Raw genomic sequence first — 72,089 nt, 5'->3', positions numbered from 1 at the left:
TCCCCTCTGCAGACAGAGGCGATCCCTACTAGCCCAAATGGAGTCTAGCAACAATCAAACAACGCTAACACACAGGTTCCTAATTGCAAATTAAAGACCGATGATGAGGGCCTACCTGGATTCCAACGCTAGTGCTTGTAGAAGAGTCATCGCTCCCATTCCTTTGCTCTGGCCAGCCACAATCCCCACGATCCTCGTGAACAAACACATGCACATGCAAAGAACGACACAAACACAAGCATAAAATCCAATAGATGCAACTATATATCAGTCAGAAAGGATATAACTCAATCATCATTACAAAGACAATAAGAGTGGAACCATAATGATAGTCATCTATTATTGATAAACAACAAAGAAGAATACAACCATAGTTCTGACGTCAAATCCTCCTTTGGCTGGGTGATCAGCAACACATGCCTTGCAAAGCTTGTTGGGAATGGGGAACAAGCCTCTCTATCCTTGGTTACTTGGACAAGAATCTCCTCACTTAAGATTTAGCCTCATGGGAATGAATAAGGCTCCTTGTAGCATGAACTTGGCAATTCTCAGACTTTGAGACTTAGAATTTGGAACTTGGAGACTCTAACTTGTCAAAGGAAAAAGGAAAAGCTTTTATAGATAGAGGAGAAGGAGTTAGGGTCATCCACAAGATTCATGGGATTGGCTTTATCACTAAGAAGCTTCCATGAGAGGTGGAGAACTACTTCCCTTCTATGGAGATTCGAAGCCCAACTGAACTAACTCAAGATGGAATCAGTTCATGAATAGGTTAGGAAGAACCTTCGTAAGTTTGTTTGTTAAAAACTTTACCCAACTGGGCTGGCGCAAGTGTGACTCTGAGACAGAGTGCCAGCTGGCGCGCCCTCTTTGGAGGATTTTCCCCATTGGCACGAGTGATACACACTGGAACCATGCCAATGGAAAAAGGGCTATTTTTATGGGTATTTTGCAGAAGGTGTCTTCAGGGCATATGAAGTACATACTCAAGGGGATACAATGCAAGTGTTTTCAGGTTATGTCACTTCTCACAGGTCCCAGAATAAGTCCTCCAATGTGCGGGAAAAGGGGTAACAGGGACGGTGACAAATTACTGTGTAATCTGTTACACAGTAATTTGTCACCGTCCCTGTTACCCCTTTTCCCGCACATTGGAAGACTTATTCCGGGACCTGTGAGAAGTGACATAACCTGAAAACATTTTCATTGTATCCCCTTGAGTATGTACTTCATATGCCCTGAAGACACCTTCTGCAGAATACCCATAAAAATAACCCTTTTTCCATTGGCGTGGTTCCACTGTGTATCACTCGCGCCAATGGGGAAATCCTCCAAAGAGGGCGCGCCAGCTGGCGCTCTGTCTCATATTCGCACTCGCACCAGCCCAGTTGGGTAAAGTTTTTAACAAACAAACTTACGAAGGTTCTTCCTAACCTATTCATGAACTGATTCCATCTTGAGTTAGTTCAGTTGGGCTTCGAATCTCCATAGAAGGGAAGTAGTTCTCCACCTCTCATGGAAGCTTCTTAGTGATAAAGCCAATCCCATGAATCTTGTGGATGACCCTAACTCCTTCTCCTCTATCTATAAAAGCTTTTCCTTTTGCCTTTGACAAGTTAGAGTCTCCAAGTTCCAAATTCTAAGTCTCAAAGTCTGAGAATTGCTAAGTTCATGCTACAAGGAGCCTTATTCATTCCCATGAGGCTAAATCTTAAGTGAGGAGATTCTTGTCCAAGTAACCAAGGAGAGAGAGGCTTGTTCCCCATTCCCAACAAGCTTTGCAAGGCATGTGTTGCTGATCACCCAGCCAAAGGAGGATTTGACGTCAGAACTATGGTTGTATTCTTCTTTGTTGTTTATCAATAATAGATGACTATCATTATGGTTCCACTCTTATTGTCTTTGTAATGATGATTGAGTTATATCCTTTCTAACTGATATATAGTTGCATCTATTGGATTTTATGCTTGTGTTTGTGTCATTCTTTGCATGTGCATGTGTTTGTTCACGAGGATCGTGGGGATTGTGGCTGGCCAGAGCAAAGGAATGGGAGCGACGACTCTTCTACAAGCACTAGCGTTGGAATCCAGGTAGGCCCTCATCATCGGTCTTTAATTTGCAATTAGGAACCTGTGTGTTAGCGTTGTTTGATTGTTGCTAGACTCCATTTGGGCTAGTAGGGATCGCCTCTGTCCGCAGAGGGGATTTACCTCCACAACAATTTGGCGACTCCACTGGGGAGTTGGCTTTTTGCCTTGTTGTTTGTTTTGTCTTGTTCTTTGATTTGTAAACTTTGGACGGAGTCTGAAGTATTGCCAGATAGCCTTCGAAACGCTATTGCTCCGAATTAGCAAAGTAGATCAACACCACTTCAGTCCATCTCCGGTTTGGTTTACGAGCTGAACGGCTTGGAACTTGCCTTGTTTCTTGGTTGTTTCTTGCTTTCTCCTACTTGATTAGCTTTCTGGTTGAATCCCTGTATTGCTTCTAGCCCCTTGTTGTACCTGGGTACTGTTGACTTAGCTTTGGCTCGTTTGTTTTTTATTTTTCCATAGTAAACTCGGTTGGCGCTCTTTTATAGTGTTACAGTCACACCATTTGGCGCCAGTTGCTCATTGACAACCCACGCCAATCCTTGAAAGGCGCTCTTTTTTGGCTTGACAGTCGCGCGAGGCCTGGGAACTTTTTAAGTTTGCATGGTTTTGAGCCTCTTGAGCTTGGTTTCCGTTCTAGGTACCTTTCTTAGACTACTTGAGTGTGTTGGAGTGTGATTTGACTGGCTTTGGTCGTTACCCTTTGGCTGTTTGCTTTTTTCCATCGATTTCACATTTCTAGCCCTAGGGCATCTAGTGGCTTTGTGTGTTGAGCCTTCCTCAGGTGTTTTGATCTTCTAGTTGTCCAGTCGATTCTTTGATTACTCCTTTGCACTTGTTTGGTGGTTGTAAATCATTTTATTGCGTTATTTGGGTGACTTGCTTCGCCTTCACTTGAATTCCGCTTCGTCTCACTTTGAGCCTAGATTACACGACTCATTGGTGTCTTTGGGATCTTTCTTGTTCTTTGGAGTTTTTCTTTGTGATTTAGGGAACTGAATGTGCTTGTATTGAGTAGAATTTGTTTGTTATCGTTTCTCAAAGTTTGTTTAATGCACTTTGCTATCGACATAAAAGTAAAAAATCTCTTTTACTTTGTATTAGTTAATGAGAATTAGAGCTTTTCATTTTGATTAGTGATTAATGATCTTAAAGAAAAGTTTGTTAATTTCCATTAGCTGCATTAGAAAAGTTCTTTGTTGTTTTGTGATCATTTCGTTTGCGTGAAAGCTCTCAAACCCTCTCGTAACTAGCATTGATCAAATGAAATGACATATTTTGGCATATAGTTTGCATTTAGGGAATTTTGAGAGATTACATACAATAAGGCCGGAAAATTGAAACCTAATACAAGATCAACTTTAAAATGAACTGAATGAATCTAACAATGCATTGGAACATAACTCACACATTTAGAGGTCTAGGCTAGAGACGTGCTCCGGCGTCGTTAAACCTAGTCACTTTTGTTTCAATCAAGGTTGGGTGATTCCTCCTTCCGTGACGCAATAGTGGTCTAGCACGGATTTGAGCTCCCACGTACCGTCGAGTATATGGGGAGACCCAACTAGGTTATCATCCTTTATCCATAGGAAGCCGTGTCTACCGCCTTACAAGCCGTAACGCACCGAACACAACATTCGGGAAGATTGACTGCCGTACGGAAAGTCCTTGGTTTTCATACGATTGCCAAGGTGTATATGCAGTTTTACGGATTGTCTGGTAAACCTTTTTTCCTAGCTCTCCAGAGTAGTCACTTTTTGATCCTTTTCGAACTCCCTAAAAGAAAAGGCTCACCTGAGCACTTGTCACTTCAGGCTCATTAAACATTCGAAGGCGACTAGAGTCATCTTTTGTCCTTTTCTCGACTCTTTAAAAATGAAAAGGTCAAGTTATGTCCTTGCGTCTTAAAATTTATTCGGCCACGATTCACATTTACCCGGTTAGATCTTGTTTGCATTAGTTTGAGTAGGGTCCTTTCTCTTTTGTGATGGCAACTTTTCTAAAGTTTACCAACCCGGGCATCCCCTCTGATGGGAATCCTGGTCATTTCCCTCGTTTTGGAAATGTTGGTGCTCCTTACATGGCAACGTTGTCCCTTCCTGGGTTAATTGTTGGGTTGCCTATTTGGTTGTTCTCAACCTCTCTGGTCCCTACCGTCTCAACTGCTGGTCAATCAGTTCCTCCACCTGAACAACATCATGTTGATTCTGAGGTGGACCTCTCCCCTTCTTCGCCTGTTTCTGTGTCCTCATCTTCTACATCGCCTGGTGAAAGTCTGGATTCAAGTAACCAGGTGGCTAAGAAGAAGAAGAAGAAGACGAAGAAGAATAAGTCTTCTAAGCGAGAGGTTAAAAGTACAACTCAAGTCGAGCCACCTTCTGCTCCTCCGCGGAAGGTCAAATTTCCTTGTAGATTGTGCAAGGATGACCACCTTCTTCGTGATTGTCCTGGCATTCTCAGGATCCTTGAAGTATGGTCTCGCGATCCGGCTCATCCCTCATCATCCTCCGAAGTTCATGGCGATGCTACCTTCTCGACTCACAAAATTCAGAAGAAAGGGAAGATTTGAATCCCCTATAGACTATGTGAAGGCAATCATCCCCTTCACCTTTGTCCGCTAATGGATAAATCTTCCGCTTTTTTGGAAAGTCTTACAGCTTCTACACCCCAACTTCCCATTGGTTATCAACGTCTCTCTATCGATCGTCTCCCTGCTGACAAAGAGATTGACTTAGATTCTTCTCTTGTCCAGGCTCCTCTTCCCGAACTTGGCTGTGCCAAGCCTGCTCCAGACCAACGATTGGTCGGAGAGAGTGTCGACTTGGGTTCACCACCTATTGATTACTCTGTTCCGGAGGAGCATCATGATTCTACTGCTCATGTTCTTCTTGTCTCCTTAGATTCTCCTGGGTCCGAAAATGACTCTCCTATCCCAGATGATCCCGAAAGTCCTCCTTTGGTTCCTTTAGAGCAGGGGGGCAATCATACGATTCCCCCACTAAGTAGTTTAGTCGTTTCCTTCGACTGGAGTCATTTGACTACATTCTGCCTTCCATCCCATCTGCCTTTCCAGATTACAGTACATGCCTATGATAAGGCAGTACCTCGCACTGTCTTGGATGAGGGTGCATCTGTCAGTCTCATGCCTTTCACTACTTGGCAAGCTTTGGGCTCCCCACAGCTTTTGCCAGTCGCACAGAATCTGTTGGCATTTTACGGAGGAACCAGTCAACCATTAGGGATCCTCCCGAAGTTTCCTATTACCTTGGGAGGAAAATCCGTCTATATAGACGTACTGGTTACCCAAGGTGCTCCAGATTTCAGTCTGCTCCTTGGCCGTGACTATGTTTATGCCATGGGGGCCCTTGTTTCTTCGCTTTTCAGTGTGGTTTGCTTTCCACACGACGGAAGAATCGTGACTATAGATCAATTATCGTTATTTAGTCCCCCGGTGCCTCCTACGCAGTTGTCATCCCCTCCTGGTTTTTATCAACCAATTGTATCAGCCCCACCACAGATCAACTACGTGGCCACTTATCCCGTGCCTGTATCCAGTGATGATGCCGTCGTCCGTAGTGTCCTAGGGGCATTGGGTTCTGACTTCCGAGATGTTGTCCTTCCCCTGGGAGTGGCACTCTTGGAAGCCCCGACTTCCTGTTTGTTATGATGAAGTTTGATCAGAGCATAGTTCCTTTCCTATGTTAAGCTCCTTAAAAAATGAAACTGGGTTTGATCAGAGCATAGTTCCTTTCCTATGTCAATCTCCTTAAAAAATGAAACTGGGTTTGGTTGGAGCATAGTTCCTTTCCTATGTCAAGCTCCTTAAAAAATGAAACTAGGTCTGGTCGGAGCATAGTTCGCTTTCCTATGTCAAGCTCCTTAAAAAATGAAACTGGGTTTGGTCCGAGGATAGTTTGCTCCTGTCTCAACCTCGTTTAAAAAATGAAACAAGGTGTCCGAGGACAGTTCTTATCTTGTATCGACCTCGTTAAAAAATGAAACAAGGAGTCTGGAGCACAGTTCCTTGTCTTGTGTCAATCTCGTTAAAAAATGAAACAAGGGTTATGAGGATAGTTCTTTTACTATGTCTACCTCATCAAAAAATGAAACAACTCCCTTTCCAAATCGAGTCTTTTGATTAAGATATCGTAAAATACAAGTCGAGTCTTTCATAGATCTTGAGAGTGAACCGTCATTCCATCCACTTTGTTGAATGCAATGAAGCTTGGGGGGCATGTACCTCGTTTTGCGTCATTATGCTGGGGGCATGCGAACTCATAACAAGCATAGTTTTTTGTTTAAAGCTTGTGTAAACATGAAAGCGAATCCAAGCAAAGTTCTCCATGGTTCAAGCTTGTGTAAAAATGAACCCATACCTAATTCACATCTTGTGATTGCTGCTTTATCCGCTAAATTTTGCTAGATGAGCCTTGGTTGTTTCATTCCATTGCCACCATCTCTTTGGCTGATCATATGCTTTCACTTGGTTGTTTTACCTTTCCTGAGGGACTGCAGTTATGAGTGGTTTTGTTAGCCAGCCTCTTGACCATTACATGTTTTGAGCAGTTCCACCATTGTCGGAACCAGTTGCTACCCTTTATACCACTCGTTCCTCTAGGACGAGTCACCTTTAAGCTCTTTTCTAACTCGTAAAATATGAAAAGATTGCCGAGCATTTTTCCCTTTTTGACTCGTTAAAGAGAAAAAAAATGGAGGTCTTCTTTCAGCTCTTTTCTGACCATTTAAAGATGAAAAGATTGCCGAGTTTTTCTTCTTGACTCGTTAAATGTAAATGAGAGGCGGTCATCTTTAAACCCTTTTCCGACCGTGTAAAAATGAAAAGATCGTTGGACCCTTGTCGTTTCAATTTCGTTAATGGTTACAAAGCAATGTGGTTTCGATCGCTTTTTTACTTTTTCAGGTCGAAATCACTACTCATGAAAAGTACTCTTCGATCATAATGGTCGGGTGGTTCTTTCGAGCATTGTTTTATACTTTTTCGGGCTTGAGAGACACAACTTTATGAAAAAGGACACCCCTGGAGTTTCCTTTTCCGCTGTCTTTTCAAACTCTCTAAACATGAAAAGACACTGAGTTTTTCCTTTGTCAGACTCGTTAAAACTTAATGACATCGGATTCCATCGAAATGATGCCTTTCAAGCATATGCTATCCTCGTCAAGCTTGTCATAAAAAAATAACCAGGGTACTCGCCAGCAATGGTGGGGAAAATGGAACCACAATTATTGTCGTGTTGGCAGTATGTTGCTCTTGAACATGGCACTTGTCTGCATTCATGTCTGGGTAGGGACATCTCATCTTGTTTTTACACTTGCCTTTGTGGGTTTGGGTTATCCTGTTTGACCTCTCATCTGCTCATTGCCTTGTCACCATGACCCCTGATCATTTGATGTCAAATACTGCCAAGTCCACTGTCGTGCCACCAATATGTTCAAGAGAAGTTGACCTCTGCAGAATACTCAACCTCCCTCTGATACCTCACACAAAACATCTTATCCTTCTCTGTCTCGTGTCGATGATGTGGGAAACATTATGGCCCACCTTCGATCAAAGTCACTTCCTGTCGACTTCAGCTCATTATCCAGGAGGTTGACCTAGAGACTCCCTTCAAGTGCCTTGGAGCCTGCATGCCTCAATGGCAGGTTCTTCGTGTTCGATGTGAGGTTTTCATCATTGGCCTCCGATCAAATGATTCTACGGGTGTTCGACACCGGCTCACTGATTCGCACACCGTAGATTGTACCTATAGTACCTTGAGGACCATTGTCATTATTGGTGGTACCTCTCACGTCTGTTAATAGTTTTCATCATTGAATGGTAATCAGACGATGTTCTTGCATGTTCGACTTCGACTCCCGTATTCGCATGCTTGAACTTGTACTTTGTTCGGGTCGAGATGGAGCGCAAGACCTTGGAATTTTCCTGTAGAGATCCAGGTTGCGATTTTGTGGATTATTATGGTCATTACATGACTCATTCACTGGATGGCTACGACCATGCCTGAGTCTACTTATAGATCCTTATTGGATGGCTGCGCCCATACCTTGGATCTGGATCTTTATGTACTCTACTATGGATGGTTGTGCCCGTACCACATACATCATGTACTTGAGATATCAGTTGTACTTCTCCATGCAGGTTCTCCGGCGGCAGTGTTTTCAGTTGGCCATGTTCTTGTAAAGCCTTTCACCCCTCTCTCTCTCTCGGGCCTCATGCTTTAGGGGGAATCTGTTACATAGTAATTTGTCACCATCCCTGTTACCCCTTTTCCCGCACATTGGAAGACTTATTCCGGGACCTGTGAGAAGTGACATAACCTGAAAACATTTGCATTGTATCGCCTTGAGTATGTACTTCATATGCCCTGAAGACACCTTCTACAAAATACCCATAATAATAGCCCTTTTTCCATTGGCGCGGTTCCACTATGTATCACTCGCGCCAATGGGGGAAATCCTCCAAAGAGGGCGTGCCAGCTGGCACTCTATCTCAGAGTCGCACTCGCGCTAGCCCAGTTGGGTAAAGTTTTTAACAAACAAACTTACGAAGGTTCTTCCTAACCTATTCATGAACTGATTCCATCTTGAGTTAGTTCAGTTGGGCTTCGAATCTCCATAGAAGGGAAGTAGTTCTCCACCTCTCATGGAAGCTTCTTAGTGATAAAGCCAATCCCATGAATCTTGTGGATGGCTGCGCCCATACCACATACATCATTTACTTGAGATAAAGCTTCTTAGTGATAAAGCCAATCTTCGAATCTCCATATGTCCTCTACTATGGATAGCTGCACCCATACCACATACATCATGTACTTGAGATATCAATTGTACTTCTCCATGCAGGTTCTCCGGTGGCAGTGTTTTCAGTTGGCCATGTTCTTGTAAAGCCTTTCACCCCTCTCTCTCTCTCGGGCCTCATGCTTTAGGGGGCATCTGTTACACAGAAATTTTTCACCGTCCTTGTTACCCTTTTTCCCGCACCTTGGAAGACTTATTCCGGGACCTGTGAGAAGTGACATAACCTGAAAACATTTGCATTGTATCCCCTTGAGTATGTACTTCATATGCCCTGAAGACACCTTCTGCAAAATACCCATAAAAATAGCGCTTTTTCCATTGGCGTGGTTCCACTGTGTATCACTCGCGCCAATGGGGGAAATCCTCCAAAGAGGGCACGCCAGCTGGCGCTCTGTCTCAGAGTCGCACTCGTGCCAGCCCAGTTGGGTAAAGTGAAGGTTGTGGAGGTAAATCCCCTCTGCGGACAGAGGCGAGCCCTACTAGCCCAAATGGGGTCTAGCAACAATCAAACGACGCTAACATGCAGGTTCCTAATTGCAAATTAAAGACAGATGATGAGGGCCTACCTGGATACCAACGCTAGTACTTGTAGAAGAGTCGTTGCTCCCGTTCCTTTGCTCCGGCCGGTCACAATCCCCACGATCCTCGTGAATGGACACCTGCACATGCAAAGAACGACACAAACACAAGCATAAAATCCAATAGATGCAACTATATATCAGTCAGAAAGGATATAACTCAATCATCATTACAAAGACAATAAGAGTGGAACCATAATGATAGTCGTCTATTATTGATAAACAACAAAGAAGAATACAACCATAGTTCTGATGTCAAATCCTCCTTTGGCTGGGTGATCAGCAGCACATGCCTTGCAAAGCTTGTTGGGAATGGGGAACAAGCCTCTCTCTCCTTGGTTACTTGGACAAGAATCTCCTCACTTAAGATTTAGCCTCATGGGAATGAATAAGGCTCCTTGTAGCATGAACTTGGCAATTCTCAGACTTTGAGACTTAGAATTTGGAACTTGGAGACTCTAACTTGTCAAAGGCAAAAGGACAAGCTTTTATAGATAGAGGAGAAGGAGTTAGGGTCATCCACAAGATTCATGGGATTGGATTTATCACTAAGAAGCTTCCATGAGAGGTGGAGAACTACTTCCCTTCTATGGAGATTCAAAGCCCAACTGAACTAACTCAAGATGGAATCAGTTCATGAATAGGTTAGGAAGAACCTTCGTAAGTTTGTTTGTTAAAAACTTTACCCAACTGGGTTGGCGCGAGTACGACTCTGAGACAGAGCGCCAGCTGGCGCACCCTCTTTGGAGGATTTCCCCCATTGGCGCGAGTGATACACAGTGGAACCGCGCCAATGGAAAAAGGGCTATTTTTATGGGTATTTTGCAGAAGGTGTCTTCAGGGCATATGAAGTACATACTTAAGGGGATACAATGCAAATGTTTTCAGGTTATGTCACTTCTCACAGGTCCCAGAATAAGTCTTCCAATTGTTGGTATACGACCAAAGTCCCACATTGACTAGAAGTGGGGAGGATCATGGGTATATAAGGATGGACAAATATCTCCATTGGTATGAGGCCTTTTGGGGTAAAGCCCAAAAACAAATCCATGAGGGCTTAGTCCCAAAGTGGACAATATCATACCATTGTGGAGATGTGTGGTGTCCAGAGTCCTAATAAGTGGTATCAGAGCCATGCTCCGAAGTTAGCCAGGTGGATGAATCCTCGGAATGCCGAATGACGGTGGTGGGCCCCAGTAATATCATGATGGGATCCGTGGATGAGCTCGGTTAGACAGGCGGTGTGCTCCGGATTCTTCATGGACGTGTCCTGGTCCCAACACGGTGAAGAGGAGTTGACCTGGGATAGAGCAAGCTCTCGAGGCAGGTGGTGCTTCCATGTAAGGCGTGTGCTTCCACCACATTGGAGCGGAGAATCTTGGTTGGTAGAGAGTGGATGGATGGATAATCGTTTGAGGGGAGGCTCGATGGTCCTTTGTTCGAGGGGAGGATTGTTGGTATATGACCAAAGTCCCACATTGACTAGAAGTGGGGAGGATCATGGGTATATAAGGATGGACAAATATCTCCATTGGTATGAGGCCTTTTGGGGTAAAGCCCAAAAACAAATCCATGAGGGCTTAGGCCCAAAGTGGACAATATCATACCATTGTGGAGATATGTGGTGTCTAGAGTCCTAACACCAATGTGCGGGAAAAGGGGTAACAGGGACGGTGACAAATTACTGTGTAACACCATGAAATGAAGAAATTGACCTCATGCCTAGAGCACCCGAGGCCACGTCCCTATCTCCGCCACCTTCAGTGTCTAAACCAATCTCGAGAAAACAAGGAGATGATATCCTCCTTGATGATGATCTAGTCATGGATGTGTACAGTCTATCATTCGACGAGTTGAAAAAGACGAGTGTACAGGCACGAAGGAAGTGATTTTCAGATGATCACACACCACCTGAATTCATCAAGGAAAGGGTGATAATGCCAGACACCAGGAAGCGTCCACCTGCCCTTTCCAAATTCAACTTGGCCTACATCGAAGAAAGAAGATACAATGTTAAGTACTTGTTTGCCAAGAATGAACAACTGAAAAAGAACTTACAAGGAACTAGGAAAGAGGCAGAACAATATTGAGAGAAAATCACAGTTTCCGCAATGGCAAAGATGAGGAAAGTGATGTTGTAGTTTAAACACTTGAGACGACCATGCCGAAACTCTATGATGAATTTATCACCATGCGTAAAGAAGTTGTCCATGTGCATGGCTAGCAACAACGGACCAAGGAGTTTGTTCAAAATCTTAGGAACATACATGCTACCATCACCCATGTGAAATAGTGGATAATGAGATACAAAGGAGCCCCACTTCACTTGTCAATGATTATTAAGTCACAGGAAGAGTTAGAGAAAGTAAAGGTTAAGATGTTGATCCAGAACTATGAGCAGCTTCCCCGTTTGTCAGCAGTATACATGCTTCATATGCACAGTTGTACAAGAGCATGGATGTCATGGTGAGAATGCACAAGATCCCATCAATTGGTTCCCTCAGCAAAGTTAAACATAAGAACTAGGTATGACTAGAGATCGATGAGTACATGGAATAGCTAAGGCGAGAGGACACCATGGAGGACTTGGAGTTCAATGCATAAAATATGTAGAAGTACATTGGTAGTCCTGTCAAGGACAACATCATGTTATTCATGCTTCAGAATGACTCGAATATAGGTTCTGAGACCATACACATAGATGCCATGGAGGCAAGAGTTCACCTTCAGGAAGACAACATCAAGAAGTTTGGGAACACCATCATGAAACACCAAGCTTGGCATGTGACCGAGAAGCACCAGGTGGAGGTTTCCGAGTTGGTATTTCCACAAACTTCAGAGTCATAGTGTTTTGTCTTGTTAGATTGTCTCTAGCCTATTTTTTATTACATGGGTACATGTGGAAATTGAATTTTATTTGTAAATATGTTGCGACTGAAATTCCAAGTGTCATTAGTGGAATGTGAATAGTCACTATGTAATGTAATGAGGTATTTGTAAAGAAGTTGAAGAGTCATGAGGGTAGTCAAGGAGTCACAAAGGGGAATGTCAAGGGTCACCCCATCCTTTGTTATAAATAGAATCTCGTAACTCATAGAATGAGCTTTTGGGAGCCAAGCTTTTAGTTAGGCTTAGGTTTAGAGAAGGCTTGGGAGTATTGTGATGAGCCTTGGCTTATCCACAACACAAAGAAAGTATACTTCTTTAGAGGAGAAGGCGGTGTTGACTGTAATGTTCCATTATTTGGGGTAGTGGCTATAATGGTGTATGTATGGATGGAACTTTCACTTAGTAATAATATAATTGAGCCAACACGTTTTCATGCATATTTTGTTATTGTAGTTCGACTATTCTAGTTACTTTAGCAATGTATGTTTTTTAACTTACACATTTTCTCATGACCTATTTTGTATGCAATTGTATGAATCTTGTTGAAGGCATGTTGTTGGCACTACATTACCACCCACTGCTGTGACTCATACTCCAAATGGTTTGAGGTCTAGTTGGGACTTCTTACCCAGGGGATCCCCTTGAATGTTGGCGGGTCTAGCACCATCAACATGTTGTAAGTAGGATATTGGAGACTCTGTCTGAAACTTTGTTTTGAAGTACTGCAGTGGTCTACATAGGTATATCCAAATGGACATGGGCTTCTTGGACATCTCTATTGGGCTTCCAATCTGTCCCATTTTTCACCATCCTAAACAACCATTTTCATTCATTTATCACACTTATTTTACTGTCTATCAACCATCTTATTATGTTTCTTCGTGAATGTGCCACATTAAGCTTACTAATATTAAAGTAGTTAATTATCATTGTTTTCCTTTGTTTTTTATGAATTAGAAAGCATTATTTCTGATTTTGTTGATGATGGTTTTCCTAGTGTTGCTCCAATGGTTCCCATGCAGTAATAGTAATCAACCTCCATGTTTGGTATACCTTCTACATAGATCAAAGATAAATCGTGGAACATGTGTTTCATTCCTAGGGATGTTGACATGGATTTATTTTATCCAAGTCATACCTAGGTCAACTCCATTAGGATCCATCTTGACATGATCTACAGGTCAAACAACTCACATCAGACATAATCATATGACTTGTTAGTGCTGGAATCTGCCTCAGGCTAAAGAAGGCGAGGTTCAAGGCAACATCAAACCAAGCTCAACCTCGTAGCTAGCCCTACGAGGACAGGAGAGGGCTCTCTCCGGGTCTATCTCGGCAAAAGATTTTCAAAGGGGCTGAGATGACTTAAAATGGGAACTGATTTTAGGCTAGTAAATTGATAGAAAGGGTTTTTTTGATAAAAGATTTGGTTTTCTACGCTGTGTGGGGAAAAGACAGCAAGAGCAGAGATTAAATGAAAAATGCAGATTATCTCCTGAGGCAAGATAAGCATGAAGTTTAACAATCAAATTGGAATTGTATGGAGTGAAAGACAGTTGAGAGGCCGAAAAGGGCATATATAATGAATCCTTCTCAGACAGAAGAAGATACACAAATACTGAACGCTCCTCCAGGGCAGAGCAGTAAACTGGATTCTAGCCTTCTACTTAAAAGAATTCATCTAGAAATGATTATGCAATGAAACAGTAAACATAACAAGGAATGTATGAGACAGAGAAGAAACATATGTCAAATGTCATACCACAGGAATCTCAAGCGCTAGAGCTGTATCTTTTCATTAAAATCTCTGTCAAAACTGTACAATAGAAGCTCTATTTTTCTCCTACACCAGCTTTCAGAACTCTCCCCCCACTCCTTACAAATGATTTTTCATACAATAAATAAGCCCAGGAGAAAACAGATCGATGAAAGTATGGAACTGTTTCAACTGAAATGATGAAAATAGTAAAAGAGCCACTCATCGGTTCTAACGAATAGCGTTACATTTTTCATTCGAGACTTTCTGTGGCCAATACAAAGGCGGAAGCTGTAGTGTGAACCTTCCAAATCATAACTGAAGACAAAGATAAGCAATCTGTCCCTATTTTTCTACTCATATTGGTAATCTGAGTTTGATTTGGGTTTGACTTTCCTTTGCCTTTGAATAAGAACTAATCTTTAATAAAAATAGCGCAATATCTTATACATATCCATTTATTTGTGGGAAAAGCTCATGCCATTCATAATTGCCAATACTCATCCGCATGATCACCTTTGGTTGCCTAACCAGCGGTCTTATCTTTATGCAGTAACTAAAGCACGAATCCAAAGAAGTAGAATCGAAGACATCGCGTACAGGCAAGGCTGTTGCCACCATGTCACAAATGCGCCAGTTTGACCTTTCAATACATCGTTTCAGCATGGGAAACATGAGGAAAATCACTGCAACCGCATTTAGGCAGCAAATATGTGACAACAGTTAAAATATACAAGGAAGGGAAATTCCACTTGCTAATGACTAATAACATGCAGGGATATACATGTTATCCGTGCGAGAACTCCAATGACTGACCTCAACGTAGACCACGTTTTGAAGAATCGACTTTTCTGCTCTTTTTCTCTAGATGCTTTGGACAAAGCAGTTTCAAAAGCACTGAAGGAATCTTGTGTAACAAAAGGCAGCGATAGAAGTACTTCTCTTGGTGCAGAATGTCGGTTGGAAAAGTGAACAAAAATCTCATGACAAAGGCTGACAAGATCTGCATGGATCATTGCATTTGACTCCAAAGTTAAACCTTGAATAACTGCTTCAAATAAATATTTTGCCACAAAGTTTTGGAGTTCAAAATTGCTTGTCGAAACTGCAAATATGACAACAGATCCACAGAAGCTAACAACTTTTGCAACCGCTTCACTATCAGGCCATGTGAATGCATTGACACTTATCTGGAGGGCACAACTAGCAATTTCAAAGGTATGATAACTATGTGAATAAGTTGGCGAACGTGTCTGAACTCCATTGCTTGGAGATTTCAAGTAAAGAAGTAGAAACAACATCGCTATCCATGCATTCATAAAAGTGATCTCCGATGTTTGTTGCAAGGCCTAGAACATTGTAACCACTGTCTCGAATACCCTTCAGCCAGTTGCGAATTTCATTTTCGGTCAAATCAATGCTTCCTGGCCTATTCAAATAACCTGTCACAGAAAATCCTACTACAATCGAGACACATTGACTGAGCGTGCTTTGCATTTGCTCCAATTTGCATTTGTTATTTTGAATAAAAATTCACTTTTTAACAAAAATAACTTTAACCGAAGATTTTGAACGCAAAAGCAATTGGTGTCTTCCCAATTCCAATAGCATTTCCCACTTTAAAAATACCAGGACCCTGTTCAAAAATCACTGAGCAATGATTAAAAACCTACTTGCAAGTTGATGGAGCCGTTGTGGTATGAAACCGGACGCAAAAAACAAAATTTTTCGGCTCTGTCGCTATATGGGTAGCGCGTCTACCCAACGCGTAGCGCGCAGCATACGCGTAGCGCACGTGTTCTCTGCAAAGGGCTGGGGAAGGTCAAGTGCGTAGCGCACCTTATATGGGTAGCGCGCTCCCTCTGCGCGTAGCGCGCACCTCCAGCTCCAAATCCACTGCTCTGAAACACTCCAAACTTAACTCTAACATTTCAACTCGGCTTTGCATTTCAGTTTTCACGACAATGGGTCCACAAAAGAAGCAGAGGTGGATGCCCAATCGTAAAAAATTTATTACACCATTGACATTTGAAGTTGATTATACAAAGAACTAGACCTTTTATCAAGGATCTTCTGTCGAACCAGCAGCATGTGTGATACCTCTAATTTTATGCCACTTTTTGCCTTTAGACACTGCCTTTGTCTTTTAACTGATTTTCCAAGTTGAACTGATAACTCTTGTCTATATGTTGCAGGGTTGCTGAAGTTGGTGCCATTGAGGAACTGTAGAGATTTGGAACACTTTTGACAAATTACATATTTTGAAAAACACATTTGATGATTTCTTCTTCAAAACAGGTTTTTGAAGACGAATCAATCTCGCATTGATAACCATCTTGAGATAGAAACTCACTGAACCTTCTTCTAGCCTGTAGGAATCATTTGACAAGTTTGAAGACCAACTATAAAACCTTGACTCTGAAATGACTCTTTTCTGGACCACAGTAACATCAATGAATGACGAGAAATGAACCTTGGAGAATTTGATTCTGACAAGGGACTGACAGGACTGAGTCTAACATTGGCTCCAATGGGGATGGCAGTTGCCGCTCCGTGGAGGTGCCAAGAACAACAGATCTTTGGAAGAGCAGACAGTGCCTCCATCCATTGGGAAATGGAGTCATTATTTCGACAGACAACACGAGACTTTCGACTCATTTATGGACTGAAACTAGACTGAAATGATTGAAAAACTAACTCAGCAAAGTTCAAACTAAAACTGTAATGAAACTAGAGCGAAATGCTGCCTTTTGGCTGCTTATTTATTTAAAAAATCTACCCTACTCTGTTTCCAAGCCAATGAATCAAGTAATGTTGTAATGCCAGATCAACCATTCAAGTAAATCTGAGAAGAATGCTGCTTGAGAGTGCTTCGACCATATCATAGATACAATTTTTGGCAGCCCTACATGCACATAATGAATCTAATCATGTAAAAGACAGTTTGATTTGTCAGTCAAACTGAAAAACATTTCCATGTATGTTGCAATAGGATCAGAAAAGCCAGACTTTGTTTGCTGCCCCAACTCCGCAATACATACAGACTACTTCACAGAATGGATCAGCGAGCACTGGAATGTCTGGATCGAGTTGGAGTCGCCATGTGAATTTTTCAGCCTTCATATGTGTCTGACTGTTGTCCACCATCTGCATCAGATTTGCAACTTGATTTCATGTACTGGGGCTAGACAATCTTCAAGTCGAATGTCCCATCAATAGGAAACCATCTTCCCCAGTATGGTCGCCACTATGTTAGCGCTGGAATCTACCTTAGGCTGAGGGAAGGCGAGACTCAAGGCCACATCAAACCAAGCTCAGCCTCGTAGCTAGCCCTACAAGGACAGGAGAGGGCTCTCTCCGGGTATATCTCGGCAAAAGGTCTTCAAAGGAGCTGAGATGGCTTATAATGGATATTGATTTTAGGTTAGTAAATGGATAGGGAGGTTTGATTTAAAAAATTTTGGGGTTTTGTTGGAGAAAATGGAAAAAACAAATTTGGGCTCGGGGATGAGACCAGATCTTTGCAAAATTCAAGTTGGGGCAAGGTAGGGAGTAGCTTTGATGCTTTTTGATCATATGTATGGATGGATCAGAATGAAAAGGAGCTGAAAAGGGTAAGGGGAAATAGGGATCCTCTCCAGACTGGTGAAAACATATAAAATTAAACAAATTTAAAGGCAGAGCACTGGAACCAATGGATTCTACCTCACTTACTCATTCATTTAGTTTTAGAAGAAAAAGAAGGGAATGGCATACATTAAAACATTAAAGAACTTACAAATAACTGAGAGAACACACCATCAAAACTAAAAACCACAAGAATCCCAACAGGTGCTGCAAAACCTCTGATCTTTCCTTAGCCAAATTGCAGAAGATATGTACAATAGTGTGCCAAAACTTTCCCAAAAGTCCAACCCTTGCTACTGACTGAAAATCTACATAATATAGACCATGCCAACCTATCTCCTAGCCTCTAGGGATCGAGCTCCTCCTTCTAGGAGTAGTTTGAACTAATTCCAAACATAGAGCTGAAAACTAGGCATCCAAACAACCTACCTCTAAAAGAAGGGAAACTGATTCATTCCATTAAATTTTTGCTATTTTGTGAATGAATCATATAGAATAGGTAAATAAGTGCCAAATTTACATCATATACATCAAATTACATCAAAATAAGTCACATATTACATCAAAAGGTGAAACTGGTGAAAACTGGCCGAATTCCTGAGCTGGAGGATGAAAATTTGACCAAAAACCTCTATGTGTAGCGCGCCTTTCAGCCTATTTTTGGGGCACTTTCTAGCATCGAAATCAAGCTCATGATAGCTTGTTGGAAAGCCCTGGATGTCTGCTATCCCGTCCAAGTGGAATTTCCCAATTTGGAGCTCATTTTCCCCTCCAAAACTTCATTCTCCCGCAAGTACTTCCTGCTGGCTCAAAACGTGGCAGAAAGGTGATTTTCATGGTGTTTTTGGCCCTTTTGATCATCCAGAACTTGATGAAATGTCTTTGCCATACTAGAGCATGCATAACTTACCATGAAAAATCCAAAAATATAAATTTTTCCTCCAACAAGTGTCCCAATCATAAGTGCACGCGTCGACGCGCTACGCGTTGGGCTGAAAAACCTGTTTTGCAAGCCAAAAATTTCAAAATGACAAAAATTTCTCCGAATTTGCTCAAATTCGGAGTGAAGACCCTCCATCATGTATCATGCCTAGCCATCGAAGCCTCAGCCAAAATCCAGAGTCTATCCTACCTTTTTCGACGTTTTAGAGTCCTTCTGGTGCATGTAGTTTCAGTTGTAAAGTCATTGTCTATCCGCCTTCATGGTGTTTCAAAGTCTGTTTGGCTTTCAATGAGATGAAGAATGAGAGTTTGGCGCAATTTCCAAATGTGTCACATGTGTATCAAAGTATCATAGGAAAGCCACAATGAGAATAGTTTTGTCAAATAAGTTTGCACGAAAAAACAGTCATTGCTTTGATTATGAAGGGATTTGACAGGTGTATAGAAAAGAGGTGGAAATGACAATGGCCATAACAATGACAAAAGGGATGTAATGGCAAAAAGAGATTGTGAGGCTAAGGTTAATAATGAGCATGGACACCACTAAAAATAGATGACATAGGCATATATTAACCCACACAGTCCCTAATATTTGTTTCAAACCCTAAGAAGTGAATTTGGAAATAAACATAGGGTTTTACATTTCACACTTGTTTCTCCACTTTCAAAACACCATAATCATGTCTAAAATTCATTGAGCAAACATAAAGAACCTATTTGCAAGCAGTTGGAGGCAATTTGGCATGAATTTGGATGAAGGAGAAAATTTTTTTGGCTCTGAGTTTGTATTCGTAGTGCGCTCCCAATGCGTAGCACGCATGTAATTTTACATAGGCAGATGAAGCCCAATGCGTAGCGCGCCCCCAATGCGTAGCACGCCTTCTCTGTGCGTAGCACCGTTTTGTAGGAGACTTTAGGAATCCTTCCTGGTGTCAAAATTGGGCGCATGATAGCTCGTTGGAAAGCTATTTGAGTCTAAGTTTCAAACCAATTGGAATTTTTCAATTTGGAGTTCATTTTCGTTGTCAAAAATCAAATCTCCCAAGACTAGTCAAAATGTGCCAAATGAGGCTGCCCAAAGGCAGAGTGCTGTTACAGTCAACTTTTGAAGGTGTTACTCAACTCCGAATTGAGCTCATGATATCTCATTGGAAATATCTTTGTCTCTAGTTATCATTTGACTCAACAAGCAAGTCATTTTACCAACCAAGCTAGGAAAAAGCTTGATTTTCCTAAAGTCACTTCAGGGGTGCATCAATTCTCCCGAGGCAACGGTATTTTTGACATTTCTCCAAAACCATGACACCTGTATAAAAAGTGTAAGAGGTTTTTCTTCCTTGGCCGGTTTTCGACAAAAACCTCTCTCAGTTTTCCCAAATTCATCTTTTATTGCTCAGAAACATCATTTGAGTAAAACCTACCTCGATGTGTGGAACAAGAGATTTGTCGAAATGAAGCGAAATGAAGGCGATAGGGAGCTTCTAAATTCTTGAGAAAATTTTGGGAAGTAGGGAGGGATGTTAGGAAGTAGAGGAAAGTGGAATATCAGAAATTGAGTGAGGGGAAGGGGTCCAAAAGGGCAAAACACAGGCCCAACCTAGAAAATTGCCAGGTTGTAGCAAGAAACTAGGGTTTGTGCGAAAATGAGGAATTTGGGGGATTTCAGTGATGGGAAGTGTTTAATAAGGTACATGAAGGATAGGGGAAGGTGTATGAACATTTGGATACAAGTTTTGCTAATTATTTGACCATTCAAGAGAAATTTCCTTCAAAACCCTAGGAGAGGGAAATGAACCTTGCCTAGGCGCAACTGAAGCATGAACAAGGTGTAAAATGACCCAATGGAACCTGAGATGATGATAACAACCCTCTGGATGATGATAGAATCAGTTGAATAGTGACATATACTGAAATTTGGGCAACTTTGAAAGGAGTGAAAGCAAACCCTAGACCTAATGCCTAGTGACCAAATTTTGCTTGAAGACTCACTGACATGACAAAATTTGACTTTGATACCTTAAAATCACTTTGTAAGAGCATGTTTGATCATTGGAGGAAGGTTGCAAAGACTGAAACTAAGACTTGGTCCTGTCAGTCCCTTGTCAGAATCAAATTCTCCAAGGTTCATTTCTCGTCATTCATTAATGTCACTGTGGTCCAGAAAAGAGTCGTTTCAGAGTCAAGGTTTTATAGTTGGTCTTCAAACTTGTCAAATGATTCCTACAGGCTAGAAGAAGGTTCAGTGAGTTTCTATCTCAAGATGGTTATCAATGCGAGATTGATTCGTCTTCAAAACCCTGTTTTGAAGAAGAAATCATCAAATGTGTTTTTTAGAATATGTAATATGTCAAAAGTGTTCCAAAGCTCTACAATTCCTCAATGGCACCATATTCAGCAACCTTGCAACAGATAGACAAGAGTTATCATTTCAACTTGGAAAATCAGTTAAAAGACAAAGGCAGTGTCTAAAGGAAAAAAGTGGCATAAAATTAGAGGTATCACACATGCTGCTGGTTCGACAGAAGATCCTTGATAAAAGGTCTAGTTCTTTGTATGATCAACTTCAAATGTCAATGGTGTAATAAATTGTTTACGATTGGGCATCCACCTCTGCTTCTTTTGTGGACCCATTGCCGTGAAAACTGAAACGCAAAGCCGAGTTGAAATGTTAGAGTTAAGTTTGGAGTGTTTCAGAGCAGTGGATTTGGAGCTAGAGGTGCGCGCTACGCGCAGAGGGAGCGCGCTACCCATATAAGGTGCGCTACGCACTTGACCTTCCCCAGCCCTTTGCAGAGAACACGTGTGCTACGCGTATGCTGCGCGCTACGCATTGGGTAGACGCATTACCCATATAGCGACAAAGCCAAAAAAATTTGTTTTTTGTGTCTGGTTTCATACCACAATGGCTCCATCAACTTGCAAGTAGGTTTTTAATCATTGCTTAGTGATTTTTGAACAGGGTCCTAGTATTTTTAAAGTGGGAAATGCTATTGGAATTGGGAAGACACCAATTGCTTTTGCGTTCAAAATCTTCGGTTAAAGTTATCTTTGTTAAAAAGTGAATTTTTATTCAAAATAACAAATGCAAAGTGGAGCAAATGAAAAGCACGCTTAGTCAATGTGTCTCGATTGTAGTAGGATTTTCTGTCACAGGTTATTTGAATAGACCAGGAAGCATTGATTTGACTGAAAATGAAATTCGCAACTGGCTGAAGGGTATTCGGGATAGTGGTTACAATGTTCTAGGCTTTGCAACAAACATCGGAGATCACTTTTATGAATGCATGGATAGCGATGTTGTTTCTACTGCTTTACTTGAAATCTCCAAGCAATGGAGTTCAGACACGTTCGCCAGCTTATTCACATAGTTATAATACCTTTGAAATTGCTAGTTGTGCCCTCCAGATAAGTGTCAATGCATTCACATGGCCTGATAGTGAAGCGGTTGCAAAAGTTGTTAGCTTCTGTGGATCTGTTGTCATATTTGCAGTTTCGACAAGCAATTTTGAACTCCAAAACTTTGTGGCAAAATATTTATTTGAAGCAGTTATTCAAGGTTTAACTTTGGAGTCAAATGCAATGATCCATGCAGATCTTGTCAGCCTTTGTCGTGAGATTTTTGTTCACTTTTCCAACCGACATTCTGCACCAAGAGAAGTACTTCTATCGCTGCCTTTTGTTACACAAGATTCCTTCAGTGCTTTTGAAATTGCTTTGTCCAAAGCATCTAGAGCAAAAGAGCAGAAAAGTCGATTCTTCAAAACGTGGTCTACGTTGAGGTTAGTCATTGGAGTTCTCGCACGGATAACATGTATATCCCTGCATGTTATTAGTCATTAGCAGGTGGAATTTCCCTTCCTTGTATATTTTAACTGTTGTCACATATTTGCTGCCTAAATGCGGTTGCGGTGATTTTCCTCACGTTTCCCATGCTGAAACGGTGTATTGAAAGGTCAAACTGGCACATTTGTGACATGGTGGCAACAACCTTGCCTGTACACGATGTCTTCGATTCTACTTCTTTGGATTCGTGCTTTAGTTACTGCATAAAGATAAGACCACTGGTTAGGCAACCAAAGGTGATCATGCGGATGAGTATTGGAAATTATGAATGGCATGAGCTTTTCCCACAAATAAATGGATATGTATAAGATATTGCGCTATTTTTATTAAAGATTAGTTCTTATTCAAAGGCAAAGGAAAGTCAAACCCAAATTAAACTCAGATTACCAATCTGAGCAGAAAAATAGGGACAGATTGCTTATCTTTGTCTTCAGTTATGATTTGGAAGGTTCACACTACAGCTTCCGCCTTTGTATTGGTCACAGAAAGTCTCGAATGAAAAATGTAACGCTGTTCGTTAGAACCGATGAGTGGCTCTTTTACTATTTTCATCATTTCAGTTGAAACAGTTCCATACTTTCATCGATCTGTTTTCTCCTGGGCTTATTTATTGTATGAAAAATCATTTGTAAGGAGTGGGGGGAGAGTTCTGAAAGCTGGTGTAGGAGAAAAACAGAGCTTCTATTGTACAGTTTTGACAGAGATTTTAATGAAAAGATACAGCTCTGGCGCCTGAGATTCCTGTGGTATGACATTTGACATATGTTTCTTCTCTGTCTCATACGTTCCTTGTTATGTTTACTGTTTCATTGCATAATCATTTCTAGATGAATGCTTTTAAGTAGAAGGCCAGAATCCAGTTTACTGCTCTGCCCTGGAGGAGCGTTCAGTATTTGTGTATCTTCTTCTGTCTGAGAAGGATTCATTATATATGCCCTTTTCGGCCTCTCGACTGTCTTTCACTCCATACAATTCCAATTTGATTGTTAAACTTCATGCTTATCTTGCCTCAGGAGATAATCTGCGTTTTTCATTTAATCTCTGCTCTTGCTGTCTTTGCCCCACACAGCCCAGAAAACCCAATCATTTATCAAAAAACCCCTTTCTATCAATTTACTAGCCTAAAATCAGTTCCCATTTTAAGTCATCTCAGCCCCTTTGAAAATCTTTTGCCGAGATAGACCCGGAGAGAGCCCTCTCCTGTCCTCGTAGGGCTAGCTACGAGGCTGAGCTTGGTTTGATGTTGCCTTGAACCTCGCCTTCTTCAGCCTGAGGCAGATTCGAGTGCTAACATGACTAACTTTGAATGTGATTCTCAAAACATGCCCAATAAGGTGAACAATAAGCAATTTCTCCAAAAATTTCATGGATTAAGAGATACATGTGGTTATTTCATGAACATATTTATTGTTATGGCCATTAGTAGATTGTGTCCCAAACAAAGCAACTATTTATCAACTAAAACATGTCTAGCCTATTCTAAGATGATTCTATGGTATATTAATCCAATTTAATCTAATATTCAGTTTTTATGCAACCAAGATCTCCCAAAAACAAACAAATTTATTAATTTGTAATTTCCATAACTGTTACAATCGATATTTGGAGGAATTAGTTCTAATTCACTGCTATATTTCTCTTGTATAAATATATGGACATATATTATGTTGGAGAAATCTAGAGTGAAGGAAGTTAGGTTAGGAAGGAGGAGAGAACCATGACTTTAATCCTATATTACAACTTTCATCAATGCACCCTCTTAGTGGGGATCACTGGTTAGAAGAGGTACCATATCTATATATTTATTTCCTCTCAGTTGCTGGTTATGTGTTATTTACTATTATTGTTACAAATATTATTCATTTATTTAATAGTCATAAGATCGTAGCCTCTATCATTATGTAAAAATGTAGTTCCTACACTGGTCTCTTCATTAGATGTGATGGTTATTTTATTACTGTCACAATTTTTTGGTTTGTTTAATTGATCAAATGGGTGTTACAATAATTATTTGAGTGTTGAATTTTTTCCAGGAGTGCTTTTTCTTTTGAATAAGAGTGAACATGTGACAAAGTGTGATTTATACTTCAATGTGTTCCACTTTATTCTAAATTTGAGCATTTTTTGGAGGGTGGAATGTGTTTGGAATGTTCCTACCTATATTTTGAACAATAACCTTGAAACAAAAACCTACTCGAATTGATAAGTTATGTGTGATTTAGATTGGATGTTCTGAATTAAAAGGAAAACTAATCCACCCAACATTTTGGTACTATTGATGGGGAGGTTATTAGAGGTTCATATGTGTGACTAGCATTATTTTTAGTGCATTTATTGGGAGTGTGATTAATTGTTCTTATATCTAAGGTTTCATGGTAGTAAGATGAGACGTAAGAACCTAATCATCGCTTTGACATACTAAAGTTTTCTCGGCCTCGAAAGGAGTCAAGACACATTGTTGCATTCACTGCAATCAAGTTTTGCTCCAATAAGAAATATAATTTATTTTATCTCTATACGCTAATCCACGTGCTGATAGAATATATCAGCTAGCTAATGAAGATTATTGAGCAATGGAGAAATGGTGTATCATGGAATCTATTAATGAGTAGTTAAAGAGGATCATACGATGCTTCTATTAAGATGAATAAATCAACCAATGATAAATCCACAAGGGAGGAAATTGGTATTTTGTTTGAAATTTTTAAAATTGATATTGTTAGTTCTTTATCTTCGGGATTGGGTGATTTTTAGGGAAAGTAGAAGCAAACTCAAGTTGAAAAATTATTTCCAATATTATGCTCCAATTGTGGAAAAACCACTCACTCAGGAGGCGTCCACTTAACAATGAATAATACTATGGCATTTGTGAGCAAGATCGCTCAATGAAGAATTGCCCATGGCTGCCAAGATTAAAACCAGTGTTCATGGAATTAGGTGAGGAGATAGAGAATCCATAACAAACTTGACCATGGTTATAATTGAAAACCCATCATCATTTTTTAATACTTGGACAAACATGTATGATCCTCAATAGGTTCTCGACAAAATTTAGAATCCTTTTATTCCATGGAAAATTCCTAGTCCTCGTTTAATTCAATACCCTCCCCTATGGCCACAGTGGCCCCCTCACCTAAGTTAGATAGGCCTATTGCATCAAGGATGGGATGGAGCCTCCTTTCTAGGATATTTCCCTATGCAAACTCATATACTTGTACAATATTAATGACTTCAACTCCCATCCAATGCACAAACAAGTAATATTCCTTTGCGATCTCAACTACGTGTGCAACCTAACCCAAATCCAAACAATAAGGATACACAACAAGATGAAGCACTTGTCTTTCCCACTTACTCCCCCATTCAATGTAATGATATATATTTTAGATTGTGGGGAGGAGAGAACTAAAGACATTTCCTATTACAACAAAGCATGAAGAAGATAATTTATCCCAGGAAGAAGCCCCAATCCATACATTAATAGAGGAACAATACATAATTGGAACTCACGCTAAATCAGGTTTTAGAATTGATACCATTGTTACAACTGATGTTGTTGAAAATGTTGAAATTGTTGTAACAATTGATGCTCTAATTATTATTATTGCTAAGACTGTTACTACTAAAACTATTGAAAATGTTGAAATTGTTGTAACAACTAATGTTATAACAACTGATGTTGTAACAACTATTATTGGAGAAACTATTACTGCTGAAACTATTGAAAATGTGTTATGTAACCAAATCTTAAAAACAAGAAAAGATAGATGAACAACTTGAAAATAGGCCTCTTGGAGGGGGCAACCTCCTTTATATCACATAAATGAACAATTCTTGGATGATTAAAATGAAATACCTCCTTGGTATATATAGGAGTCTAAGGGGTCATAATATAACTAGGACCTACATAAAAATAATAATATAAGAGTTTTGGAGGCTACACTAGTATTATAGGGACCTAACAAGCCCCTGTGCTCCAAAAAAGTGTTGTCCTCAATGATTGAGTAGTTCTATATGTGTCTGAACAAAATATCATCCTCCCATGTGGAGTCTTTAGCAAGTAAGTTCTTCCACTTAATGAGATACTATAAAATCGATTTGTTTCATAGTTTCCGGATTCTTGTTTCTTTGATTGGTTTAGGCTCCAATATGAGTTTTCCTTCCTTGTCAAGTTCTAGAAATATAGTTTGAATATGGAGCTTGTCACCTATAACCCTCTTTAGGAATGAAACACGGAAAACTGGGTGTACTCGTGAATATGTAGGAAGCTACAATATGTATGCCATGGTACCAATCTTTTGTAACACCTTTTGAGGGCCATAGTACTGGGGTGATAATTTATTATCCTTCTTAGCTTGCTTGACGGGCATTTTTTTGTATGGTTCATAGAAAATGTTAGGGGCGAATGTTCGCCCTTTGGCGAAATTAAGGGGTTTTAAATTTTTAGTGGGCGAATATTTTGTATCATAGTACATTCTTACAAATCACCTCAAATAGCCCACCTTATTTTAAGGGAGAGGGTAAAAAAGGTAAATTTAGCCCTTGAAATTAGGAGTTACAACCTTCCATTCGCCCATTTTCAAGAATAGGTTTTATTTAAGTGAATCCATTCGCCCATTTTCAAGAATAGGTTTTATTTAAGTGAATCCATTCGCCCATTTTCAAGAATAGGTTTTATCTAAGTGAATCCTATGGGCCAAATGCCCAAATACCATATTTATAAAAGAGTTATGGTAAATTAATAAAAATATAAATAAATGAGAGGTATGGTAAATAAATAAAATATTTTTTATATTTACTCCATAAGTCACCTTATATACATGCAAGGGTGTAAACAAATAAAAATATAAGTAAAGTGGAGGTATGGTAAATAAATAAAACGTCTTTTTATACTTACTCAAAAGGTATGGTAAATAAATAAAAATATAAATAAACTAGACGCATGGTAAATAAATAAAGCCTCTTTTTATATTTAGTCCATAACCCTCGTTCTATTTATGAAGGCTCAAGGAAGAGGTTTTATTTAAGTGAATCCTATGGGCAAAATACCATATTTGTAAAAGAGGTATGGTAAATTAATAAAAATATAAATAAACGAGAGGTATGGTAAACAAATAAAACATTTTTTTTTTATATTTACTCCACAAGTTACCTTATATTTAAGAACACTCAAAAAATGCGTTATATTTAGGTGAAACCTATGGGCAAAATACTATGGGACAAATACCATGGACTAGATTGTTATTAATACCATGCAAGAAAACATTATTAACCCTAATATTATTATTAATAAAAACAAAAATGGCACATGGTACTGACCCATGGTATTCACCAAAATGGCACATGGTATTGACCCATGGTATTCACCTAGAATGTAGCCTATTTAAATGGGGGAATTAAACCAGCATAGATCCATCTTTAATCTGGATCTACTAACCCCCAGGTATCAAATATTGTGATATGAAAAGTAGCATAGAGTGAAAAAATATTTGATCTGATCAAGAGTAAAAATGGATGTTGTAATTTAATGTATATGTATGTTAAACATTTTAGCTTTGTTAAAATAAAAAATAAAATAAAAATCAACTATTAATTTTATTAATTTTTATAAATTACTAATAGTAATTTTTAAGCTCCAGGTTTATGATAACCCATGGTATTGACCCATGGTAATACCATGGTATTCATGTGATCATAGACTATTTAAAGGGGAAATTCTATCATCTTAGATCCATCTTAATTCTGGGTCGACCAAGTGCTCAGAGCGATAAATAGATTTCATCCCCCTAAGAGTGGTAGATGTGGAGTTAAGATGGATATAGGTTGGTTTTTGTGATAATGAAGATATTAAATAGACTTAGGAAATTATATTGTAAAAAAATCTTAAGATGAATGGTTAAAGCATAGACATTGGACAAATATATTTGTATACTTATGTTTTAAACTAAAACAAATCCAGGGCTAAAAGGAATGGATTGATTGCACTAGTCATCCTTCTATAACTTTCCAACATATGCTGGAGTAAACAGATTGTAATTTGGGTAATTTTTCTAATTGCAAACAAGAACATACTTATGTATTGGCAGGGTGGTTACGAGGTCCCTAGAAGTGATGAATTTGAATTTTTCTTGGTTTTATATATAGTATTAGGTTTTTTCTCATGCTTTCTGTGAATGGCACGGGTGAATTTTATCCTACACCCACTAGGTTATCGATATGTAATCTCAGTAATTTTGATTTCAAAATTTATTTTAAAAAAATGCAATGATTTCATTTTTGTATTCAATAAACACAAGATTTTATAATTGAGTAAAATATTCTCCATGTCTGGTGAGAGATTCACCAAAAAATTATATATACATATCATATTATTGATAAAATCGCATTCCATTTTTCCTATATACCATGGAGATTCGCCCATTATTATACATGTAAATTTAGGGAGGGTTCTTAAAATTTTCCCTAGTATGGTTGTATTAGAAAAATACCCAATCGCCCACATCAAAATGTATTTCATTACGATGCTAATTTATGTGGTGTTTCATTCGATTCTGTGCCAGAGACAAGTTATCCTTTAAGAGGTGGAGAACTTATTTTTGATGCTCGACGTGTTCTTCCAATTCTTGAAACCTAGAATTATCTCTTAAAGATGATGTGATGGATGGTAGATGATATCCAAAAATCATAATAAATAGGGTCATTTTTGTTGTGGTATGGAAGGAAGTGTTATACTACCATTCTTCCATGAGTTACTACTTGATCCATTATTTTTGTTTATTAGATACAACGAAAGGAAGATTTTCTTCCAAAAAAATTTTCATTATCTTAGTTTGCCCATTCGATTGAGGATGGTAAAATGAGCTACAATCTATTTGAGTACCAAGACAAGAAAATAATTTTCTCCAAACATTTCTAGTGAAAATGAGATCTCTATCAATTACAATAATGTTTGAATTTCGATGCAAATTTTGAACTATTTCCACAAATGCAGTAATGTTAACATTATGGCTCATGATTTGTCCTTGATGTCAACCTCATCACAATTTGTTTGTCTCCATGGATTGTATGGATTATCACAGTTTGTTGTGAGTCTCCATAGATTGTATGCATTTTTTGTTCACTATGGTGTCTACATGATGGTTAACAATTGTTGTTTCATGATGGTATGTCTACATGAATCATTTGATGGTCAATAGTTGTAGGAGTGCAGGATCCCTAATAGTTGGAACGTAGGAAAAGTTATAGGTTTGGATGAGGTTTACATAGGATTCCTAAGATGATTACAGAGGCTAAAGTAAATTTTGCATGTGTTATAGAGCAGTAGGAAGAAATATGCCAAGTATTGGACTGAGTGGAACAACTTTGGCCTAGATTAAGCCAAAAACATTGGGAGTGTTGTTCCTTTATAAATAACTTTCCAAGCTATAGAACTATGCCAAAGCATCTAAGTAAGGGGTATTCTTGAAAATGGATGCTTCAAAGATACAAACCCTCTTTGAGGTTATTAATACTTCAAAATTTTAAAGAACATTCAAAGTACTGACTCCCAACCGTAATAACATATATTTCTTTGAAAGTATTTGGTATAAGAATGAAGAACCTAAAAGATAAAATATTCTCATTGAATATTAAATTATCTAAATGAGCACAAGCATATACAAAAATTTCTATAGTATAACATTAATACATATGACAATTGGTACAAATACAACAACCAAGTGATGTAGAGAAATTAAATTAAACATATTTTTAATCAATTTTATCGGTAATGATTATAAATTTGTAGTGAGATGTCAAGGATCTTGATATTCAACCCACCCTTTCCCAAATATCCATACAACATCAAATGTATGCAGAAACGATTATGTAGACACATGAAAGTACTCACATAGTACACAAATGTTGTTATAAATCATAAACACAACCCTTTGATTATATTCAAACATCCAAGTATTACAACGATATTCGAAGGCTTGTTCTAGGTATCAACCCTTCTCCATTGAAAAATAATAGTATGTACATAGTATTTTACAAAAACCTTATTTTCTAAGATTTAAACTGAAAAATAAATATTATCCAAAATATTTTGAGTAATTTCAATAAAAACCTAACTAAAAATAGAATTTTTTTCTCCAAAAAATATTCAGTTGTCCTTAATATTTGGATTGGTTTCGATGTATCTGAATCTATTATGTTTGACTACTTCAAAATTCGAACCGTCCTAATCATTTGTTGACCTAGTGTCTTGATAATCTGCTCTTTATCCAACATGCCTAACAAGTTGATCCCAATGTTCATCAATCAGATAATCTAGATCAATCATTTTTCTAAAAGCTTCATTTTCTTCCGTGAAACTTTCAAAACATCGTTTAATTATGAAAAAATGTTTGATCTCATAACAAATAAAAATATCACCATCTAAAATTTGAAGTAAACTTTGTCCACTTAATTATCCTTTTATCACAACAAACTTTGACATGTCCTTATCTATCATTTTCAACGATCTTTGATAATTCTCCCCTGTCATCATTTTTAATTGTGAATTCTTAAGAGATGGCAAACCCTTTTGCTACAAAATATAATTTTTTTTGTGACATTTATTAATTTTAGTCTGCAAAATTTCACACTTATCTTTCACCTGCAACACTAGAGTCTTCTCTTTTATAACATTCCTAGTTGGTATAACTGATTCAATTATATCATTGATGCATAAATCTTCTAGTCCTTCCCTTGCCTTTGTATTTAGAAACTTGATGATTTGAGTTTCTAGACTAGGCTTATATCCCAGTTCAAGTTTGATTCCATTAATAGCCTCCTTTTCCCTTTCTAACAATTCCTCTTTCTCAATAATTATTTCAATTGAAGACCAACAATTAGATACCGAGGACAGGATTTCCAACAAATTTTGTTCTTTTTCCTATATCAAACATTGAATAATATTTGATCCACTCAAATATTGTTCAAGTTACTACTGAAGTCTAGAATTTTTTATATCTAAGATACCAATGCATTATTTGAATCAATATTATTCTTTTCATCTCTATCCAATGATTTTTGTAATTTTATCAATCTGTTTCTTTTTTAAAGTGAGAGAAGATATTGCTTCTGTCAACCTGTTTGTTTCCTCACCTTTTGCTGAACTTGTTTCTATTGTAGGAATCATTGTGCTGCCAACCTGCTCTTTTTCCTTTATCATCTTCTCCATCTCTGTTTCTATTTTTGGTATTTGTATATTATGTTCAATTATGATATATCACATAACATATTTCTCCTTTTCAAGTTCTCCTACATCATGTGTCTGTGGGTGCTCTATAGTGGGAAACTTCAACCTCCTTATAAGAGCTTGAATGTTACCATTCTTATTTTTGATAATCTCTTGAGTGACATTAATATCCTTAAGATATAAACCCAATTTAATAACAATATATTACATAGAATTAATTTTATTATATTTTGCAAGAGAATATGTTTTCTCCATTTTTAGTCCTGAGAGTGTATTATTTGAGGTAATATGTAAATTTGAACACTAATACCTGAACTATTCAACATATAATAGATCAGTTCTCCAGTCTATCTATGTAAATCAATCTGATCTATAGGATGAATCTGCTTAGTGTTAAAACAAAACATAGAATCTTTAAAATCTTCTGCAGTTCTTTCCCCCAAAACTTTGGGTTCAAGGAAATCCATCTGAAATTGTTCTTTTTCAATATCGAAAGCTTAAAGAAATCTAGTTTTTGTATAGAATTCTATTGAATCCACAATTGATTATAATTTATCAATTTTAGACTTTCATTCTTCCTCTTGATATACATGGATTTAGAAAAAATAGTTGCTTTGAAGAAGAAGGAGATGAAGAAGATGTTTGTTCTATCATTGTCTCAACTGGTTTTAATCTGAAAATAAGTTCGCTTGAAATAACCACTATGGTAGGTGAAGAAATGTCTGAGGAAATAATATCTGACATGGTTTCTTCCACATATCTTGTTTCTTGTCTCTTATACACTCTAAATTGATCTGTTTATGATCCTGAAACAATTTCAACTATCCTCTTAAACTATTTTTCCTTCATGGTGTACATAAGACCTTACATCCTATTGATTGCTTTATTTCTTATTCTTATGAAAATTATGGTAATGTATTTTTTTCCCAAGTTTCCCTGTATGAAAACATCTCAATCTATGGTTTTGACACATGTACATAGGGGGTAGGATTTTGTTGCACTCTGATAGTTGAAATTCTTCCTATTATGGATCATGTGGCCAAATGATTCCTTGTTTGAATTTCATTTGCATCTTCTTCAACTTTGAAATTAACAATAAATGGGCCTACTTGTGCTTTAATTTCGAGCAGAGTCTCTTCCCTCCTTGGTAAAATGTGTATTTGATCAACATTAATATTGCCTAATAAATTCGAGAGCAAAAATTCTAAGAGGAACAAACCCTAATAATTAATAAGGCGGGAGCTCACAACAATATAACATATTCTCAGTAAAATTCTTATACAAATACCAATCATCTAATTTGGTTTGCTTACTAAGATGAAAAATTCTCTTGACTTCTAGTAAACTTCGGAGAACACTCTCACTGCTTAAAATACTTAAACACATATGAAGAAAATTATCCACAAAATCAGTAAAAGAAAACTCCTCGGATTTCCTCCTGACCAATGAAGTCCAATGCACAACTAATCACTGGTTTCCCTACAAATATTGCTTCTGCAATTGTATTTGAAAACTCACTCATTGATAATATAGAAATAGGTACACCAACACTAATATTTGAATCATTTTTCAATTCCAAACTTGAAAAATTGTTCATGAATTTCCTCTAAGAGAAACTGACTAAAGTTAAGAAATATTTTTGATTTCTTTTCTAGTATTACTGTAGACAAAGAACCTAGTATAACTTCATCTACCATATCATCATTTTGATAACCTAATAGGAAGCATAACATTGACACAATTTGTGATGAGAGATCGGGAAACATGGATGAAGGATAAGGAGTATTATGAGTAGGAATTCCAGTTCCTTCAGGCATAAATAACTCAATTATAAATGCTTTTGTTCAAATGTGATCTTCTAATAAATGTCTAACAGTACTTCATTGGAAAATGTGTGTAAAGAACTAGGAGAAATAATATGTAAAACTTGCCGAATGGATTCAAAGGCTAAATAAAGCAAGGGCTCTCCATTTTGGGTAGTGTTGATGCCTTGAAAATTGCTGCAACAATAATGGGGGATAACCACCCGGTCCGGACCTTAAAGCATCTCCTTTTCCGTTTGGTGTGGTGGCTCCGACTGGTTTAACTAGGTCCAGTTACCTTCTCGCTATTGCTATTGGTTTATGATGTATCTTTACCTACCAATAGACAGGGATATCAGATCACTTCTTCTTGCTGATCAGGCAAGAGAATGACCCTTAAGCTGATTTGGATTCAACCAAGCCACAACTAAAATTTTGCCTCTTTGAGGAGAGGACTTAAAAGAATGTAGAAATTACTCTAAATGCAAGCTTATTCTATGATGCAAGCAAAAGAAACTAATCTAAATCCTATCTTAATTAGGCAGATATAGATCTAACCCAACTAAGAGCAAGATAATTAAAGTATTGGGATTTACATATGTCTCGTTTATAATGAATATCAAGTTAATGAAGTAGTTCAATTAACTGATATTATGGTTACCAAAACACATCCTATTGAGACCTATCAACTGAAATAATAAACCAACAACATTCCCAGAAGTAGTTCACAAAAATGATATTAATTATCAAATCAGTAAATCCAATAATTGAATAATGACATGTGGAAATAGTTCACAACACATTACCATTCAATAAATCAGTTTTATAAGACAGATTTCTGAGTAAATAGTTACTCAGAAATCAGATTTTAATTCATAAGAACGAAGATACCTAATAACAATATTGAGACAAATTACCCATGTTGACAATAGTGCACAAACATGAATAAAATGAGACATTCATGTTACCATCAAATGAAACTGATATTTGAAACAATAGTATTAGAAATACCAATTTATTGCATCCATTTCTCTGATCTTGATCTCCAACAGTCCTTTACATTGCTTGAACTTCTGCCTTCAAAACTAGAGCCACAATAGTGCAAACTCTGCCCCTCATACATAATTCAAGATACAAAGGAAAAATCCTCAATAATCCCCAGATCTGAGATTTTCTCTCCTCTCTCCTACAACTTTAAATTCCTATTACAGTAGTGCTTTGAGAAGTCTAAAATTGCAGAGGAGAGCAGCCCCTTATTCCATTCTGCAATCTATTATTTATACTATCTGTAAGAGAATTTTGGAGACAAGAGTTTGTTGAAGAGAAATCTGCCAAATCCAATTTTACTTGCTCAAAATTCTGATCTTCAATTGCTGGAGCATTCTCATTGATTGAGATCTTTTTCTCCATATTTCTTCCACTGTTTTCCTGCAAAAAGAAATCAAAATAAATTAAAATGCAACAATAAAATCAACATGGCATTGCTGGCATTTAAATCAAATCCAATCAAATTCTATTTAAATAAATACTTGAAAATAAAATATAAACTTTCTCTTGATGCCTGGGATGGTTTAATTGGCCAGAGATATGATTAACCAATGGATCTGCAATTAGAAGAGGTTTTGGACAAATGAAAATGAAGAAAATAACTCAGAAAATTGATTTTGTTTTCAAGATTCGGAGCTTGATCTTCTGCTTGATTTTTGACCCAATAAATGATTAAATCTGTTAGTGAAACCTCTTCAAAAATGTTCTCCTTGATTTTCTCTTTCCAATGAGCCGTCCTGGGCCTCATTTGGCCAAGTAAAACTCATTCTATGAGCTTCCAAAGTTGATGAGTCAAATCTGGCATGAATCTGGAAATTTTGTTGCTGGGCTAAAAAAAATCAAAATTCTCATTAAAAATTAAATCCTAAATTAGAATTCTAATTAATTCTAAATTAATTGTTAATTTATAAATTAAACTAATTATTAATAAACTATTTATTAATTTAACTAACTGATATTTAATTAACTATTTATAAACCAATTTAATTTAATTTAAAAAACTAATTAATATTAATCTGAATGATATTTAATTTTTAATTAAATTAATTAAATTCTATATAATAATTAATTCTAATTAATTTAAAACTTATTATTAAATATATAAACTATTTTAAATAAATAAAAACAACTAACCTACCTTACTTTACTTACCTTTCCTCACTTATTCACCATCGTATGAGTGAGTTTTTTAAAGAAATGCATGTTATAAAACTTATGCCTTTTAATGCACCATGGTTTGACTCTTCGCAATCGGAGAGTCGGAAGTATGGAGGCCCTCAAACTTGTCATCATGCCAAAGTCCCGATGCGATGGAAAACAAATCGGCAATCGGCGTCGGGAGGGTATCGAGGTTCATAAAGTTTGGCTCAATGCAAAATCCCCGATCCGATATCGGCATCGGGGTATGATATGTATCGGAGCTTTTTAAAATGTGTTCCGAACAAGACTTCTGATGCGATACAAACTCCCGATGCGATTAATTTTATTTTATATATTTTAATTTTATATATTAAATTTTAATTTAATTAAATTAATTATATTTTATATAATAATTAATTTAATTATTTTGAGATTTAATATATAAAATTAATGTTTTGTTTTGATTTTATTTTAATGAAATTTAGTTATGAAATTAACTAAACTACAACCACTTGGAAAATAAATGAAAAATAAACTAGAGCCACTTGAATGTTTGGATTTTTGGGATTAGGATTTGATTTGGAAATTGGAGTGAATTTCTTAAAATCCTGATAATTAATGGTTTGGCTGCATAACTAAAAATGGAAAAATGTTAGTAAAAACTCACTATGGGTTAATATTTAAAATGAATGCATTATTGAACTAATTTATTTACAAAATGTAATATTGTACATTTTATGCAATTTTGACCCAGGCTACATAAATAATCAAATTTTCAAAGGAATGCCATTTTCAAACCAGTTGACCAAATGAGGCGAAACAAGCGTCAATGGGAAGCTTATAAAAAATCGATTCTAACAAAGCAATCAAAACAAGAATCCAAGGAAAACGAAAAATTAACAAAAGCGTAGGGCAATCAACTAAATAAAATTCCAAAAAGGTGCTTAGCCAAAAATTTTATAGAAAGGGTCCTCATTATTTGAGTTGAGCAAGTCAAAAATGGGGGGTTGTGTTTTTACCACAACAGGTAGCTATAGATTTTTCACTAGGAAAATATATTTCAACACACTATCCAAAAAAGTTTGGAAAGTGATCGGTCTAAGGGAAGATAAATTGAGGTAATAATCAGCCCCAAAGTGATAACTTATCACTATTATATTGGAATCTCTGAAAGGCCCAATTTTTCAGTTCATACATATCAAACGTACATTTTTTCTCTATGATTTTGGTTTCTCGGTTAATTAATGGTAAATCATCTAGCTTAGAAAAGGAAGAGGGCGTCATTGTTTCATGGTGATATTAGGTTTCCTTTCCTTTCTGTGTACTCAATTGAAAAATAAGAGGAGAAACAAGGAACTAAATTACCAGTAAAATAAAGGCACTGAAATTTCTACAAATGATAGCTTTCAATTAACCATAATGTTGCGCTTAGGTTCACTACAATTGAAAAATGAGGAAAGAAATGAAACTAGAAAACATTGAGAAAGTCATGGCAGGAGAAAGTGTATATAAAATATTATTAGTGGAATGTATTAATGATATAATTGTTTAAATGAAACATAATTATTTTTCATATACACTTAGTGGTTAATGGTCGACAGGTTTAAGAGATAACTTTGATGACAATGTAGTTGGCCAAAACAAAAAATGGTACAACGAATAAAATTTATGGAAGACGGTTAACTTTAGCAGAAACCAAAATGGGTTTTCCACCCGGGGGAGGGGGGTAAGGATGGTAAGTGGTAAAAAACTAGGGAGGTGCACAACAATTCACAAATGCATGCCATGTTGGAAAAGTTATTTTCTGGAAACAACTTATTGTGTAACCCCCGGCTCTGCCCACCTCAATTAAATGTTGCGAAAGTCAAGGGGGGCATAAAGGAATAATAATTGTTGATAAAGGTGGGATATATATTTTCAATGGAAAATATCATGAATTTGAATGAGTGCATTATTACAAACTTTATTCACATAGTTTTATTTCAATATATAAAACTATATAAAGAATGAATATGTTGCATTATAAAACTACACATATCATTTATTTACAGAGTTCATAAATAAAATGTAATATTTTTTCCCTTTTCTAGTAAGTTTATTTTTTTTATTGGGACAAGAAAATGTTAAAAAATTGCCTCCATCTAAAGACTTCCCCCCCTTGCATGATGCAAAGAAATTGTAGATCCTTTGCCTTCACCTTGGGTTATGGAGTCAGTGTCATAAGAAAACTTCACACATGCTCTAGAAAGGTAAATCACACTAATCATTTACAATGAAAAATAATGAAATTTCTTTAGTACTAGATGTAATGTTTCAAATATTTCCTATGAACAGGTAGGGTGAAGTATCCCCCCTCCGGATTTTGCATATTGAAGGTGTTGTTTTTCTTGATTTTAGCAACCTTGTATGGGCCTCACTAGTCACTGCCAATTTTTCTGTATTTTCCTTTCTCCCGTCTTCTAGAATCCCATATTAGAAATAAATCTCCTAGTCTGAAATCCCTCTCTCTAGCTTTTCTGTCAAGCATACTTTTCATTTTATCTTAATAGTGGCGAATTTTGTGTTGAATTTCTTCCCTTTCTTTATTAAGTTCAATACTCGGTTGGGTCCTTTTTGAAAAGTCATGTGTTTCTTCCTATGAATCTTGCAAAATCTTCATAACTAGAAAACCTAATTGAGTAGGATTATTATTATTATTTTTATTTTATTTTATTTTATTTGATGTTCCATACACTAGTTGGAAAGGAAATTTGCTTGTTAATCTTTTAGGAGAGACTCTATTTTCCCATATTAGAAATTTTAAATGACTACCCCAACTCCTTTTATGATAAATTAATACCTTTTTGATCACTTTTATCAAGCTCTTATTTGAGGATTTAGCTAATCGATTCCCTTGTTGATAATAAGGAGTGGAATGATGGAGAGAAATTTGATACTTCTTGTAGAATTCAACCATTTTGATTGAACTAAAATCTTGTGCATTATTTGTGACTAATTCCATTGGAAAACCAAATCTTGATAAAATATTTTCTTCAATGAACTTCATCACTATAGTATTATTTGCATTCATGACTGGGATTTCTTCCATCCACTTGGTAAAGTAATGACTTGTAGTTAAAATTTATCGATGTTGATTACTTGATGTAAGATTTATCTCCCCAATGAAATCTAAACCCCACTACAAAAAGGAGATTCAAATAATACTAGAATTAAAGGTAAGGAAGTTAATTTCTCTTTACCTACAAATATTTGACATGGAACACAACTTCTAACTTTGGATCCAACTTCCGAAAATAAATTTATCCAATAAAACTGAACACTGAGAATTTTATGTGCAGTTTCTCTCCAAGCATAGTGTCCTCCACAAACTCCTTCATGGAACTGGTCAATAACTTTTGTAGTCTCACTTTTAGTTAAGCATAATAATAGAATGCTTAAAGGATCCTTCCAATACATATTTTCATTAATAATGTAGTATTTAATGGCCTTTAATTTAAGAGATATGGTTTGATTCTTATTAAACTCAGGAGAAAAATAAAAATTCTGTAAAAAAATAGATTATATATTTATACCAATCCGATAGTAAAAATATTTCTTTGATTGGAAGAACAAGATCCCGTGAGCTCTTTTCTGGGACTGTAGTCTGAGAAGGTTCTTATGGATTCTTCTCACTTGTTTCAATAGAAGGTTCTTGTGGATTCTTCTCTAAAACTGGAGTTGATGATTGCATTATTGAGTTTATTCCCAAAATTTTGCAATCTGATTTGGCAAGTATTTTTTCCAATCCTTGACCTTTCACTAATTTTATAAGCTTGATCTCCAAATCAAAATCTTGTCTCTTTTCTATCCACCTTCCTCTTTTTCCATCATTGTTTGGTTGAGTTAACATAGTATTAACTGTATTATTTGGCACATAAGTTCTTATTTGTGAATGTAATATTAAGTTCTGAAATATTTCAATGCCTGAACTAAAGCATATGATTGTTTTTCTATGATATCATAGTTTAGTTCAACATCTCTCATAACCTTGATGAGGAATGCAATAAGTTGTTTATAACTTTGAGAATCCTTTTGTAACAAAATTGCAGCTAATGTAGTATTTGAACAAATGAGAAGATACTATTTTTTTCGTATAATTTGGTCTTCCCAGAACTAGAGCTTCCATAAGAGCCTTTTTAATCAGAACAAAAATATAACTTGGATTGAATATTCCATTTCACTTCGTAATATTTCCAAAGCATATTTGTTATATATTTAATAATTTCTGCATAGTTTGGAAAGATTCTCCTTAGAAAATTGATTTTTCCTAGAAATGAATGTATCTCTTTCTTAGTTCAAGGTAAGTTGATCAGTTGAATGGTTGATACTCTTTGTGGATCAATATTCACTCTCCTTGGAAACAATATGCCCAAGAAGTTTCCCTTCTTATATAGCAAACATTGAATTTTTTGGATTAAGTGAAATCCCAAACCTTTATCATTTTTGAAAAACCTGTCTCATATGTTTGAGATGGTGATAATCTGACTTGGAAAACATGGTCAAGTCATCCAGATAAATAGCAATGAATTTATTTACCTCTCCCATAGATTCAAAATCCATGGTCCTCTAAAAGGTGTCTCCTACATTCATCAATCCAAATGGAATTTTAGCATACATGAATGTCCCCCAAGGTGTAGTGAATGTTGTCTTACTTCGATCTTCCTTATTCATTGCTATCTAGTTATATCTTGAGAACCCATCCAACATTGAAATTTGTTCTGACCCTGTAACTTTCTGGAGAAGATAATCCGTTTTTGGCAATGGATAATTATCTTTCAAGGAAGCTTTATTTAAATTATGGAAATCCACACATAGTCTTATCTATCCATTATTCTTTCTAAAAGGTACTAGATTCACAATCCAATTAAAATACCACAAAATAATAATTATTTTAGCATCTAACAACTTTTTAACCTCGTTTTCAATTATTGGTAAAATAATGGGATTTACATACCTCAACTTTAGTTGAATGGCTTTATATCTAGCTTCAATGGGATCTTATGCTCAATGATAGAAGTGCCATATGTTTTCAAGTCTTGATACTTCCATGAAAAGACATCAACGCTAACTTCATGGAGTAAGAATGCTGAAATTTTGATGTTTTTAACTTCATGGTATGATCCAATATTACATTCTTCAATATCATTCCAATTGAGGATTTACTGTCACAAAAGTAGGAACATCATTCTAATCAAATAACTTTTTTAAGGGTATAATACCCTTTGGAATATTGTTAGTAGATAATTGGATTATATCATGATCAACAATATGATCTTCCAATTCCACAGTTTGATCTATAACATTGCTTCATTCATTTTCATCAAATTCTTGATCGATGTGCAAGGTCGAAAATTCTACATTTACTTCTAAAAATATCTTAATATATTCATCATCTTCAAAGGTTTTCTAGTGCTTCACATTATCTTGAATCCAAGGCTTGTGCCTAACTTCAATTTGATATTGCAATTGAAAATTATTGGGAACCTTAAAATTTCTTGTAGAAGTTGCTAATGAGTGAGTAATTTTATTTTCATCTCTTGGTATTGTTGAAATATAAAGCTTCAAATAATTTTCAATACAATCCCCAACTTAATTTCCATAAGCTTAAATCTAGGATGTTTGATTTAACAAGAGTTTCTGATTTGTCTAATTACCAACTCTGAATCTCCAAAAACAAACAATCTATGAACTTTAATTTTCTTAGCTAGTTCATGACCTAGAATTAATGCCTCATATTCTGCAACATTATTACTCACTTCAAATTCCAATTTAACGGAATTAATACTAACTTCTTGTGTAGGTGAAATAAAAACAACTCCTTCCCCTGATCCATCTCTTGATATAGCTTCATCAAAATACATTTTCCAAACCTCATTTTCTATCGATTTGATGATATCCATAGAACCTTGAACTTTATTCTGTATATTATATTCATCAATTACTGCTAGAATGTAACACCCTAAATCCTAATCAATGGCATATATAGGGTGATTTATTGATTTTCTTGCATCACACACTATAGTTACAAATTTGACTTCTCTGTACATTCTCATATATTCTCCTCCAAAAACTGGAATGGTAGCATAAGTCATGTTCATTTGCAGACTTCCTCCAAGCTTAACACACCAACCTCTTGATAACAATATACCAAACTTGGCAGGAATATTTGTTACTACAATATCCATCACGATACCTTTCATAGGGCTTTGAACTATGGTTATTACTAGATCTTTGATTAAACCAAAACATTGCACCTTCTTTGAATCAAAAGTATATTGATCATGATAAGGCCTTGTTACTTGCAACTACATCTTATCCATGATTACCTTCGGCATTAAGTTATGAGATGCTCTAGAATCGAGCATACAATTATAAAGAAGGAAATCATGTATTTTTAAAGTTACATAAAAAGGAGGCTCCAACTCATCAATAATATCTATGTTTAGACCAAATATAATAGAAGGTTTTTAATCTTGTAAACTAATTACATTCCCTCAGCATCAAAACTCGAAGATTGAATCCATCTAGACACTTGCTATTAAGAACATGGGATCCTTGTCAATTTTGATAAATGAATTGGAATTTTAACATTTTCTAATTCCTTTTCTATTGTGAAAGAAGGCGGCTTTTCTACTTTTGATTTCTCTTGTGTAGCAAACTGTGGTTGTGAGGATGAAAATTCTTCATTTTTATCGCATGGTACATCAAAGTAACTTTCTTTATTTTCCTATCAGGATTTTGTCTAGGCCTCAAGTCATATCTTTTAGTAAGTTCAACAATTAAAAATAAAAATTCCTAGCACTTAGGTAATTTAGATGTTATGAAACTAGCTCACAAAAATATAGAAAATATAGATCAATGCCCTAGAATTCAGCTTCTTCGAGGGGAAAACCTCCTTTACATTACACAAATGAACAAGTCTTGGATGATTCAAATGACAAAACGTCCTTTCTATATATAGGAGTCTAAGGGGTCACAATATAACCAAGCAAACCTAACAATAATAATATAAAGGCACAAAAATAAAAATAGAGGGATTCTATGGGGCACAATAATAACAATATGGGTACAATAGGGGCACAACAATAATACTAAGGGATACAACGACAATAGTAATGGGGGAATCACTAGTATTATAGGGACCTAATATGCCCCTCTCCTTCCAAAAAGTGTTGTCCTGAACGCTTGAATAGTTCTGGATGCTTCTGTATAAAATTCTCATCCTCCCACGTGGAATCTTCAACGGGTAAGTTCTTCCACTTGATAAGATACTCTAAAATTGACTGATTTCGTAGCTATAGAGTTCTTGTTTCTTTGACTGCTTTAGGTTCCAATATGATTTTTCCTTCCTCATCATGTTCTGGCAATATTGTTTGAACTTGAAGCTTGTCACCTATAACCTTCTTTAAGAATGAAACATGGAAAATTGGGTGCACTCGGGAAGCTGCAGGAAGCTCCAATTTGTATGCCATAATTCCTATCTTTTGCAAAACCTTGTACGGACCATAATAATTTGGTGATAATTTATTATCCTTCTTAGCTTGCTTGAGGGACATTTTTTTATATGGTTGTAGCTGTAGGAATACCCAATCACCTACATCAAAACTTCTTTTGTAGAGATGTTGATCTGCATGTTGTTTCATTCTATTCTGTGCCAAGTTGAGGTTATCCTTTAAGAGTTGGAGAACTTTTTGTTGATGCTCAATGTGATTTCCACTACTTGAAACTTAGAATTTTGTCTTAAATATGATGTGATGGATGGTGGATGATATCCATAAAGTGCCATAAATGGAGTCATTTTTGTTGCAGTATGGAAGGAAGTGTTATACCACCATTCAATCATAGGCAACCATTTTACCCATTGTGTCTGTTTATCAGATACAAAGAAATTAAGATATCCTTCCAAACATTTAGTTACTATCTCAGTTTGCCCATCACATTAAGGATGATAAGATGTCAAGCTATGAGCTAACTGAGTACCAAGACAAGAAAATAATTTTGTCTAAAAATTTCCAGTGAAATTGGGATCTCTGTCACTTACAATAATCTTTCGGTTTCCATGTAGCTTTTGAATTGTTTCCATAAATGCAGTAGAAGCTGTACTAGCTTTAAATGTATGAGATAATGCACAAAAGTGTGCATACTTGTTAAGTCTATCAACTACCACCATGATAACACTCTTTCCTTCGGACTTGGGTAAACCTTTGATAAAATCCATTGAAACCTCCTCCCAAAGTTGGCTTGGAATGGATAAAGGTTGTAATATTCCTAGGGTCTTAATTGTTTCAACTTTATTTTGTTGGCAAACCAAATATTCCACCACAAACTTTTGAATATCCGATTTAAGGCCATCCAAAAAAAAATCCTTCTTAACCCTGTGGTAGGTTTTAAGAATCCTGAGGGCCCTCCTAAGGGAGAGGTCTGCAATTCCCTAAGAATATTTTGTTTGAGTTGGGAATTCTTACATAGCTATAACCAATCCTTTTACCATAACAAATCATTTTTGCAGCTAAATGTAGTAGATGTAATGGGATATTGTTGTATCTTTTGAATGAGTTCCCACATTGCCTCCTCATTCTTCCATTCATCCCTTGCTTCGTTTATCCAATTTGGTTGGATAATAGAAATGGCACAAAGAAATGCTTCCACATCCTCATCCTTTCCTGAGAGTGCATCTGCCACAACATTTTGCTTCCCTCTTTTGTAGATGATTTCAAAGTCATAACCCAACATCTTTGTGACCCATTTTTTCTACTCTTCTAAAGATAATCTTTGTTCTAAAAAGTATTTAAGACTATCATGATCTGTTTTTACCTTGAAGTGCCTTCCCATTAGGTAGGGTCACCATTTCTTAAGTGCATGTAGTATTTCGAACATTTCCTTCTCATAAATAGCTTTGTGTAAATACTTTCCTTTGCTTGGACGACTTTAGAAAGCAATGGGTATTTCTTCTTGCATTAAAATAGCACTAATTCCATCTCCTGAGGCATCACATTCCACGATAAAGGTTTTTGTGAAGTCCGGTGTAGCTAAGAATAATGCTTGGCACATTTCCTCTTTAAGATGTTCAAAGGCCTTTGTTACTTTGGGAGTCCATGAAAATTCATCTTTCTTCAATAATGTTGTTATAGGTGCTGCTATTCTCCCATAATTCTTAATAAACTTGTGATAATACCCTGTCAACCTGAGAAATCCTCGTAGATGATTTATGGATGTGGGGATTTTCCATTCCGTAATGGTTTTAATTCTGCTAGGGTCTACCTTAACACCTTAATGAGATACAATATGACACAGATATTCTACCTCTTGTACTCTAAAGAAACATTTGGATATTTTTGCATATAATTGTTTCTCCTCCAATAGTTTGAGCACCATGCCAACATGTTGGACATGATCCTTCCAAGACTTGTTGTAGATTAGTATATCATCAAAAAATAATAACACAAATTTTCTAAGGAAGGGTTTGAAAATGGAATTTATCAAACCTCGAAATGTAGAAGGTGCATTAGTAAGGCCAAAAGGCATGCCAAAAAATTCATAGTGACCCTCATGAGTTCTAAATGATGTTTTTGGAATGTATTCAGTCTTCATTATGATTTGATGATATCCTGAATGAAGATCCAACTTGGTGAAGTAAATTGATCCATGAAATTCATCCAATAATTCATCAATGACAGGAATGGGAAATTTATCTTTAGTAGTGAGTTTGTTGAGCTCCCTCTAATCTGGACACATGCGCCATGATCCATCCTTCTTGTGAACCAATACTACTGGAGTAGAAAAAGAACTTTGACTAGGTTGAATTATACTAGCCTCTAACATTTCTGCAACCATACATTCAATTTCACTCTTTTGGACATAGGGATATTTGTAAGGCCTGATGTTTGGAGGAACACTTCCTGGAATCAAATTAATAGCATGATCATGATCATGAATAGGTGGGAGGGCTTTGGGAGTCTCAAATACCTTGGAATGATTGTCCAAGACTTTTTGGAGATCTGGAGAAATGGATGATTTCGATGTGGGAACCTCTAGTGAACACAATTGTGCAATTATGCCTCATTGTTATTTCTTTAGAAGCTTTGTCATTCCGTTAGAGCTGATTATCTTTCCTGGTTTCCCTGTGATAGCCCTTAATTCAACTTCCTTTCCTTCTGAAGAGAATTTCATGAAAAGTTCTTGAAAATTAAAAGCTATTTTACCAAGGATTGTAGCCATTGGACTCCTAGTACAACATCAACACCACTGATTGGAATATAAAACATTAGGCTATTAAATACATATTCTCCCATGGATAGATTGATATTATGGCACTTTCTTGAGCAATTTATGGTTCCTCCACTTGCAACCATCACTTGACACGCTGGTGCTTGATATAGGAAGCAATTCAATTCCTTGGCTATCTTACAATGAATAAAATTATGGGTACTTCCCAAATCGATCAACACTATTACCTTTTTCTTCTTGATATGCCCTTCTATCTTGATAGTTTGAGGAGTGGTAATTCCAGCTAGTGCAATACAAGATATGGTCGGATTCGTTTCTTCTTTTTCTAGGGTTTGTTCCTTGTGTATAACCTCTTCTTTTGATGTTTCTAGTTCCTTTTGTTCCTCCTCTTCACAATCTATGTAAAATAATTTCTTCTCGACACACTTATGACCTTTACTGTATTTGCTATCACAACTGTAACAAATCCCTTTTGCTATTTTTTCTTCCAATTGTTGTGGTGTCAACCTTGTTGGTCGTGGATGGCTAGGGGCAGAAACACTTCCATCTTTATGATTGTGAGTGGTAGGCTTCCTTTTTTTTTATAATTTTTCTTTCCATTTTTCTTGCCAACCTAAATGCCTTCTCCAATTAATCTAGTTCCCAAAGACAAACCTCATGTTGGATGTTATCTTTTAAAGTCCCTATGAACACATCAATCCTATATTCATCTAGAATATGTTTAACCCTTATATTCAATTTTTGGAAGTCCTCAATGTGCTCCATCATTGAACCCTTTTGTTTGAGATTTATCAATTGGCTAAAAAGAGTGTTGCTTTTGTGTATCCTCATAATGTGCTATCATTTCATCCGTAAAAATAGACCAAGTGACAATTTGTTTACGAGAGCAAAGCCATCGATACCATACAAACTGATTTGGTTCCAAATATAAAGTTGCAATGTGTACCTTTTGTGTGTTTTGCACATTATGGAGATCGAAAAATTGCTCCATATATAGTATCCATGTTCCAGGATCCTTGCCATCAAACTTCCTCATATCGATCTTTGAAACATGGTGGTTCTTTGATCCAATGTTAGAGTCTATGAAATCATGATTAACATTTATTTTGTTCTCATCATGAATTTCATTTACTACCCTTTCGCCATTAGTAAGCATTTCTTGTAGAAAATTTGTCAAATATATCTTCAAATCTATCTTCAAATCTTCCATACCTTTCTTTAAATCATCAATCTTAGCTTCCACGCCATCCATATTGGCTTCCACACTGTCCATCTTAGCTTCCACGTCATTCATCTTAGCTTCTATGCCTTTCTTTAAACCATCCATATTAGCTTCCACTCCTTTCTTTAAACCATCCATCTTAGCTTCTACATCTTTCTTTAAACCATCCATCTTATTTTCTGTTACTTTTTGTGCGAGTGAATTTTGTTGCACTTGGTCTTGTAATTTTGATATATCATGTTGCATTTCTTCCTCTTCTTCATGAGTCATGCTAGTGCTTTCAAGTTGCTTACTAGGTGTTTCTATTTTCTTCCTTCGGGGCATCAATTACCAATAATAATTCTTCACTATGCCCTTTTAATTCCTTCAAACTAATTTTTCAAGCCAAACTTATTCAAAAATTTGAAACAAACTACACACCTTTTTTCACTTTGTAGGAGCTCAATATTGAATCTGATGCATCTCTGTAATTTTGGATCTCCCAGGTTTGAAATTTCTTCCTATGGTAACCCTCCAAGTAATATTTCTAACCCCACAAGTCTGATCAAGATTGGATTCTCCAATGAAGATTTATGCCAAATCTCCCACAATGACATGACTATAGACTAGTTCAGTAGAGCGAACTTGTACGACATGCTGTAGGTCACTGTTTCAATCTTAGGTTCTGAAAATGATACCCAAACAAACTACATTCTGTTCTGTTTCTGTAACTTCTTACGAGAATTCAATTTGATGTTCAGAGAGAAAGTTATGACAGTTTTCCCGAGGTGACCTGTTTGGAATGTAATTCGGGGGTCTGCAAAAACCCTAACTTCCTCAGATTATATCTCCGAAAATGTAGTGAGACAGGATTTGAAATTGGGAGCCGAGGTTTAGACCGATTTCTTCTCAAATGGGTTTTTTTTAGCTTTTGAAAATTTGTAGCGAAAGAGTTATAGCGAAAATTCCACGATGACTTGTTTTAGATGAAATTCTAGGGCTTGCCAAAACCCCAACTTCCTCAGATCATATCTCCGAAAATGTAGCGAGAAAAAATCTGAAATTCGGACCTGAGGTTCAGCGTAATTTATTCTCAAATGGGTTTTTTTATTAGCATCTGAAACGTTGCAGAAAACAATTTATAGGGAAAATTCCACGATGACCTGTTTGAAGCAGCGACACTATAGAATCCAAAGCTCTGATACCAAATGTTATGAAACCATCTCACAAAAAAGATAGAAAAGATAGATCAACGCCTTAGAATTCAGCCTCTTCGAGGGGGAAACCTCTTTTACATTACACAAATGAACAATTCTTGGATGATTCAAATGAAAAAACCTCCTTTCTATATATAAGAGTCTAAGGGGTCACAATATAACCAAGCCGACCTAACAATAATAATATAAAGGCACAAAAATAACAATAGAGGGATTATATGGGGCACAATAATAACAATATGGGGACAATAGGGGCACAAAAATAATAATAAGGGATACAATCACAATAGTAATGGGGGAATCACTAGTATTATAGGGTCCTAACATTAGAAGAATCAATATTTTGGATTATAGATTGATTTTGCTTAAAGGAATGATATTATCTTCAAAAGATTGAAAAAACAAATAATTTAGATCATATGAAGCTTGTCTTATTTCTTCAATATCTTGGTCATCAATCATCAGAGGTGGTTGAATTTGCTGATCGGTATTGGTTTTGTTTCTCTATAATGTTTGATGCTGAAATGGTCTCTTATATGATCTAGGTGGCTTGTTCACATTTTGTTGTGTTTGTCTAAGCTGAGTCTCCATTTTTGAACTTATGTTAGACAAATTTACATTCTGGTAATCTCATCAATTTTCTTATCCTCTTCCTTAGGTTCCCCTAAGGAACCAACTTCTTCCTTAGATTTCTTCTTCTCTACTATTTCTTTTTCAGTTCTCATATTTTCTGAAGCAACTCTATTAGCTTCCACTTCAATTTCATCTATTTGGATATATGCTAGAGTTTTTGATTTCCTTTCCCTTAACATGAGAGTAAAATAATCATCAAAGTCCTTAACAAATCTAAATTTAGAAGAGGTAGTTCAAGGCTTGATGTTTGTTGGAATTTTCTTATAAATATTAACCTTTTAATGAAATTAGAAACTGATTCACCCAGATTTTTCTTTATAGCCTCAAACTCAGTCAAATAATAAACTAGATCCTTTTTTATTCCACATTTATTTATGAAGATGTATGTTAATGCCCTCCAATTATGAATTGAATAAGGTTGAAACTATCTGAACCATATCTTACCATCCGCTTCTAGTTATTCATAAAATCTCATATATACATCTTCATGTTCAATATTAACATTATTTGCAAAATAAAGGAAAAATGAAAGATGATCTTCTTCACGTATTCCAATTTCTCCATTGAACTTTGGTAGATGCTTCAGATACCCATTAGAAAAAGCACCTAGATTACATGGTAATATTAAATGTTCATATCATGCATTCATAATTGGTTGTATTCCAACCATTGTTTTTCATAAAATGGATGGAATAGGTTGTTTAGGAGATGAAGGTTTTCTGGGAGATTGTTGCTTCGAAGAACTAGGCTTTTTTGGAGACTACTTTAGAGCAATTAATTGTTTTATTTCAAGGATATTTATCCACTGAACTTGATTAAAGGGGATTGGAATAAACTTTAATTTCCTCTTCAAGTTGATCAAGAATAGAGGGGATTATTTGAGTGGAATGAGGAAATAAATCTCCTCATTTGAGCTTGGGAAGTTCAACTTTAGAATTAGATAGTTCTAAAGGTGTTTCAAGTACCTGAAAAGATTCAAGCTCGTCAATTAATAAAAAAGTTTATATATCTAACCCTTTTTGAATTAGATCTAAAACTTTTGGTGGAGAATCAATCTATTGAAAATATTGTTCTTGAGCAATAGAGGTTGAGGGAGGCTAATCTAATCAATATTTCTAGATATGATAATGGCACAATCAACTTTGGATCAGAATAAGATCTGTTATGTCTCTTGGAAGCGATATTTCTGACTAGTGGAGTACACCAAGTGATAAATTTTAGCTTACAAGCCTCTTCTTCACCATTAAGAGGAAAGCTCAATCATTGTCCCAAGGAAAAATAACTTCAAAGCTCATTCCCTAGCAATGACATAAATTTTATGTTATTCCTTTGTAGATAATTCTAGGCTACAAAATTGTGCCAAAGCATCTAAAGGTTTTTCTTGAAAATGGATGCTTCAAAGATATAAACCCTCTTTGACGTTATTAATACTTAGAATTTTAAAGAGCATTCAAAGTGTTGAGTCCCAACCATTAAAACATACAAGTCTTTGAATGTTTTGGTATAAGAATGAAGAAGAACTTAGAAAATCATTATATTCTCACCAAATGTTAAATATTCTAAATGAGAATAAGCATATAGAAGAATTTATATAGAAGAACATTAATAAATATGACAATTGGTATAGATGCAACAATGTAGTGATGAAAAGAAATTAAATTAAACATATTGTTCAATCATTTTTCTCAGTATTGAATATAACTTTGCAGTGAGATGTTAGGGAGGTTGATATTCAACCCAACCTTTCCCAGATGTCTATACAACATCAAATGTATGTAGAAAATATTATGTAAACACAAAAAAGTACTCATGCGGTACATAAATGATTCTATAAATCAGAAATAAGACCCTTTGATTATCTTCAAACATCTAAGTACTACAACATTATTTCAAATATTGGTCCAAGTATCAACCCTTCTCCATTAAAAAATAATAGTATATATAGAGTCTTTTAAAAAACCTTATTTTCAACAGACTTACATTGAAAAATAAATACTATCCAAGAGATTTTAGATAATTTTAATAACAACATAACTAAAAATATAAAGTTTTCTCCAAAAAATCTTCAACTTTCCTTAATATTTGTATTTGGATTCGATGGATCTAAATATGTTCTATTTTGAATGCTTCAAATTTGGAACCGTCCTGATCATTTTTTGAACTAGTTCCTTGATAATATGCTCTTTATCCAACAAGTTTAACTTGCTACTCCCGATCTTGATCAGTCGGATAATCTAGATCGATAATTTTTGAAATCTTCATCTACTTCAATATATATTTCAAATGATGGTTTAATTATGAATATATGTTTGATCTCATAAAAAAATAAAGATATCATCAACTAAAAGTTGAAGTAAACTTTGTCCACTTAATCTCCTTTTATCCAAGTGAACTTTTCCCTATCCCTAACTATCATGTTCAACAATCTCTGATAATTCTCCTTTGCCATCATTTTCCCTTGCGAATTATTAAAAGACGGAAAAACCTTTTGTTGCAAAACAAAAAAAATTCTATAAAATTTATTAAATTGAGTCTGCAAACTTATCTTTCACCTGAAACATTAGAGTCTTCTTTGTTAGAAATTTCCTAGTATTTGTATTTAAAAACTTGAAGATTTGAGTTTCTAGGCCATAATTGTTTCCTAGTTCATGTTTGATTTCTTCAATAGCTGCAGCGATTCCTCCTACTCAATATTTATTTCAGTTGAAGATGCTCATGACATGATTTCCAACCAAATTTGTTCTTTTTCATATATAAAACATTGAGTAATATTAGGTCCATTCAAATACTATTGAAGTTTCTTTTGCACTTTTTATAACTCGAATCGTTCCAAAGGGTAGAATGATCCAAGGACGGATAAGTCCTATGACTATAGGAATTTTAGGTTGACCACTTAAACAACACAAGGGGTATCCATAACTATACTTATGTGATTTTCAGAAAGGGAATGTAATGGGGTTAGATGATAATAAATTGAGTCATTGCAGTAATTTTGCGGTATTAACAGAATAAGCATTACCCATTAAAAATCAATGAATGATATGACTCATGCATTCATGATAAACCTGAAACGTTTGAATTAAAAGTAAATCCATTGGAACATAATAAAAAGTAGATGTTACAATAGAGACAACAAACAAAAATAATTGAGATAGTAGGTATAACCAATAATAATGTAATAATATCACAACAAGTGCGATTATTCTTTATCTATCAATTTAATACTTCTATGATGGGTGATTTTAATAATAAATATTAAAACTCTAAAATCATGAAGACTAGTGAGAAAACGTAGTAATTTTGGCGTCTTAGTAATATCCCAAATACAAACAAATTACATAAAATTTAAATAAAGAGAACATAGCAATTGGGAATAAATCAAGTGAAGATCGTTGTTAGTTCTATAGGAAAGCTCCTAGGACTACCTTCAATCAAATGATTAATATCCAATCATTCAATTCGATACATAAATATCAGAACATGATAAGTCTGAATATAAAAGAAAAAAATGAACACAGAGCAAGTCCTAAATTCAACATTTCAATTGTTATAAAGAAAACACACACAGAGAGAAGTTTATTAATATTGCAGAATAATCTCGTTCATACAATAAAAAGTCTGTGTAGCACATCCAATCAAAACTATTAAAACCAAATTTTCTTTTCTGTCAACAACCCCCCCATTACATGAAACAGGTCTTTAAATAATAACTTGACAAAATAACTGTCATGAAATAAATGTCTTGGATTTAATGAAATGCCTGAAGTAAAATTAAAAAGCTTAGTTCTCAAATAAACAACTTAAGAATTATGACCGCCTCTATGGCTTTGACATTTTAATTTTCTTCGATGTGCTTGTATTAGGAAAAATATTGAGAGTGGGGGTGAATTAGTATTTTACACACTTCAAATTTTCAATTTCTTAGTCTGATTTGTATACGCTCTTGTTATAAAGGAAACTGAAATATGTATGTGACTGTTATTAAAAAAACCCACGTATATCTAGATAGCCTACCTGATCATTAATTTCATTATCTTTTCAACACTAATCAATGTATCACTACTTCATTTTCATCAATAATCAATAGTTATGAGTATCTAAGAAGAAAATAAAACATCAACACATAAAAACCATATGAACACTAGGGTTTTAGGTGGAAACCCAATGTGGTAGAAAACCACCGTTGTTTTCATCTCCATTTTCTTATTTTATTAAAAAGGAACTTCTTAAAATCTTGTAATAGCGTAGACTCTAAACAACACATGAGATCCTATCTGCAGAAGGCTACGACCTTCTCATTTTCCATCTCCTACTCGAAGGGATCTATAACCCCCTTTTTGAATATTTATATCCTTAGCTCTTCGTGGATCACTTTTTAGAATGTGTGAAACTGGATCCACTCCCAACAATTTTGAAATCAACTACCCAATTATTGAACCAACTAAATCATCAAATCAATTAATGAATCTTAATAAACCAAAAACAACTAAATCAAACCAATTTATAACAGATCATATCAGTACACAACCATTCACTAGAATACTAGTCTCCAGACCATATTCTAATTTTCACAAAAACCAGTTGTTGTCATTGCAAAACCTGATCAATCATATTTCAAAAGGTATACACTACTGTTATGAACCATACCCTCGTATGTATGCACTTGTCCTTAAGAGTATCTTCATACATATATCAAAATAGTGATAACTGAATCTGAATCATTGTACCATTGAATCAATCACTGAATCAGATACTGAAGGCAACACAAATCACTGAACCAAATAAATATCACCACACAGTAACATCATCACCTAGTCAACTTCTATTTCATAATCAATTCAACCCAATTAGTACTATCAAACATAGATTATCATAAGGGAGACTTCATCGATAGACAAAAACAAACATAATATAACAGATCAACCATCATCATCATCTCATACTGCAAACCCTAACATGTATACGAGACTATTACAAAGAACATTCGCGTATGTATGCACTTCTCATGTTTGACACCGATGTACAAATTATAAACTTTCATAGAATGTATACACGACTACCTAGAAGCAAATCTGCATATGTGTGCGCCCTCTTAGAGGCAAACCAATGTACAGATCTATAATCACTGAAGCATGCCTTCATTGAAACCAAAAAATATACTTTGCAACCCTTACTGTCTCATGTAAGATTATTATTATCACCACAGATCTATCACAGTTAGATATTTTCAACAAGAAAATCAAGCAAGCACATATGATACCATACTTCAAACTTTTAAAATTTGTGTTTTTTCCTTGCTCCTTGGTGCACACCTATTTCATATCAAATCATTTATAGATAACAAAAAACTTTCATGCACTAACACTTTCTCTCTATCTCCTTATATAGTATAAGCCTCAGTCAATACCTTAGGGCAATCCCTTAGTAATGTCAATGGTATTCTTTGAAAAGATCAAATATTCATTGTCATGCTCATTGTTATGGGCCAATACCATGGTAAATACCCCTGATATTCCAATTAGCATGGTGTGGAATATGTAAGTGAATTTTATTCACCATGATTGCATATGTACGCAGTATTTATTCATAGGACCCATGTATACTTTCCCAAACTTCACCTTTATCATTCCCCTATCTCTGAAATGATATTCCTTTGTCCATTCTCTCTGTCACATCTGTACTAGCCCATATGATCATCCTGCTACCATCATGTTGATATCTTTATCAAGTAGGTTTCCATCAAGGACAATACTTTAGTCATAATTCCAACAATCTCCCCCCTTGAACTTGATGGCAACCACTTTGGTGTTTGGTCACCATCACCTGTAAATACATGCAAAGACATTTGTAAGGACACCAAGCTTCTCTCCAAGCATTCTTCTCCAAACACCTTCTCTCCAAGGATTCTTCTCAAAACACCAAGCTAATCTCCCCCTTTTACGTCAAGGGAAAAGGGCTGACCAATTCTGAAGGAATACTTCTCTCTCCCTTTGTAGAGATGAGCACTATAGATCTGATCTGTTGAATATGAACACTATATACTGACCATGCTCCCCCTGAGGATATGCTAAATCTTCTAGAAGATATACAAAGAAGTACATGACTCTATGAATCAACCAAATATGGCCTTTCCTATCACTAAGGACTCATGCAGCCATCAATCACCCAACACAATGGGGTTACATGTTTGACTCAACATTAAATCAAATTCCCAAAATGGGATTACATACATAATTGACATGATTCCAAAACATGACTAAATATTATAATTACTACAACATGGGTCTTTGCATGACCTTTACATCAAGAGACAGGTATGAAATTTATAACCAAAACCAGCTCAAGATAGGAAGACCACGATTGTCATCAACAACCATCAATATATGACAAATGATTTTCAAGCATTACAAAACAACTCTTCATCAATGACAAGCAATGAAAAATATCATCATTTAGCAAGTATTTCTCAAGCATCTATAATTTCGAAAATGTGCTACTAGAAGCATAACCAATGATCCCTCTAAACCTGTGCCAGTCATTCTCTTGTTAGGTATGACCATATCTAGTTCATTAGGAAACAATGCCAAAAAATTAATATCATATAGCAGATACTCATAAATCAATATCATTTCTAAGTAAAATATGAGCATCATTAACAAACGTTAACCAATCATGGTCAAAATCATAAATGATAACTGGCTTAATCATATCAGAGAATTTTCTTGAGTCTGTACCACTCTTTCTTCATCTCAAAGAAACATATGTGACTATATATATAAAAACCCGCATATATACGCAACCATCCTTCATGTAATCTGTGTAAGAAAGTAAATTGCATTGATTTAAAATCTCATCTCCCTATGAACATGAAATATCTGTTAGAATCATTAACAAAGTGATGAAGCAAAGATCACTCCTAGTTTTTGTCTGAGATATTCAAAAGAATCATGTGGAAGAGGTTTTGTAAATATATCTGCAACTTGTTCCTTTGAAGGAGCATATTCCAGTTTAACCTTTAGTTCAAGCACATGTTCTCATAAAAAAGTGATATTTGATTAGAATATGCTTGGTTTTTGACTGCATGACAGGGTTTTTAGAAATATGGATGGCACTAGTATTATAAAAGAATAGGTATAAGCTGAGACAAGTAATTTGAATGTCTTGCAATGTTTGCATCATCCAAAAAACTTGAGTACAACAAGATCCAACAACAACATATTCTGCCTTAGTAGTAGATAAAACGATGAAACTTTTTTTTTTGTTGAACCATGATACCAAGCAAGGTCCCAAATAAAATTCTCCTCCACTATTACTCTTTCGATCATCAATATTCCCTACCCAATCTACATCTGTCTAAGCATGAAGTGAAAAATATGCATCTTTGGGATACCATAGACCAAAATCTTGTGTTCCCTATAAATACTTGAATACTCTCTTAACTGCATGGAGATGAGTTTCCTTATGATTTGCTTCAAATTGCCCAACAATCCCAACTGCATGCATAATATTTGGTCTCATTCCTGTAAGGTGGAGCAAGCTTTTGATCATATATTTGTATTCTAGTTGATTCACTGAAGGAGAACCATCATGTGAACTAAGATTTCATCCTGTTACCATTGGTGTACATACAGGCTTACAGTCCTCCATTCCATATTTATTCAAAATCTTCTTGAGGTACTTGGTTTGTGAGAGAAAGATACCATTCTTTGTTTGTTGAACGTGAAGACCAAGAAATTATGTTAGTTCACCAAGTATAGACATTTCAAATTCTTGTTTCATAACTGAAGCAAATCCTTGACTCATAGATTCTTAACAGATCATATCAGTGCACAACCATTCACTAGAATACCATATCATCTTCTGTTTTTCATAGAAACTAGTTGATGTCACTACAAACCTTGATCAAGCATATGCCAAAAGGTATATTCTATTGTTTTGAATCATTCACGCCTATGTAAAAACTTCTTCTTAAGAGTACCTTCATATATATCTCAAAACATTGATAACTGAATCTAAATCATTGTACCACTGAATCAATCACTCAATCAGATACTGAAGCCAACACAAATCATTGAACCAAAAACAAATCACTACACAGTAGCATCATCAATTAGTCAACTTCTATTTCATAATCAATTCAACCCAATTAGTACTGTCAAACACATATTATCATAATAGAGACTTCATCGACAGACAACAAAAAAGATAAAAAAACATATCAACCATCATCATGAGATCATACTAAAAACCATAGCATGTATACATGACTATTACAAAGAACATTCATGTATGTACGTGCTTCTCATGTTTGACACCTATGTACATATTGTGAACTTTCGTAGAATGTATACGCGACTACCCATAAGCAGATCTGCGTATGTACACACCCTCTTAGAGGCAAACCAACGTACAGATCTGTAATCACTGAATCAGGCCTTCGCTTCAACCACAAAATATACTTTGCAACCATTATTGTCCCATGTTAGAGTATCCTTATCACCATTGTTCTGTCATAGTTACATGTTTTAAACAAGGAAATCAAACAAGCACATATGATACCATGCTTAGGATTTTTTCACATTTGTGTCTTTTCCATGCTCGGTGCACACCTGTTCCAGATCAAACCACTCATTCATAACACAAAACTTGTCGCACTACCACTTTCTCTCCATATCCTTATATAGTATAAGCCTTAGTCGATACCTTAGGCAAATCCATTAATAATGACGATGGTATTATTTGAAAAGATCAAATATCCATTGTCGTGCTCATTAATATGGGCCAATACCATGGTAAAGACCCCTGGTATTCTAATTACCATGGGGCAGAATATGTACATTACTTTGCTTCACCATACCTACATATGTACACAGTTTTTATTCACAAGACCCGCATATACTTTCCCAAACTTCACCTTTATCAATTCTTTGTATCTAAATTGATATTCCTTTGTCCATTCTCATTGTCATATGTTAGGCCCCTATACTACTAGTGTAACCCTTGTTGTTATTAGTACAACCCCCTTATTATATTTTTGTACCCATGTAGTCCCCATATTGTTACTATTGTGCCCCATAGAAGCCCACTATTGTTATTATTGTGCCCTTACATTATTATTGTTATGTCAGCTCTAATTATATTATGACCCCTTAGACTCCTATATATGGAAAGGAGGTCTTTTCATTTGTATCATCAAAGAATTGTTCATTTATGTAATGTAAAGGAGGTTTCCCCCTCGAAGAGGCTGAATTCTAAGGCGTTCATCTATCTTTTATATCTTTTTGTGAGCTGGTTTCATAACATTTCGTATCAGAGCTTTGGATTCCAGGGTTTCACTTCTCCAAATAGGTCATCGTGGCATTTTCACTATAGCGTTTTTTCTATGACATTTCAGACGCTAAATAAACAACCCATTTGGGCCGAAATCATTCTGAACCTCAGGTTTGAATTTTAGAGCTTTTCGCACTATATTGGCGGAGATATGATCTGAGGAAGTTTGCCTTTTTGCAGACTCCCGAATTACATTCCAAACAGGTGATCTGGGGAAAATCCTCATAAATTTTGTTCTAAGCATCAGATTATAATTTCGTAAGAAGGTACAGAAAGAGGACGGACTGTAGTTTCTTGTGTATCTTTTTTAGATCCGAAGGTTAAACAAGTGACATGTGGAACTTCATACAAATTCGCTATTCTTAAAGGGTATATAATTAGGTCACCTTGGGAGATTGTGCATAACTCTTTCTTGGAGAATCTAAATTCGATCACACTGGTGGCATTGGAAATAGGATGCAAAGGGCTACTGCAAGTTGTAATTTCATAACTTAAAGATCCAAAAGTACAGAGTTACAGTCGTTTCAAGATCGAGCTCCTAAAATCAAGAAAAAGCAAGATGAGGAAGTTTGATGGCAAGGATCCGGTAAATTGGATACTAAAGAAGGAGAAATATTTTGATCTACATGGTGTACCACTATTACAAAAGGTATGTATTGCATCTTCATATTTAGAACAAGATCGATTTTTATGGTATAAATGGCTTTGTTCTTGTAAACAACTTGTTACGTGGTAAATTTTCATGGAGGAAATTATAACACATTATGAGAATACAAAGAGCAACACCTTCTTTAGAGAAACACCACAACAATTGGAAGAAAAAAGAGAAAAAGAGCTTTGTTACAAAGTGGAAAGCAACATTATGGCAACAAGGAATTCTACCCCTCACAACTACAAAGATGGAAGTGTTGTTTCTCCTAGCCTTCCACAACCTACAAGGGTTACACCACAACAATTGGAAGGAAAAAGAGAAAAAGGGCTTTGTTACAATTGTGATAGAAAATGCACTAAAGGTCATAAGTGTGCTGAGAAGAAATTATTTTACATAGAGTATGAAGAGGAGGAAGAAAATGATCAAGAAACATCAAAAGAAGAGGATATACACTAGGACCCAACCCAAGAGAAAGAAGAAATGAATCCGACCATGTCTTGTAAAGCATTGGAAGAAATTATCACTCCTAAAACTCTCAAGATAGAAGGACATATCAAGAAGAGAAAGGTTCATGCAGTGAAAGATCACATTGAGCATCAACAACAAGTTCTCCAACTTTTAAAGGATCACACCACTTTGGTGCAAAATCGAATGAAACAACAGTTAGATCAACATCGTAGTGAAAAATGTTTTGATGTAGGTGATTGGGTATTTTTACTACTACATCTCAAGCAAGCTATTTATGAGAAGGAAATGTTGGAAATACTACACGCACTTAAGAAATGGCGACCTTACCAAATGGGAAGACACTTCAAGGTAAAAATGGATCATGGTAGTTTTAAATACTTTTTAGAACAACTATTATCTTTAGACGAATAGAAAAAATGGGTCACAAATATGTTGGGTTATGACTTTGACATCATCTATAGAAAAGGGAAACAAAATTTTGTTGCAGACGCACTCTCAAGAAAGGATGAGGATGTGGAAGCATTGTTTTGTGCTATTTCTATTATCCAACTAGATTGGATAAACGAAGCAAGGGATGAATGGAAGAAGGACGAAGAAGTATGGCCACTCTTTCAAAAGTTGTAGAAGATCCCAATTCAAACAATATTGCTAGAATGTGAAGAGGAAGGAAAAATCATATTGGAACCTAGAGCAGTCACAGAAACAAGAACCCGACAGCTATGAAATAGATCAATTTCAGAGTATCTCATCAAGTGGAAGAACTTACCCACTGAAGATTCCACATGGGAGGACAAAAATTTTATACAAAAGCATTAAGAACTACTCAAGCATTGAGGACAACACTTTTTGAAGGAGAGGGGCATGTTAGGCCCCTATACTACTAGTGTAACCCTTATTGTTATTAGTACAACCCCCTTATTATATTGGTGTACCCATGTAGTCCCCATATTGTTATTATTGTGCCCTTACATTATTATTGTTATGTCAGCTCTGATTATATTATGACCCCTTAGACTCCTATATATAGAAAGGAGGTCTTTTAATTTCTATCATCAAAGAATTGTTCATTTATGTAATGTAAAGGAGGTTGACCCCTCGAAGAGGCTGAATTCTAAGGCGTTCATCTAACTTTTCTATCTTTTTGTGAGCTGGTTTCATAACATCATATTTGTACCAGCATGTATAATCATCCTGCTACCATCATGTTGACATATTTGTCAAGTAGGTTTCCATCAATGACAACACTTTAGTCATAATTCCAATAGCATGTAGGACAAACACTATGGCCTCCATTCATCATGATCGCTAGTGTTTGAGTAGTGATCAAAGGTATCTCACTCCATTCCTCTAGTTGATCTATTACTTATTGCATTGGTTGAACAGGCTAAACCACTTTAGTAGTTGAATATATTTGTTCAAGAGTAGGATTCCCCTTTACAAGATTTCTAAACTTAGCAATTCGATCCCATTTCGTAGTTGACATCCATGACATGTTTTTTTTACTTAGTTATGACTACGATAAAATGAGATCTGATATGATATCGTGTCATAGGGAGATTTTGTATCAACTTATTAATTCTAACTAGGATAGTAAAATATCTACAAAGAAAATTTACTACCAAAGATGGCGAGAATGATTCTTCTCTGTATATGGCTAAACAACCAAGTTCTTGCTCCATTCTCTTCAAATTATCACAAAATTCTTCATGTGATATAAGCCAGTTTTCCTTTCCCCAAGAGGAAAACACGCCAAATCTACTGAGATCATTGCAATCGACTCTAAAATAATAAATTTATTTAGAAGCCTTGTCAAAATCCTCCCACATAAGTTGCATTTTAGTACACTTTTCCTTCATCGTGCAAAGGGAGAAGACACATTGATCTCTTGGAGGAAAATTCAGCTCTGTCAGTGCTTCATTTTTCAAGGTATTGATGAAATTGATAAGGGAATAAACATCTTTTAGCCTTTCCTCTAACATTGTAGCTATTCTTTTTGCTTCCAAATTTTTTATTTTAATTATTACTTTCTTATAGTCAGAGAGGATTTCCACATAATATCTTACCGCAAAGATCTTTTTTTTAATCTTCCTCCAGATCTCTTGTTTGAGCTGTATTAGAACTTGTCTTCCTATGGTGGTAGCTCTAATTATTTCCTGAAGGGTTTTAACTTCACCTTGTTTATGCTTAAGCGTGTCTTGGACTTTTTCAATTGTATCATTTTTTTGTTTCACTAAATTTCCCCCTCAATATTCTTATATTTGCTTCTCCAATCTAGCCTCTTCCAGTTCTTGTTCCAACTAAGTCATTTTGGTATGCATAAGCATCGAATCCTCATCTTCTGATGGCCAAGATCTATTGAGGGCTTGATTGATTGAAGTTTTTTAATCTGCTATGACTTTAAGGTGCTGTTCTTCTTTTGCACATGTCTCTTCCTTCAAAGACTCCATTTTGTTGAGTACTTCTTTAAAATCTCCCTCTTTGAGTTGAAGGAGGTTTTGATCTCCTGAAGCTGAGTCTCGACCTATTCTTTTCTTTTAAAATCCTGGATTAAGATATGTAGGTCATATTTTGGTATCTTCATAATGGTTTGTAGACCTTTGACTTATTTCTCCTTCTCTTCCAGGTACTTCTTAAATGGTTGGACTTGTTTGGGTTGGATGGACTTTCGAACTATAATATCTTCCAATTATTTAATCCGATTTGTTTTAGTTCTTAAGGCTAACCGTATTGTATGTAATTGGGCAGAAACTTTTATATTCCTTTCTATTGAATCAAGCAATCTCTTGGAGATAATTTTTCCTTCTTGTTAATGTAAATTGATCACATCCATATCTAACACTTTTCCCAATCGATAGTTAAGGAGGAGGTCTAAGAACCTAAAATCTGTCGATTCTCCCCTATCTCTAGTTGAACCACTGTGAGGTTTAGAGTGTTTGTCTCAAAATCGGTAGTAGAATCAAGAGCCAGCTATGGGGACCACCTCCTTGAATGTTGGTGCTTCTATTGATTGATACTTGTAGGAAAAGAAGGATAAATTTGTACCAGTTGTCAACATCGATTTTCCCTATGCAAAATTATGTTTGATGTTAACGTCCTGTGCTCCAAAATCCTTTGGCTTTGTGTCATCAATATCCTGCTACATTTATTTACTTAGTTGTTATATTTCTTGTTCCAATAGCTCAATATCGACCAGGGAAAATTTTAAGGATGGAAATTATCTTGAAGTTTAAAAATATTGGCGAATCTCACTAGTCCCTAATATGCAAATTATAAAATTTTTATTGATGTATTTGTAAAATTATTCAAATTCTTAATTATTTTACATATACTCTCTGTATAACATTGGCGATTTTTAAGGAAAAATAATTTTATATCGAAAAATTTGGGAGAACCATTTTTATAAAAACTGGAAATTGCCAAATCTTTTATTTTGGAAAAATCATGGAAAATTAGCCCACTTGTGAATATTAGCCCCTGAAATTTTCCATGATATCCACATTGTCTTCTTTATTTTTCACGTATCACAATGCTTATGTTGAGTTCAAAACTTCTTATTTTCTCTTTGTAATTGAGGCTGATGTAACAAGTGTTGGTTTTTTAGTACTTTTTTCCTGTGTTTGCATCTCAATGGGGATCAGGGCATGGTGGTTGATTCCTTCATTCTTGTAGGAATCTGTGCCAACATATGTGCAGGAGTATCCATAGGAAAGATGGTATTTTCCAAATTCTTTGTCTCAGGCTTACTCTCATGCACATAAACTGATAATCCTACCTATTTTTTCAATCCCGAGATAATTCCTAGGGGACCGTATTGTCATCTTTCACCCTGCGACAATACAAATGATAGAATTTATGTATCCATGGCTTCTATATCATTTTTATTCTTAGAAATTAAATGGAAAATGGAATAAGGGTAACTGAATAGTGCTCCCTTTTTCTTAAAATCAAAATTCAATTCAATTAAAACAATTTTTTGCCTAAGCACCTCAAAAGAAAATAGTAAAGGTGAGACGTATTTTGGAAATTGGAAAGGGTTTTTTTCAAAAACATACAAAAAAATCAGAGAGAAGTAAGGATATAAGAACCAACTTCCTATAATCTTCTCCTTAGTGAGTCTGAGTATTCTTCTTTATTCTTCTGAAATTCTATGTATGGTATTTTCAGTGAAACTAACCTTTAAATAATATGCAAAATAGTCTATATATTGAGCACATGAGTTTTTGAGGTGCTCAAGATATATTACGTATGTCCACTTGTAAATTTCCTTTTCTTTATCATTTTCATATATAATACTTAGGAGGAGCTTCATAGATAGGAAATAGTAAGGGTAATTGAACAAAATCAAATGAATCAAATATGTACAATGACAACATGAATTGAATGGAGTGGCGGTGGAGAGATCGACTGTGATGACTCTAACTAAATATTTTGGAAAATTAGTTACTTATTGATTCGGCTTCATGTTGATATGTCAAATATCTAGGAAGATAGATTCATCCATTTTCAAGTCATATTCTAACCCAAAAATGACAGCAAGAAAAGAGGTCAAATTTTAATAGAAAGGTTTTAATGAATGGGTAGACACATGGAACTGTAATTTCAGCTTTGGGTCAGGGCTTTGAAGTAGACCCTTTAAATATTCCACTTTATCTTCTCCAACCAAAGAATAAATTTTTCATCCAATCCTTTGTCCGTTATATCAATTCCTTGGGCTGGGGTGCCGAGCATTTTGAAAAGTACTTCTTCACTCACTTTCAGGAAAACCTTACGGCTTGAAGGAGAAAATATAGTATGTTGTTCAGGTTCGAAGTGTTCGGTGAGAAGAAAAATGGAGTCTGGGTCAAAATGAATTGGGGGTAGCATGTAGGTTAGAACTCCAAACTTTATTAGACATAGGTCTTCGTCAGAGTGGCTCGAAGAAGGGGTTAGAGTTATTTTAAGGGTGATGATGCCTATTAAAAAAATCTTAGTATCATTGACTCCAACTAATTCATTAACTAGAAGGTCCTTAGATGGTAAGTATGAAATTTTAAGCTTTAAATGGCCAAATTATAGTCGACTAAAAGCTAGAGTTGGTGAAGAAAAATTACCCGAGTAATGGCGAAAGTGTTCCAGACGCAAGTTTGCATAGAAGTTAGATTTCGCTACTAACAGGCTGCCAAGTGACATGTAAGAGAAAGATGGAAGAAACACGAGAGAATGATAGAAAGTTAATTAGGTGAAGAAATAAATTAATGTAATACACAATTTTTGAATGGTGATTGGCGGGCTCAAGGACCGAAAGAGGGTCCCATCCATCGGGCGGGGTGAGTGGATTAACTGTCGTGTGAGTAGCAGCCCAATAACCATTGAAGATAAGAAAAATGGGTGGTCGATATTATATCGTGTTTGAGAAAAGCATTATCTTTTGTGCATGCTTGGATCCGATATGAATCATCGATTGTCAGATGAGTTTATATTAAACAGTTGTAATCCATCGGGTTGAGGTTATAGGTTTAATGCCCAAGCATGTTGATATATGATAAAGGAAATCAGTGCGTTTATATTGTGTTGGACTATTGAGGGGCTGAGAATATGATAGAGGTTTAGGCTCGTTAGGGGTAGTGAGAAGGTTAACATTCATGCAGATTATAACCTGATGAGATATTGTGTGCTATTGATTTTGAAAAGGCCTAAAATCAACTATTAAGAATATGAATTAATATCACTCTTTTCCGATTAAACAAAATTAAAAGCATCTTAATTTTAGCTTTACCATTATAGTCTCGGAAATTTAAAAAAGGCTAAAATTGTGTATAACACAAGCTCCATTGGGGGATGATACTCCCCTGTGGAGGATCAAGAATGCAGAATAGGCACCTTATCCATTGGGCTATGGAGTCTCAAGAAAAACGACACTAGGGATTTGTGTGATGGGAAATCTGCATGCCAAAAATAGCTCCATAAGAACTAGGGCACGAACAAAATTTTGGAGATGTGATATTAAAGAGAATGGAATAAATACGAAAAAGATGTCAAATAATCACGAACACTATAATGGAACCATCACTTTTAAGCTCACACTGTTATCTGCGACGAATTATGTTAAATTAGCTCTTCTTCAAAAATGGCTGGTGTTTCAGGTGGAGGCAAAGGGAGGCGTGAGACCCTTCATGAGAAATTGGATAGATTACTGCTTTTATTGGAAGGAATAAATGAACATGTGACGTGAATTGAGAACAAACTAGCTCTCCTTCCAGTGATTTATAATACAGTTCAAGAGGTGCGTGCAGGGGAGGTTGTTGGAAACACACCTCTTGCTGATTCTGATAATGTTAGGAGAGGCATAATTTAGGTTTAGGATGGATATTTTTTTATGATAAAGAAACCCTATGATAAGAAATTATGTTGTGATATAAATTTTGTAAAAATATGAATGTGATAAATATTTAAGAACTGGTTTTTAAAATATTGTGATAAATTATATGTTTCTAACCCATAGTTCACTGTATTTACTGTATGTTAAGTATGTGAAGTTATGAAGTGAATATTACTCATTTAAAAAGGGTGTGCTTCTTTATATTCTCTCTTGGAATGTAAATATGATGTTTCTTTTGTTGGGTGTGGAGCCTGATTATCTTCTTTATTTATAGGTATTGCCACATTGGACATGAGTTCGTAATGTGGTAGAAACGCTGCCCGTAAAATGTACGTTGCAAGGGGGGGTCCAGGGGGGTCGACTGCGATCTTTGGGAGCCCTCCTCGTAGGGGATCGGGGCCAGTGCCCCTGAAGCTAAAAATAGATGTAAAATTTCCTTGTAAAATGTTGTAATTTCGTAGTCAATCTGGGCCATTCATTAGGCGGAGATCTGACGATAGAAGTTATGTTTAATTTAGGGTTTTTTGCCCTATAAGGCAACCCCTTGCTATATATGAGGGAATTGTATTGCGTCTATGTAGATCTATATTCTAAGTGAGAAAGAGAGAGGAGATTGTGTGAGAGTGGAGGGGGAATTGCAACGGATTTGATGTAGGTTGTATCTCTTCAGTTCGCTGCATAATATAAAAGGAAGGACTTCATGTTTCTCCATGGTCGTAGCCCAAATTGTGTGAACCATGTATATCCGTGTCTCTCTTGTTTTATGCATGTTCTGTGTTTATATTTCTGCAATATTTTATGCGTTCCATTTCTCTGTAATATATAATTTTCTAACAACTGGTATTAGATCCGAAGGTCTATTTGGATGATAAACTCGCAGGAGAGAATGGTTCTTGGTTTGAGTGGGAGAAATGGTGAAAGATGGTAGGTTTAGGGTCAAAAAATTTAATGGCAAAAACTACCAGCAATGGAAGATTCAGATGGAAGATTCAGATGGAAGATTATGTATATCAGAAATATCTACACCTACCATTAAGTGGAAAGACAAAGAAGCCGACGAGTATGACAGACACACAATGGGATATTCTCAATAGAAAGACACTTGGAACAATACAGCTGTGCCTAGAAGCATCGATAGCCTTTAATATTTCAAAGGAAACAACAACACAAGGTTTAATGTCAGCATTGGCCAAACTATATGAAAAACCATTAGCCTCAAATAAGGTATTTCTTATGAAGCATTTATTTAATACGAAGATGTCAGAAGGTGGATCTATTGCTGATCATTTAAATGAATTTAATACAGTTACCAATCAGTTAAGTTTTGTAGGGGTAACTTTTTATGATGAAGATAGGGCTCTGTTATTTGTATGCTCATTTATAGAATGTTGGAATGGTTTAGTTATGGCTATTAGTAACTCCGTCTCTAGATCTAGAACTTTAAAGTTTTATGATGTTGCTGGTGCAATCCTTAGCGAGAAAATACGATGGAAAAACTCTAGTGAGACATCAGGTAATGCTTTGATTGCAGAGACTAGGGGAGGAAAAATGGAAATAATAAAGAGCCTAGGATATCCCAGTAAGTCAAGGAAAGATAGATCCAAGTCCAAATCGGGGATGGTGTGCTGGAAATGTGGGAAGAAAGGACACTTGAACAGTGGCTGCAAGTCTGGGAAGGGAAAAGAAGGATATGCACGGTAAGAAAACAATCATGAAGTGAATGTGACAGGTGATGTATTGCAAGATGCTTTGATTCTTTCATTAGAAAATATTATTGATGCCTAGATGGTAGATTCAGGGGCCTCATTCCATGCAACACCTGATAGGAAACATTTTCATGATTATGGTCAAGGATATTTTGGACAGGTTTGATTCGGTGATTATAAACCTATAAAATCATTGCAATGGGTACAGTTTTCATAAAACAACAAAATGGGAATTAATGGTTGTTGAAGGAGGTAAGGCATGTTCCATATCTAAAGAAAAATCTGATTTCAACAGGGCAGTTGGGAGGTGAAGGTTGTGTAACAACTTTTACAGATAAAACCTGGAAGGTCACTAAAGGAGCCCTGGTAATATAAAAAGGAGAAAAGGTTGATACATTGTATTTATGCAATGGTATTTCTAATTAGGTTAATTCTTTAACCTCTAAAAGAGAAGACACAACATTGTGGAATCATAGGCTCGAGCACATGAGTGAGAAGGGGATGCAGATTCTTGACTCAAGAAATTAGTTGCCATGTTTGAAGTGTGTTGATTTAAATTCTGTGAGAATTGTGTTTATGGAAAATAGGAGTCAGATTCCTCATAGTTGGGAAAGAAAAGAAGAGCGAGAAATTAAAGCTTGTGCATACAGATGTATGGGGACCTGCTCAGGTATCATCTCTTGGTGGCTCTCATTATTATGTTACTTTTATTGATTATGCAACTAGAAAAACCCGGATTTATTGTATTCAAAATAAATATGATGTCTTTGATACCTTCAATAAATGGAAAGATTTGGTTGAAAATGAGATAGGAAAAAGGTTGAAGTGTCTCAGATCAGACAATGGGGGTGAATATTGCAGCAAAGAGTTTGATAGGTATTGTTTAGAGAATGGAATTCACAAAGAGAAGACAGTTCCAAGAACACCATAAGAAAATGGTGTGTCAGAAAGGATGAACAGGACAATCATGGAGCGTGCAAGGTGCATGAGATTGCATGCAAGATTTCCCTTACAATTTTGGGTAGATGTTGTAGATACTACTATTTATCTAATAAACAAAGGGTCTTCAAGTTCCATGGATGGTGGTATTCCGAAGGAGGCATGGACAGGTAAAATGGTAAACTACTCATTTTTAAAGACTTTTGGTTGTGAATCCTTTGTCCACATTAATAAAGAAAATAGAACAAAGCTTGAGGCACAATCAAAGAAATGTACCTTTATTGGATATGATGTTAATGATTTTGGTTATCGCTTTTATGATTATGAAAAACACAAAATCATTAGGAGAAGAGATGTCATATTTAATGAAAAAGTTTTTTATAAAGATTAGATGCATGAAAAGAAATAGGAAAAAGGAAACAGGGAATACACGGTGCTTGATGAGATCACAGAAAAAGTGAAGGTGCCTGAAAATGATCAACAGCCTAAACAACAACAACAAAAAGCACCTCAAACACCTAAAAGTGGTGTTAGAACATCTACCAGGATAAGTATACCCTCTGAAAGATACTCTCCTTCATTATATTATGTATTGTTGACTGATTCTGGTGAACTAGAATGTTATGAAGAAGCAGTGCAGGTAGAAACTAGGAAGAAGTGGGAGCAATCCATGAAAGAAGAGATGGACTCCTTAGCACATAACCAGACTTGGGACTTAGTCAGGTTACTTGCAGGTAAAACAACATTTCAGAATAAATGGGTTTACATGTTGAAGGAACAAGATGGAGGTAGAAAAAGGTATAAAGTTGCACTTGTGGTGAAGGGTTTTACACAGAAAAAGGGTATAGAATTTGATGAGATATTTTATCCTGTTGTTAAAATGACTTCAATTAGAACTATTTTAAGTCTAGTAGAAGCTGAAAATTTACATCTTAAGTGGTTAGATGTAAAGACATCCTTTCTCCATGGGGATTTTGAGCAAGAGATATATATGCAGCAGCCACAAGGATATGAAGTAAAAGGGAAGGAGAAACTAGTGTGCAGGTTGAAGAAGAGCTTGTACGACTTAAAACAGGCTCGAAGGTGGTGGTATCTAAAATTTGACAGGTTTATAGCTGAACAAGGTTATACTAGATGTCACTCTGATAATTGTGTTTATCTCAAAAGGAAAAATGATGGCAACTATATTATATTGTTATTGTATGTAGATGACATGCTTGTTGTAGGTTCTAACATGCATGAAATAAATGTGCTCAAAACAAAATTGGCAAAATCATTTTCAATGAAAGATTTGGGTGCTTGTTATAGACATTTTTGTGCCTCGCAGCATGGAGCATGAAATGTCAATAATTACAGGGATCCTCAGTCCCTAAACATGTTGTTCTTACCCCTAGAGGAACAAGGTCAGCAAACCACAACACTTCCTATCAGTTCTCCACCTGAAAACACTCAAAAACAGGCTATTTTTGGATCATGTCAGCTGCTCCACTGAGCATCTGCGCTGAATGTCAACTGCTCCTCCTTGTACCTGCGCTGAAAGTCAAAACCAATGAAGGCTACTTGCGCTGGGCGAGATTGGCCAAGTGGCACAGTCATTCTGCAAGGTGTCAACTGCCCAGGAAGCTTCCAAACTGACACTTGGTTCAAGGAATTCGCCCTATGATGAGTAAGAGGTACTTGATCTCCATGTGGAAGCAAGGATCTCCAAGTGGACTCAAGAACTGAAGTTTAACTGAAGAGGGAGAGGACACAAGGCAGCTTTAGGTCAGTCTCAAGCTGACTCATCCTTTCTCCAAATCTCCTATATATAGAGCTCTTCTATGAGGTCTAAGGAGGCGGGAATTTTGTGCAAAGCAAGGAAGTGTTGTTGGTTTACAGTTAGAGCTATTGGGTGATTGCTTTTATAGAGGAGAAGAGGAGATTTCTTGCTGCTGGGGAGGTGCTGCTGGATTGGAGCCATTTATGGTTGTAACCTTCTCAGAACCTTTTTCTTCTATCAATAAAGCTTTTGATGTTCTCCTATATACTTGTATTGCAATGATGTATTGTTTTTATCTATATATTTGATCCATTCTAATCCATGCATCAGTTATGAGTACATGTTTCTTGTAGTTTCCCTCTCTTGTTTTTTGCAGGATCTTTGTGTAGCTGGGCCGGCAAAGGGAGCAAGGAGCTGGGAACAAGAGGCAAAGAGAGAAGACAGGATCGACAAAAGCGAAAGACATCGGTTGGTCAATATTTTATTCCTTCTCTGTACTTTCATAAAGGAAAAATATCAAAGCTTTACTTTCAGTTGTTGCTAAGGAACTATCACCCTTAGAGTAGGGATAGGGTCATTCCGAGTCGGATACTTTTCCCCACAACAGTGCTGCAAAACAAATTCTTGGTATGAGAATAACTAGAGACAAGAAGAATTGCAAATTAGCATTTTCTCAGAGTGAGTACATACAAAAGGTGTTGAAAATGTTTAATATGAAGAATGCAAAACCAGTTATTATACCTTTGGCTACCCATTTCAAACTATGTAAGGAAATGTGTCCCAAGACTCAGGAAGAAATGGATTATATGTCTAAAGTTCCATATGCATCAATAGTTGGAAGCTTAATGTATGCAATGGTCCACAATTCCTGATATTGCACATGCAGTGGGAGTTGTAAGCAAGTACATGAACAATCCAGGAAAAAAACATTGGATGGAAGTGAAGTGGATTCGTAGGTATTTGAGAGGTACCACTAATCAAGCATTATTCTTTGGTGGTTCAAACATTTCTCTACAGGAATATGTTGATGTAGATATGGCTAGTGATAGAGATAACATGAGGAGAACCACAGGGTATGTGTTTACTGTAGGTGAAACATCTGTTAGTTGGGTCTCAAAACTGCAAAGTGTTGTTGCACTCTCAACAACGGAAGTAGAGTATGTTGCTGCTATAGAGGCTACTAAAGAAATGATTTGGTTACAAAGGTTTCTGGATGAATTGGGTAAGAAGCAGAAGTTGGAAAAGTTATACAATGACAACCATAGTGCCATACATCTTGGAAAGAAATCTGCATTTCATTCTAGTACTAAACATATACATGTCAAGTACCATTTCATATGGTCAGAGTTGGAAGATGGAAAATTGAAGTTGGAAAAGATACACACTAGCCAGAATCCTCCAGATATGTTAACAAAAGTTGTAACTAGGGAGAAACTGAGATTATGCTAGGTTTCAATTGGTCTTCAAGTATGATGAAGAAGATGAGAAATAACTAGGTCCAAAGTGGAGTCATTTCCAACAAATGAAGCAACGGTGGAGTTGTGATAATCAATCTCCAAGTGGGAGATTTTTGGGTGTGGAGCCTGATTATCTTATTTATTTAGAGGTATTGCCACATTGGACCCTAGTTCGTAATGTGGCGGCAATGCCGCCCGTAAAATGTACACTGCAAGGGGGGTCCGGGGGGGGTAGCTCAGTGCTAGAAGATGGAAAGTTGAAGTTGGAAAAGATACACACTAGTCAAAATCCTGCAGATATGTTAACATAAGTTGTAACCAGGGAGAAACTGAGATTCTTCTTGGTT

Source organism: Pinus tabuliformis, chromosome 4_2 (genome assembly GCF_031772625.1).
Source record: "Pinus tabuliformis cultivar Carrire ecotype Pingquan chromosome 4_2, CPIR1, whole genome shotgun sequence".
In the NCBI taxonomy this organism is placed as follows: Eukaryota; Viridiplantae; Streptophyta; class Pinopsida; order Pinales; family Pinaceae; genus Pinus; species Pinus tabuliformis.
Note: the sequence above shows the minus strand (reverse complement) of the source record.